Source organism: Pristiophorus japonicus, chromosome 10 (assembly GCF_044704955.1).
Source record: "Pristiophorus japonicus isolate sPriJap1 chromosome 10, sPriJap1.hap1, whole genome shotgun sequence".
Classification (NCBI taxonomy): domain Eukaryota; kingdom Metazoa; phylum Chordata; class Chondrichthyes; family Pristiophoridae; genus Pristiophorus; species Pristiophorus japonicus.
The window spans coordinates 178,210,106-178,282,194 of NC_091986.1; the positions used below are offsets into that span (position 1 = coordinate 178,210,106).

General features: G+C 46.2%; 1 protein-coding gene across 1 annotated transcript; it reads right to left on the reverse strand.

Annotated features, from left to right (window-relative positions):
• Positions 1 to 382: 382 nt before the first annotated feature.
• On the reverse strand, positions 383 to 23,272 carry LOC139275213 (putative defense protein 3). Its single transcript, XM_070892356.1, has 5 exons — positions 23,041 to 23,272; positions 18,517 to 18,629; positions 10,983 to 11,095; positions 9,115 to 9,173; positions 383 to 5,677 (listed from the first exon to the last, which is right to left on the reverse strand). Exons 1-5 carry the CDS (start codon positions 23,237 to 23,239, stop codon positions 5,595 to 5,597), a joined length of 567 nt encoding a protein of 188 aa, XP_070748457.1. The 5' UTR covers positions 23,240 to 23,272; the 3' UTR covers positions 383 to 5,594.
• Between the last annotated feature and the right edge of the window lie 48,817 nt (positions 23,273 to 72,089).

Consider the following 72,089-nt stretch of genomic DNA (forward strand, 5'->3'; position numbering starts at 1 on the left):
GAAAGCAGGAAAGGGGTACCGAAGGAATGATCAGCCATGATCTTATTGAATGGTGGTGCAGGCTCAAAGGGCCGAATGGCCTACTCCTGCACCTATTTTCTATGTTTCCATTTTAACTCCAGATATTTCAGAGCTGTCATTTTCTATTTTATCATAATATACACGCTAATTAAAGCAGTGTTATACAGCATTGTACCCACAGAGATTTAAAGAAAATTAATACTTAACAAACTTATCATAAACTTTAAAAATGCTGTTACTTCATTAACCGTACACAAAGTTAATTAACTTTAATTGCTCATTCCCCAAACCTGGATTCATCAATAGCTTGCGTTGTGATTGGGTGCTTTCTTTAAGGCTTTAAAAAAAAACTACAGGTAAAAACTTGTGAAAAATCTTTATTCCAAAGTAGTGACAACAACAACAATAACGTAAAACATATCCCGTTCCAATTCAAGTCGTCAAAGGTTCCAACAACCATCTGCAAAAGAACCCAACATCCTTCATTGATACCTGCATGGTTTTTTTCTCCGCCCATAATTTTCTTATTATTGGTCTCTTCACTTTGGGTTCTCCCATCTTTCTCTCTTCTCCCCACCAACCCCATTTTATTCCTCTTGGAAGCTGCTGTAATTAAGTTGCTCACGTCTATTCCTCCCTCCCAATGAATGGACTAACTAACTTTATTTAAAATACACACTGGTCCTGGGGTGCATCCCATCTGATCAGTGCAAGTGTTTCAAACCACAGTAAGCCCGATAGGCTCGAAAACAGTAATACAAGTTGCACAGACCTAATATTGGATGTCAGTCATAAAGGGAGGTAGGGGGGAAGGATACAAGATGATCTACTGATAGTTAAGAGTTGTCTGCCTTCGCTGATTTAGACAGGCGCTGGGATAGCGATAATTCAAACTCCGTTTATTTCAAGAATTTAACAGTGGATGTTTCCTAAGCAGCCCCAGAGTATATTTACTTCCCGACCTAAAGCTGATAGTCACATTCAATAAAGATCTCCTTTTCCTTTTTTAAAGAAAACACACAATTAACAGCAACAAGTTCGTGAGGCGGGACGTCGGAGAGGCCAGCTGGTGCAGCTGCAGCGGGGTGAGAAGGCAAAAAAGAATGAGAAAGAAATCAAAAGGTGACGTCACAGCCAAGGGGGTAAGTAAGTGATTGGTAAGTAGTTTTTCTTTATATTTTCTTTATCAGTAAGTAACCTTTAGCATTATTGTTGCCAAATGAAGTTAATCAAGAGGTTAAGTCATGGCAGGAGAGCTTGGTCACGTGTTATGCTCCTCCTGCACTATTCGGGAAGTCAGGGACGTTTCCAGTGTCCCTGACGACTACATGTGCAGGAAGTGCATCCGCCTGCAGCTCCTGACGGACCGCATTGCAGCACTGGAGCTGCGGGTGGATTCACTCTGGAGCATTCACGATGCTGAGAATGACGTGAATAACACGTTTAGTGAGTTGGTCTTACCGCAGGTAAAGGGTACACAGCCAGATAGGGGATGGGTGACCAACAGGAAGAGCAGTGGAAGGTAGTGCAGGGGTCCCCTGCGGTCATCCCCCTGCAAAACAGATACACCGCTTTGGGTACTGTTGAGGGGGATGACTCATCAGGGGAGGGCAGCAGCAGCTAAGTTCATGGCACCGTGGGTGGCTCTGCTGCACAGCAGGGCAGGAAAAAGAGTAGGAGAGCTATAGTGATAGGGGATTCTATTGTAAGGGGAATATATAGGCGTTTCTGCGGCTGCAACCGAGACTCCAGGATGGTATGTTGCCTCCCTGGTGCAAGGGTTAAGGATGTCTCAGAGCAGGTGCAGGACATTCTGAAAAGGGAGGGTGAACAACCAGTTGCCGTGCTGCATATAGGTGCCAGCGATATAGGTAAAAAAACGGGATGAGGACCTACAAGACGAATTTAGGGAGCTAGGAGCTAAATTAAAAAGTAGGACCTCAAAAGTAGTAATCTCAGGATTGCTACCAGTGCCATGTGCTAGTCAGAGTAGGAATCGCAGGATAGCTCAGATGAATATGTGGCTTGAGGAGTGGTGTGAAAGGGAGGGATTCAAATTCTTGGGACATTGGAACCAGTTCTGGAGGAGGTGGGACCAGTTCAAACCAGACGGTCTGCACCTGGGCAGGACCGGAACCAATGGCTGTTGGGGAGGGTTTACCGAATATGACAGGGGGATGGGAACCTATGCAGGGAGACACAGTGAAGTAGAATAGGAGCAGAAGCAAAAGATAGAAAGAAGAAAAGTAAAAGTGGAGGGCAGAGAAACCCAAGGCAAAAAGCAAAAAGGGCCACATTACAGCAAATTTCTAAAGGGGCAAAGTGTGTTAAAAAGACAAGCCTGAAGGCTCTGTGCCTCAATGCGAGGAGTATTCGGAATAAGGTGGACGAATTAACTGCGCAGATAGCAGTTAACAGATATGATGTAATTGGCATCATGGAGACATGGCTCCAGGGTGAGCAAGGCTGGGAACTCAACATCCAGAGGTATTCAACATTTAGGAAGGATAGACAGAAAGGAAAAAGAGGTGGGGTGGTGTTGTTGGTTAAAGAGGAAATTAATGCAATAGTAAGGAGGGACATTAGCTTGGATGATGTGGAATCGGTATGGGTGGAGCTACGGAATACCAAAGGGCAGAAAACGCTAGTGGGAGCTGTGTACAGACCACCAAACAGTAGTAGTGAGGTTGGGGACAGCATCAAACAAAAAATTAGCGATGCGTGCAATAAAGGTACAGCAGTTATCATTGACGACTTTAATCTATATATTGATTGGGCTAACCAAACTGGTAGCAATACAGTGGAGGAGGATTTCCTGGAGTATATTAGGGATGGTTTTCTAGACCAATATGTCGAGGAGCCAACTAGAGGGCTGGCCCTCCTAGACTGGGTGATGTGTAATGAGAAAGGACTAATTAGCAATCTTGTTGTGCAAGGCCCCTTGGGGAAGAGTGACCATAATATGGTAGAATTCTTTATTAAAATGGAGAGTGACACAGTTAATTCAGAGACTAGGGTCCTGAACTTAAGGAAAGGTAACTTCGATGGTATGAGACATGAATTGGCTAGAATAGACTGGCAAAAGATACTTAAAGGGTTGACAGTGGATAGGCAATGACAAACATTTAAAGATCACATGGATGAACTTCAACAATTGTACATCCCGGTCTGAAGCAAAAATAAAACGGGGAAGATGGCTCAACCGTGGCTAACAAGGGAAATTAAGGATAGTGTTAAATCCAAGGAAGAGGCATATAAATTGGCCAGAAAAAGCAGCAAACCTGAGGACTGGGAGAATTTTATAATACAGCAGAGGAGGACAAAGGGTTTAATTATGAGGGGGAAAATAGAGTATGAGAGGACGCTTGCTAGGAACCTAAACACTGACTGCAAAAGCTTCTATAGATATGTGAAGAGAAGATTAGTGAAGAGAAACATAGGTCCCTTGTAGTCATATTCAGGTGAATTTAAAATGTGGAACAAAGAAATGGCGGACCAGTTAAATATATACTTTGGTTCTGTCTTCACGAAGGAAGGCACAAATAACCTTCCGGAAATACTAAGGGACCGAGGGTCTAGTGAGAAGGAGGAATTAAAGGAAATCCTTATTAGGCGGGAAATTTATGATATTGAAGGCCGATAAATCCCCGGGGCCTGATAGTCTGCATCCCAGAGTACTTAAGGAAGTAGCCCTAGAAATAGTGGATGCATTGGTGATCATTTTCCAACTCTGGATCGGTTCCTATGGACTGGAGGGTACCTAATGTAACAGCACTTTTTAAGAAGGGAGGAAGAGAGAAGGCAGGTAATTATAGACTGGTTAGCCGGACATCAGTACTGGGGAAAATGTTGGAATCAATTATTAAAGATGAAATAGCAGCACATTTGGAAAGCAGTGACAGGATAGGTCCAAGTCAGCATTGATTTATGAAGGGGAAATCATGCTTGACAAATCTTCTAGAATTTTTTGAGGAGGTAACTGGTAGAGTGGACAAGGGAGAACCGGTGAATGTGGTGCATTTGGACTTTCAAAAGGCTTTTGACAAGGTCCCACACAAGAGATTGGTGTGCAAAATTAAAGCACATGGTATTGGGGGTAATGTACTGACGTGGATACAGAAGTGGTTGGCAGACAGGAAGCAGAGATTCGGGATAAACAGGTCCTTTTCAGAATGGCAGGCAGTGACTAATGGGGTGCCGCAGGGCTCAGTGCTGGGACCCCAGCTATTTACAATATACATTAGTGATTTGGATGAGGGAATTGAGTGTAATATCTCCAAGTTTGCAGATGACATTAAGCTGGGTGACGGTATGAGCTGTGAGGAGGACGCTAAAAGGCTGCAGGACGACTTGGACAGGTTAGGAGAGTGGGCAAACGCGTGGCAGATGCAGTATAATGTGGATAAAAGTGAGGTCCACTTTGGTGGCAAAAACACGAAGGCAGAATATTATCTGAATGGCAGCAGATTAGGAAAAGGGGAGGTGCAAGGAGAGCTGGGTGTCATGGTACGTCAGTCATTGAACGTTGGCATGCAGGTACAGCAGGCGGTGAAGAAGGCAAATGGTATGTTGGCCTTCATAGCTAGGGGATTTGAGTATAGAAGCAGGGAGATCTTACTGCAGTTGTACAGGGCCTTAGTGAGGCCTCACCTGGAATATTGTGTTCAGTTTTGGTCTCCTAATCTGAGGAAGGACATTCTTGCTATTGAGGGAGTGCAGCGAAGGTTCACCAGACTGATTGCTGGGATGGCCTGACTGACATATGAGGAGAGACTGGATCGACTGGGCATGTATTCACTGGAGTTTAAAAAAGATGAGAGGGGATCTCATAGAAACATATAAAATTCTGACGGGACTGGACAGGTTAGATGAAGGAAGAATGTTCCCGAAGTTGGGGAAGTCCAGAACCAGGGGACATAGTCTAAAGATAAGGGGCAAGGCCATTTAGGACTGAGATGAGAAACTTCTTCACTCAGAGAGTTGTTAACCTGTGGAATTCCCTCCCAAGAGAGTTATTGATGCCAGTTCATTGGATATATTCAAGAGGGAGTTAGTTATGGCCCTTACGGCTAAAGGGATCAAGGGATATGGAGAAAAAGCAGGAAAGGGGTACTGAGGTGAATGATCAGCCATGATCTTATTGAATGGTGATGCAGGCTCGAAGGGCCGAATAGCCTACTCCTGCACCTATTTTCTATGTGTCTATGTAACAAAGAGGTATGAAAAAAATCAACAGTCTACCTAAAGTGCTAACGTTTAATTTTGTTTGCTAAATTCTTGCAGTACAACATTCCCCCACACATTCTATTTACATTCCCTCATCGGTCTGCAAGTTACTGAGGCTTCAAATCCTGCTCCTCATCCATTATACCCGCAATTCAAAAATCATTGAGCCAGTAGTTCCTTCATCTGAAACTCTCGGCAGAAATGGGAAGAAAGGTGCTGCCTTTGGACTGGTTTGACTATTTGGCATTTAATTATGTGCTCGTTTGCAGAATAGAATCCATTTTAACAACTTCAAAAACCCAAATGAAATGTACATTACATTGCTGTGTAGAATATTGTATTACAGCTCAGAATACAGTAAGAGACCAAACCATGAACGTGGCAAGCACAGCAAATCTAGACATGCACTTCACAGCATCACAAGTTATAGCTATAAAATAAAACAAAAAGACATTAGTTTCAAACTTACAATAGCAATCGATTTTCCCTATAAAATTTGAGGCTGTGCAATAACCATCAATACTAGAAAGAATAAACTTGCATTTCTACAGCACCTTTCACAAACTCAGGACATCCCAAAGCGCTTCACAACCAATGAAGTACTTTTTGAAGTGTAGTCATTGTTGTAATGTAGGAAATACAGCAGCCAATTTGCGCACAGTAAGTTCCCACAAACAGCAATGTGATAATGACTAGATAATCTGTTTCTGATGTTGGTTGAGGTAGACATTTTGAGAACTCCCTGCTCTTCCAGTGGTGCCATGGGATCTTTTACTTCCACCTGAGACAGCAGATGGGGCCTCGGTTTTATGTCTCATCTGAAAGAGGGCACCTCAGCAGTGCAGCACTCTCTCAGCACTGCACTGGGAGTGTCAGCTCGGATTGTGCTCAAGACTCGAGTGGGACTTGAACCCATGACTTTCGGACTCAGGGAGAGTGCTCCCACTGGGCCATGGCCGATACTGTACAGCAACAAAGGAATTTTGCTTTCCAAAAATCTACTAAAAAGTTACCAATAGGAATGGGAAAGAAATATGAATAACCTCGGCAATCAAAAATTAGAACAAATGCCTCATCTGCCAGGCATGCATCAGGGAGTTGTGCTCACACATCCTATAATTTCTGTCCGTACAGTGCAAATGAGGGTCTGAGCATAACCAGAACATTCTGTGGCAATTCAAGATTTCTTTGACTATTTTTTCTACAGCAAGGATTTGAAAGGGAGTTATATCCGATGATGTATTTTAAATGCAAAAGGGTGTTCACAGGGTTAAAAGTCTCTTTGCGGCTGTAAAGACTGGCGAGGGGTGGGGTGGAATTATTGCAAACCCTAATCCGAAAACAAAAGCAATGCACTGTAGATGCTGAAAATCCGATGTAGAAACAGAAAATGCTGGAAATACTTAGTAGGTCAGGAAGCATCTGTGGAGAGAGAAACAGAGTTTACGTTTCAGATCAATGACCTTTCATCAGAACGTCAACTCCAAGGCTACGGGAGCGGATGGAATCGCTGCTGAGGCACTGAAGTATGGCGGAGAGGCACTACTGGCGCGAATACACAAACTCATCTCTCTTGTCTGGAGGGAGGAGAGCATGACGGGAGACCTTAGAGATGCAGTGATCGTGACCATCTTTAAAAAAGGGGACAAGTCCGACTGTGGCAACTACAGAGGAATCTCCCTGCTATCAACCACTGGGTAAGTCGTCGCTAGAGTCCTCCTCAATCGTCTTCTCCCTGTGGCCGAGGAGCTCCTCCCGGTGTCGCAGTGCGGATTTCGTCCCTTCCGGGGCACAATGGACATGATTTTTGCAGCGCAACAGCTGCAGGAAAAATGCAGGGAACAGCTCCAGCCCTTATACATGGCCTTCTTCGACCTTACAAAGGCCTTTGACACTGTCAACCACGAGGGTCTACGGAGCGTCCTCCTCCGTTTCGGATGCCCCCAAAAGTACGTCACCATCCTCCACCTGCTCCACGACGACACGCAGGCCTTGATCCTTACCAATGGATCCATCACAGACCCAATTCATGTCCAGACTGGGGTCAAGTAGGGCTGCTTCATCGCCCCAACTCTCTTCTCAATCTTCCTCGCTGCCATGCTCCACCTTATCAGTTGATAAGCTCCCCGCTGGAGTGGAGCTAAACTACAAAACCAGTGGTAAGCTGTTCAGCCTTCGCCGTCTCCAGGCCAGGTCCAAGACCACTCCAACCTCTGTCGTCGAGCTATAAATACGTGGGCGACGCCTGCGTCTGTGCACAGACAGAGGTTGAACTCCAGGACATAGTCGACGTATTTACCGAGGTGTATGAAAGCATGGGCCTTACACTAAACATTAGTAAGACAAAGGTCCTCCACCAGCCTGTCCTCGCCGCACAGCACTGCCCCCCAGACATCAAGATCCATGGCATGGACCTGGACAACATGGCCCACTTCCCCTATCTCGGGAGCCTCCTAGCAACAAGAGCAAGCATTGATGATGAGATTCAACACCGCCTCCAGTGCGCCAGTGCAGCCTTCAGCCGCCTGAGGAAAAGAGTGTTTGACGATCAGGCCCTCAAAACTGTCACCAAGCTCATGGTCTACAGGGCTGTAGTAATACCTGCCCTCCTGTATGGCTCAGAGACATGGACCATGTACAGTAGACACCTCAAGTCGCTGGAGAAATACCACCAACGGTGTCTCCGCAAGATCCTGCAAATTTCCTGGAAGAACAGACGCACAGACATTAGCGTCCTCGACCAGGCCAACATCCCTAGCATTGAAGCACTAACCACAATTGATCAGCTCCGCTGGGCAGGCCACATAGTTCGCATGCCAGACACGAGACTCCCAAAGCAAGCGCTCTACTCGGAACTCGTCCACGGCAAACGAGCCAAAGGCGGGCAGAGGAAACGTTACAAGGACACCCTCAAAGCCTCCCTGATAAAGTGCGACATCCCCACTGACACCTGAGAGTCCTTGGCCATAGACCGCCCTAAGTGGAGGAAGTGCATTCGGGAGGGCGCTGAGCTCCTCAAGTATCGTTGCCGAGAGCATGCAGAGATCAAGCGCAGGCAGCGGAAGGAGCATGCGGCAAACCAGGCTCCCTGCCCACCCTTTCCCTCAACGACTATCTGTCCCACTTGTGACAGAAACTGTGGTTCTCGAATTGGACTGTACAGCCACCAAAGAACTCATGCTAAGAGTGGAAGCAAGTCTTCCTCGATCCCGAGGGACTGCCTATGATGATGAACTCTTGTTTCTCACACCACAGATGCTGCCTGGCCTGCTGAGTATTTCCAGCATTTTCTGTAATTGTAACCCAAGTCGGCAGGAAGCTGAGGAGTTCCCCCTTCCCCTAAGCCCCCTATCCCGATTTACATAAGGCACAAATTTTTACTATCTACGGACTTCCAATGGAAAGTAAAATTGTGCGGTGAGTGAAGTGGGAGGGGAAGGGGGACAATCCAATCCAGCTAGATCGCCGCTGGGCAAGTTGGGTTAAAATTACCCACGAAAGGTTTATGTGTTACTGGATCAAGCATTGAAGAGGTGTCTTAAAGCTGGAGGTAGTTTTGTGGAATACCATTGGCTCACAGACCATTGCACAGTCAGGATCCACCTGTATTATTTTAGTCTTCAGTAACACTTGTGCAATCCTCTCAACTACTCAATGGGAACAGATGGTCCAGTGCAGTGGGAAAGATTCAGATGGTCACCTTATTCCATTCATCTTTTCCCATTTCCTTCCCCACTCAGTAGGTACAGATTAGGGAAGATGATTTTACTGCTGTCAAAACCCCAATATAAATCTCCCCACTCAGAGCTGACAGAATTAATTTTGCTCAGGTCAGTCGAAGGATATGAATTAATAATGATTACTCACAGATTTCTTCGGAGAGTACCTTATCCCAATAAACAGCTTTGCTCTCGGCAATAGTCGCTCTGTAATAGAAAGCAATCAATCACAAACATTTGCCAAGTATACAAAATTGAGGATCAGGAAAAGACCAACTGGTCGGCCAAGCCTGCCCTACATCTCATCATGGCCACAGCATCATGACTAGATATTTCGTCCCCACAGCATGTAACCTCCTGATAGAGGCACAAAACCAAGGGCCATTCCTCTCCAACCCCCTCAGACCACTGAAACCAGTCCACGAGATCACAAAGTGTTATCTGTTAATCCACTTACTGTCTCTGATGCAATCTCTGATACCCCAGTCCAGGACCGGTGAGGCTCCCTCTTGAAGGCAGAGAGTTAGTACCCACTGCACCAGCTAGCAACGCATTCCAGAGGCTCGCTACTCTCTGAGAAAAGCCCATCATCCAGTCTATTGTATATAAATCCAGGCTGGACTGTTTACAATGCAATAGTTGGTAGATTTTTTTTTAACCAGAGACTTTGCATGGGGAGCAGTTTTCGGCAAGATGTTTTAGTACTGCCTGAATTTATCTTTGGTAACAAGGTTACTGCAAGGCTGGAGATGCTCCTGGTAGATAGTAATTTCTGCTTACAACCCCCTCTCCGCCTGGCACTAATAAAGCAATCAGCAACCAGTTAAAATATTACTCGAGATTTGATGAGGAGAAACTTCTTCACCCAGAGAGTGGTGAACCTGTGGAATTCTCTACCACAGAAAGTTGTTGAGGCCAATTCACTAAATGTATTCAAAATAGAGTTAGATGTAGTCCTTACTACTAGGGGGATCAAGGGGTATGGCAAGAAAGCAGGAAGGGGGTACTGAGGTTGCATGTTCAGCCCTGAACTCATTGAATGGCGGTGCAGGCTCGAAGGGCCGAATGGCCTACTCCTGCACCTATTTTCTATGTTTCTATGTTTAACTCCATCCCATTTTTTTGCCCGGTGGCTTCGATATGGATGGAGTACTGACCTCAGTCCAAAGATGGTAATTGTAGGAACCCGTCACTCGCACCCTCCTGTTCTGTTCTATTCTCCACCCTCACCCTCATTACATGGAATGTACAGCACAGAAACAGACCATTGGCCCAATAGGTCCGTGCCGGTGTTTATGCTCCACACAAGCCTCCTCCCAACCCGATCACCATATCCTTCTATTCTCTTCTCCGTCACCAGTTTATCTAGCTTCCCATTAAATGTATCTATGCTATTCGCCTCCAGCACTCTTCGTGGTATTCTCACCACTCTCTGGGTAAAGAAATCTGCCCGGAATTCCTTACTGGTTTTATTAGTGACTATTTATGGCCCCTAGTTTTGGACTCTCCCATAAGTGGAAACACTTTCTCTCCATCTACCCTATCAAACTGCTTCATAATTTTTTTTTTTTTTAAAAACCTCCATCAATGGTCTCTAAATATTTCCCCATTTCTCCCCCCGCCCCCACCACTCCCTGAATGTTTCTTCTCTCAAGACATTAAACTCTTGCCGTGTGCCATTCTACAGGCACAGAACCTTACCCAAGTGACACTTCGTAATGCACAAGTCCACACAGCGTTGGATTCATTCTAACCCGGGAGTGGGCGCAAGTTGGGTAGCATCCATTTTGGGTGCAAGCTGGAGCTGCCTGCTAATCCAAAGCAGAGTTTGGGGCTTTCAATTTTCCACAGGGTAGAAGTCCCAGAGTTATTGTGTAAACTGACAGTTATTGTGTCGTTTCTCTGGGGGAGAAGATTCACTTTCAAATGGTTACCCGCCTGTCCCCAGTCATTTGAACACCTCGTGTCATTTCTGGGTTTTGATAATTCAAGGTCAACCAGCAGCAAAATACTTACACAAATGTGATGTTTTTGACGCAGTTCGCCGGTGGGGTCCAGGTGTAAATTATGTCGCAGCTTTTGTCATTGATGTTCGAATGAGTAATCGCACTATTCTCCCTGTTGAAACACTGCAGTGAGGTAATGCAAGAAGTTAATGCTTAGAAGTACAATGGGTCAGAATTTGCTCGAGTGAGGCATCTCGCAGCATGCCTTCAACCTTCAGCTCAAAACATTTTTGACCTCTAGTTCCAGTCTCACCAGCCAGGGGAAACAGCCTCCCTGCATCTGCCCTGTAAGAATTGTATATGTTTCAATGTCATCACCTCTCATTTTTGTAAACCCCAGAGAATATATGCCCATTCTATTCAATTTGTGCTCATAAGACAGCCCTCTCACCCCAGGACTCAATCTGGTGAACCTTCACTGCATCCTCTTGAAGGCAATTATATCCTTCCTTAGGTAAAGAGACCAAAACCATACACAGTTCTTCTGGTGTGGTCTCACCAAAGTCTTATATAGTTGCAGCAAGACGTCCTTATGTTTATACTTAAACCTCCTTTTAATAAAGGCTAACATATCATTTGGCTTCCTAATTGCTTGCTGTACTTGCATATTAGCTTTCTGTGATTTGTGTACAACGACCCCCAAATCACTCTAAATAAATCCAAGAGTTTATCTCCTTAACCAATGAGATTAAAGGATTGAGAAAGAAACAGGAAGGATGGAGAAGGAAATGGGGTGAATTAGAGTCAAATCAGGTATTGAAAGAGAAATAGAGAGGGAAAGAAAGACTGGATTGAGATGGAAAGAGAGGAAAAGAAAAAAAAGGAAAAATTACATTTTTTAAAATCTCCCAACAATTCACAACCTGAAGGACTGGGACTCCAAACTTTTAATTGGACCCTTTCTGGGCCAGAGGGGTTGATTGGCCGTTATTAAAAATTATCACATCGTTAAAAGCATACTTACGTCATTAATCACCCTATCCCAGAATCATTACGCCACAGTCATCAGTGCGTATGCCCCAACACTCGATGCAACAGATGAGACTAGCGAGCTTTCACTCCAACCTTGAAAAATCCCTGTCCCGCGTCCCCGTGGATGACAAACTGATCCTCCTCAATGACTTCAATGCCAGGGTCAGCAAGGACACAGCCTCTGGGGAGGCATGATTGGCAGAGAGGGGGTAGGGAAAGCCAACTCCAGCGATACCTGACTCCTGACAAAATGTCTAGAACATGAACTTGTCATTAATGATTTAGACGAGGGGATTAAATGCAGTATCTCCAAATTTGCGGATGACACTAAGTTGGGTGGCAGTGTGAGCTGCGAGGAGGATGCTATTAGGCTGCAGAGTGACTTGGATAGGTTAGGTGAGTGGGCAAATGCATGGCAGATGAAGTATAATGTGGATAAATGTGAGGTTATCCACTTTGGTGGTAAAAACAGAGAGACAGACTATTATCTGAATGGTGACAGATTAGGAAAAGGGAAGGTGCAACGAGACCTGGGTGTCATGGTACATCAGTCATTGAAGGTTAGCATGCAGGTACAGCAGGCGGTTAAGAAAGCAAATGGCATGTTGGCCTTCATAGCGAGGGGATTTGAGTACAGGGGCAGGGAGGTGTTGCTACAGTTGTACAGGGCCTTGGTGAGGCCACACCTGGAGTATTGTGTACAGTTTTGGTCTCCTAACTTGAGGAAGGACATTCTTGCTATTGAGGGAGTGCAGCGAAGGTTCACCAGACTGATTCCCGGGATGGCGGGACTGACCTATCAAGAAAGACTGGATCAACTGGGCTTGTATTCACTGGAGTTCAGAAGAATGAGAGGGGACCTCATAGAAACGTTTAAAATTCTGACGGGTTTAGACAGGTTAGATGCAGGAAGAATGTTCCCAATGTTGGGGAAGTCCAGAACCAGGGGTCACAGTCTGAGGATAAGGGGTAAGCCATTTAGGACCGAGATGAGGAGAAACTTCTTCACCCAGAGAGTGGTGAACCTGTGGAATTCTCTACCACAGAAAGTAGTTGAGGCCAATTCACTAAATATATTCAAAAGGGAGTTAGGTGAAGTCCTTACTACTCGGGGGATCAAGGGTTATGGCGAGAAAGCAGGAAGGGGGTACTGAAGTTTCATGTTCAGCCATGAACTCATTGAATGGCGGTGCAGGCTAGAAGGGCTGAATGGCCTGCTCCTGCACCTATTTTCTATGTTTCTATGTCATCACCAACACCTTGTTCCGCCAGAGGGACAAATACAAGGCATCGTGGCAACACCCTCGCTCCAAATACTGGCACCTGCTCGACTATCATCGTCCGAGCCAGGGATCGCAAGGATGTGCACATCACCCGCGCCATGACAGGAGTTGATGACTGCTGGACGGACCACCACCTAATCCGCTCCATCATTGACATCAACATAGCCCCAAAGCGGAGGGGGCAGCAGAAGCAGTGCCGCAAAAAATCAATGCCGGGGCACTTAAAGACCCAGCTAAGAGAGCCCTAAAATGTCACGCCTCACTGCTAACCTGTGCCTAGATCACCCCGAGACGCAGAATGCCCACAGTGCTTGGTCTGCCCTCTAGGCCTCCATAACCAGTGCCTGCAAAGAGACGCTCGGTCACTCAACCAGGAAACACCAGGATTGGTTTGATGAGAATGATCAGGAGATTCAAGAGCTAATAGATCGCAAGCGCAGGGCATTTCTGAGCTTTAAACAACCAACCAACTCCGGAGCAGCAAAACAGCATTACAGATGGCTCAAGGCTGAGGTCCAACAAAAAACTCGGGACCTAAAGAACAGGCAGTGGATGGAGAAAGCACAGGAGATACAACAACTTGCCGACAGCCATGATGTGCGAGGATTCTTCATCGCAGTCAGGGCCACCTATGGTCCAAACACCCAAGGCCCCACCCCACTCCTGGCCAAGAACGGGGAAACACTCATCAAGGACACCGAGGCAGTCAGGGCCCGTTGGAAAGAGCACTTCGAAGATCTCCTCAAATCGAGACTCTGCCTTTGACTCGAGTGTTCTCAACTCCATCCCGCAGCATGCTACCCGCCACACCTCAGTAAAACCCCAACACTGCACGAGGTAGAAAAAGCCATAAGATGGAATCCCTGCTGAGGCACTGAAGTATGGCGGAGAGGCACTGCTGGCGTGAATACATGACCTCATCTCTCTCATCTGGAGGGAGAAGAGGATGCCGGGAGGTCTCAGAGATGCAGTGATCGTGGCCATGTTTTAAAAAGGGGACATGTCTGACTGCGGCAACTACAGAGGAATCTCCCTGTTATCAGCCACTGGGAAAGTCGTCGCTAGAGTCCTCCTCAACCGTTTTCTCCCTGTGGCCAAGGAGCTCCTCCCAGAGTCAGAGTGCGTATTTCGTCCTCTACGGTGCACAACGGACATGATTTTTGCAGCGGACAGCTGCAGGAAAAATGCAGGGAACAGCACCAGCCCTTATACATGGCCTTCTTCGACCTTACAAAGGCCTTTGACACTGTCAACCGCGAGGTTCTATGGAGTGTCCTCCTCCGTTTTGGATGCCCCAAAAGTCCGTCACCATTGCCTGCTCCATGACAACATGCAGGCCGTGATCCTTACCAACGAATCCACGTCCGGACCAGGGTCAAACAGGGCTGCATCATCGCCCTAACCCTCTTCTCAATCTTCCTCGCTGCCATGCTCCACCTCACATTCAACAAGCTCCCCGCTGGAGTGGAACTAAACTACAGAACCAGTGGGAACCTGTTCAACCTTCGCTGTCTCCAGGCCAGGTCCAAGACCACCCCAACCTCTGTCGTTGAGCTACAGTATGCGGACGATGCCTGCGTCTCTGCACGTACAGAGGCTGAACTCCAAAGACAGAGTCGACGTACTTACTGAGGCGTACGAAAGCATGGACCTTGCGCTAAATATCTGTAAGACAAAGGTTCTCCACCAGCCTGTCCTCGCCGCACCCCAGTCATCAAGATCCACGGTGTGGCCCTGGACAACGTGGACCATTTCCCATACCTCTTATCAACAAGAGCAGACATTGACAACGAGATTCAACAAGGCCTCCAGTGTGCCAGTGCAGCCTTCGGCCGCCTGAGGAAAAGAGTGTTTGAAGACCAGGCCCTCAAAACTGCCACCAAGCTCATGGTCTACAGGGCTGTAGTAATATGGTGGAATTCTCCATTAGGATGGAGAATGAAACAGTTAATTCAGAGACCATGGTCCAGAACTTAAAGAAGGGTAACTCTGAAGGTATGAGGTGTGAATTGGCTAGGATAGATTGGCGAATGATACTTAAGGGGTTGACAGTGGATGGGCAATGGTAGACATTTAGAGACCGCATGGATGAACTACAACAATTGTACATTCCTGTCTGGCGTAAAAATAAAAAAGGGAAGGTGGCTCAACCGTGGCTATCAAGGGAAATCAGGGATAGTATTAAAGCCAAGGAAGTGGCATACAAATTGGCCAGAAATAGCAATGAACCCAGGGACTGGGATAAATTTAGAACTCAGCAGAGGAGGACAAAGGGTTTGATTAGGGCAGGGAAAATAGAGTACGAGAGGAAGCTTGCAGGGAACATTAAAACGGACTGCAAAAGCTTCCATAGATATGTAAAGAGAAAAAGGTTCATAAAGACAAATGTAGGTTCCCTGCAGTCAGAATCAGGGGAAGTCATAACGGGGAACAAAGAAATGGCAGACCAATTGAATAAGTACTTTGGTTCAGTATTCACTAAGGAGGACACAAACAACCTTCCGGATATAAAAGGGGTCAGAGGGTCTAGTAAGAAGGAGGAACTGAGGGAAATCCTTATTAGTCAGGAAATTGTGATGGGGAAATTAATGGGATTGAAGGCCGATAAATCCCCAGGGCCTGATGGTCTGCATCCCAGAGTACTTAAGGAGGTGGCCTTGGAAATAGCGGGTGCATTGACAGTCATTTTCCAAGATTCCATAGACTCTGGATCAGATACTATGGAGTGGAGGGTAGCCAATGTAACCCCACTTTTTAAAAAAGGAGGGAGAGGGAAAACAGGGAATTATAGACCGGTCAGCCTGACATCGGTAGTGGGTAAAATGATGGAATCAATTATTAAGGATGTCATAGCAGCACATTTGGAAAGAGGTGACATGATAGGTCCAAGTCAGCATGGATTTGTGAAAGGGAAATCATGCTTGATAAATCTGCTGGAATTTTTTGAGGATGTTTCCAGTAGAGTGGACAGGGAGAACCAGTTGATGTGGTGTATTTGTATTTTCAGAAGACTTTCGACAAGGTCCCACACAAGAGATTAATGCGCAAAGTTAAAGCACATGGGATTGGGGGTAGTGTGCTGACGTGGATTGAGAATTGTTTGGCAGACAGGAAGCAAAGTAGGAGTAAATGGGTACTTTTCAGAATGGCAGGCAGTGACTAGTGTTCTGTGCTGGGGCCCCAGCTGTTTACATTGTACATTAATGATTTAGACGAGGGGATTAAATGTAGTATCTCCAAATTTGCGGATGACACTAAGTTGGGTGGCAGTGTGAGCCTCGAGGAGGATGCTATGAGGCTGCAGAGTGACTTGGATAGGTTAGGTGAGTGGGCAAATGCATGGCAGATGAAGTATAATGTGGATAAATGTGAGGTTATCCACTTTGGTGGTAAAAACAGAGAGACAGACTATTATCTGAATGGTGACAGATTAGGAAAAGGGGAGGTGCAACGAGACCTGGGTGTCATGGTACATTAGTCATTGAAGGTTGGCATGCAGGTACAGCAGGCGGTTAAGAAAGCAAATGGCATGTTGGCCTTCATAGCGAGGGGATTTGTGTACAGGGGCAGGGAGGTGTTACAACAGTTGTACAGGGCCTTGGTGAGGCCACACCTGGAGTATTGTGTACAGTTTTGGTCTCCTAACTTGAGGAAGGACATTCTTGCTATTGAGGGAGTGCAGCAAAGGATCACCAGACTGATTCCCGAGATGGCGGGACTGACATATCAAGAAAGACTGAATCAACTGGGCTTGTATTCACTGGAGTTCAGAAGAATGAGAGGGGATCTCAGAAACATTTAAAATTCTGACGGTTTAGACAGGTTAGATGCAGGAAGAATGTTCCCAATGTTGGGGAAGTCCAGAACCAGGGGTCACAGTCTAAGGATAAGGGGTAAGCCATTTAGGACTGAGATGAGGAGAAACATCTTCACCCAGAGAGTAGTGAACCTGTGGAATTCTCTACCACAGAAAGCTGTTGAGGCCAATTCACTAAATATATTCAAAAAGGAATTAGATGTAGTCCTTACTACTAGGGGATCAAGGGGTATGACGAGAAAGCAGGAATGGGGTACTGAAGTTGCATGTTCAGCCATGAACTCATTGAATGGCAGTGCAGGCTCGAAGGGCCGAATGGTCTACTCCTGCACCTATTTTCTATGTTTCTAATACCCACCCTCCTGTATGGCTCAGAGACATGGACCATGTACAGCAGATACCTCAAGACGCTGGAGAAATACCACCAAAGATGTCTCCGCAAGATCCTACAAATCCCCTGGGAGGTCAGACGCACCAACATTAGCGTCCTCAACCAGGCCAACATCTCCAGCGTTGAAGCACTAACCACACTTTATCAGCTCGGCTGGGCAGGCCACATCGTTCGCATGCCTGACACGCGACTCCCAAAGCAAGCACTCTACTCGGAACTCCTTCGCACAAACGAGCCAAAGGTGGGCAGAGGAAACATTACAGGGACACCCTTAAAGCCTCCCTGAGAAAGTGCAACATCCCCACTGACACCTGGGAATCCCTGGCCAAAGACCATCCTAAGTGGAGGAAGTGCATCCGGGAGGGCGCTGAGCACTTCGAGTCGCATCGCTGAGAGCATGCAGAAATCAAGCACAGTCAGCGGAAAGAGCGTGCGGCAAACCTGTCCCACCTACCCTTTCCCTCAACGACTATCTGTCCCACCTGTGACAGGGACTGTGGTTCTTATATTGGACTGCAGCCACCTAAGGACTCAGTTTAACAGTGGAAGCAAGTCTTCCTCGATTCCAAGGGACTGCCTATGATGATGACTTCCGCTGTTAATTACTAAACTTCATCTTCTGCTGCGAGTGTAATGGGCAGTTAATGCAACCTCGTGAAACTCAGGGGGGAGTGTCGAGAGCGAGTTTGAACTTCCCTCCAGAGCTCCGGCTCCGAATTCTGGGTCAACATCCAGTGGGTGTTTCATCATCCGTCTGTTCCCCCCACGTGTGTGAATTGTCAGAATCCATAAACCCTTCCCTCCACATAGGACTGACCATCCACCCCCCCACCACAAAATCAGCTGGTACAAAGATGGTCACGGCTGGTATAAAGATATTCACGTTGCGGCCCGTCAGACTGTTAATTGGACCGTGAATCCCTCCACTGGTTCACGCTCTACTCAGGGGGGAAATATGGAAGCACCAATATTCCAAAATCTACAGCAAAAGCAAAAAATCCTTTTTGACCGAACCATGAAAACAGTGGGACCATTATAAGATTAATTATAATTGCAGTATTGATACACAAATTATTCGTACTGCTAAAGTTTTCGTATCCGGTGATGATGTTGACCACGTGCCGATTGCAATAGCAGCACCGGGTTCCCGTGCTTGCAATAGGATGCCTTTGTATAGTCCACCCGCTATTTTCACTGTAAAGGAAGGAGATTTTCTTGTTACAAGTACACTTTTTTTTTTTACTAACAGCATCCCATCAAATCTGTAAGCAATGAATTGTTTTGCTGGAAACTATTGACACGACAAAACAGAATTTAACAAGAAGTTGTTACAAATGAAAAAGATTAATGGGCACCGAGGAATTGGACAGACCAAACACCCAAAGATCAGCTTTCTGCATTCATATACTTGGGAGTACAGTTCTGGTCTTCATAATTACAAAATGGGTGTAGAGGCACTGGAAAAGGTGCAGAGAGACTTTACAAGCATGATTTTATTTTTATTCATTCATGGGATGTGGGAATCGCCTGCAAGGCCTGCATTTATTGCCCATCCCTAATTGCCCTTAACTGAGCTGCTTGCCATTTCAAAGGGCAGTTAAGAGGCAACCATATTGCAACATAGATTGCAATTATGTTATGGGGAGCAGGCAGGGAATTGGAGCTAAGTCCATGATCAGATCAGCCTTCCCTAAAAAGGACATTATGGGGCAGAAATTGCCCTGCTCTGCATTCCCTTTTGTGCCTCCGGGGGGATGGTAATGGGGCACAAAACTATTTTTGCTGGGTGGAGGGATGCTACCAGCTCCCGCGAAATTGAGCGGGGGTTAACAGAGGCACAAACACGGTAGCACCACGCCCAGCTAGTAGCGCCCCGAACAGCCGACGATGACGTCATCACCGTACACGGTGACCCCTTTCTGCCCCTCAGCGGAAATTGTCCAGCTGATACTAGATTTTTATTCCAAATTAATTTATGAATTGAATTTAAAATTCCCCAGCTGCTATGGTGGGATTTGAACTCATGTGTCTCGATCATTAGCCCAGGCTTCTGGATTATCAGTCCAATACCATAACCACAATGTTACCGTTCCCTATATACCAGAACAGAGAGGATGTATGTATCGGGAAAGACTGAACAGGCTGCGGCACCCTTCCTCTAGAAAAGAGAAGGCTGAGGGGTGACCCGGCAGAGGTCTTTAAAAATTATAAAGGGTTTTTGATAGGGTAGATGTAGAGAAGATGTTTCCAGTTGTGGGAAACACCAAAACTAGGAGTCAAAAATAAAAGATAGTCACTAATAAATCCAATAGGAATTCAAGAGAAACCTCTTTATACAGATTGGTTGGATGTGAAACTCCCTACTACTTAGAGAGGTTGAGGCAAATAGCATATATGCAGTTAAGGGAAAGCTCGATAAACACATGAGGGAGAAAGGAATAGGATATGCTGATAGGGCGAGATGACGAGGAGTGGGAGGAGGCTTGTGCAGAAGTGTAAACACCGACATGGACCAGTTGGGCCAAATGGTCTGTTTCTGTGCTGTACATTCTATGTAATATAGTCTCCCTCGCATCAGAAAGATATCTCAGGATGCATCATATGAAGACATTAGTTTTTTTTTAAATGGACAGAGGGAAAGAGAAGGGTGGGTAGATTAAATTGGGGGAGCAGCACTGCAAGAGGAGGAAGAAACCCATCAAGACTTGGGAAGGAAAGAAGGGAGAGGCAGGCTTGGGGATTTAGGAAGGTAGATCCAGAGCATGAGGTATGATGACTGAAAGAGGCCAATGGTGAAAGAGAGAATGGGGAATAAGGTCTAGGCCAATGTCTGAGGAGCAAAGGTTATCAAGGTATGGTGGGGTGGGGTGGGGCAAGGTCAGAGAAGCATTTGGGAGGAGGGGTGCAAACAGCCTGTACTAGACCGGCCTCCTATCGCACACCTCACTGACTTTACTTTCCATTTGACTTCAATGGAAAGAAGCATTGATCTGGGAAGGTGTGAGGTTGGATATATCAGGCAGCTGATCCACCACCATCTGTTTTGCACCCCCTCCAGTGAAAATGTCACCCACTGCTCCATTAACAAACAGCCTGAGTTACTGAGGGTCTTCCTTTTCCCCACATCTGGTCAACAATTCAACCAGATTGCTCCACAGCCCACTTTTTAAAAAAGGTTTCCGCCTTATTTGAGAAATAATTGTGTACAAATGCACTTTGAGCATAGTTACGACAGCGATGAGCATTTCCTGGACCAATAATCGATCCTTTCTGGCAGCACATTCCCAATCATAACAACTCGCTGCATAAAAATTCTCATCTTCCCCCTCTGGTTCTTTTGCCAATTATCTTAAATCTGTGTCCTCTGGTTACCGACCCTCCTGCTGGTGGAAACAGTTACTCCTCTTTTACTCCATGGAACAGCACAACATGCACTCATCAAATAGGCATGTATGCCCTATTGAAACATCTGCAAACATTTCTCAGTCAATCCCCCCAGCCCCATTTATAAAATGCCTACATTAAGAATTTATACTGACAGTGTTGCTGTAATTACCCCTGGCCCACCCAGTTTGGATGCTGCAGCCCCTCTACTCGTATTACAGCACAGGTTTACAGCCCTCACCCAATCAAAAAAGGGGTCAAGTCCGGCTGCGGCAACTGGAGGAATCTCCATACTTCCGGCCACTGGGACAGTCATCGTTAGAAACTTCCTCAACCGTCTTCTCCCTGTGGCTGAAGAGCTCCTCCCAGAGTCACAATGCAGATTCCGTCCACTAAGGGGTACAACGGACCTGATCTTCACCACGCGACAACTACAAGAGAAATGCAGGGAACAGCACCAGCCCTTGTACATGGCCTTCTTTGACCTCACAAAGGCCTTTGACACTGTCAACCACAAGTGACTATGGAGCGTCCTCCTCCGTTTTGGCTGCCCCCAAAAGTTTGTCACTGTCCTCTGCCTGCTCCACGGTGACATGCAAGCTGTGATCCTGACCAACGGATCCACCACAAACTCAATCCACGTTCAGACCTAGGTCAAGCAGGGCTGCGTCATCGCGCCAACACTCTTCTGGATCTTCCTCGCTGCAATGCTCCATGTCACTCTCAACAAGCTCCCCACTGGAGTGGAACTAAACTATAGAACCAATGGAAACCTGTTCAACCTTCGTCGCCTCCAGGCTAGATCCAAGGTCGTCCCATCCTCTGGCATCGAACTACAGTACGCAGAAAACGCTTGCGTCTGTGCACAGAGGCCGACATCTTCACTGAGGCATACGAAAACATGAGCCTTACACTAAACATCCATAAGACAAGGGTCCTCCACCAACCTGACCCCGCCACATAGCACTGTCCCACCGGTCATCAAAATCCACGGCGCAGCCTTGGACAACGTAGACCATTTTCCATACCTCGGGCCTACTATCAGCAAGGGCAGACATCGCTGGCGAGGTCCAACACCGCCTCCAGTGCACCAGCACAGCCTTCGGTTGCCTGAGGAAGAGAGTGTTTGAAGACCAGACCCTCAAATCTGGCACCAAGCTTATGGTCTACAGGGCAGCAGTGATACTTGTCCTTCTATATGGCTCAGAGACGTGGACCATATACAGTAGACACCTCAAAGCACTGGAGAAGTACCACCAGCGCTGCCTCCTCAAGATCCTACAAATCCACTGGGATGACAGACGCACCAATGCCAGTGCTCTCGATCAGGCCAACATCTTCAGCATCAAATCATTGACCACACTCAACCAGCTCCATTGGGCGGGCCACATCGTCTGCATGCCCGACACGAGACTCCCAAAGCAAGCGCTCTACTCGGAACTCCTACACGGCAAGCAAGCCCCAGGTGGGCAGAGGAAACATTTCAAGGACACCCTCAAAGCCTACTTGATAAAATGTAACATCCCCACCAGCACCTGGGAATCCCTGGCCCAAGATTGCCCTAAGTGGAGGAAAAGCATCCGGGAGGGTGCTGAGCACCTCGTGTCTCATCGCCGAGAGCATGCAGAAACCAAGTGCAGACAGCGGAAGGAGCATGCGGCAAACCAGACTCCCCACCCACCCTTTCCTTCAACCACAGTCTGTCCCACCTGTATTCCTGTATTGGACTGTACAGTCACCTGAGAACTCACTTTCAGGGTGGAAGCAAATCTTCCTCGATTTCGAGGGACTGCCTATGATGATGACAGTCCTCACCAACCAGTAATTGACCCTAAACCATTAACCAGCCCAGTAATGGTTACCAAGCCCTGACCAAATTACCAACAGTTAACCAGCACTCACAGACCAGTAACCAGCCCTCACCCAACTAGCAATTGACCCTAAACCATTAACCAGCACTCACAGACCATTAACCAGCCCTCACCAAATTACCAACTGACCCAGACCACAAACCAGCACTCACCAGGCCAGCCAGTAATTGATCCCAAATCTCTATCCAGTCCTCCCAGACAATTCACCAGACCAGCAAGTGACCCCAGCCCATTGCACAGACGAGTAACTGACCCCTGCCCAATGTGCAGCCCAGTAACTGACCCCAGTGCCCATTACCCATTGTCCATTGTCCATTGCCCATTATCCAGTGCCCATTATCCAGTCCTACCTTGCAGCGCCGGGCTGCTGGTCTTGCTGAATTCGATGGTGTAGGGGGCCATGCTCTCCTGATGGGTAATGTTCTGGTGCTTGGGGTGCATGGTTGTGCAGGCACTGATCGGCGCCCCGGTGGGAAGGGGCGAGGCGGGCAAGCAGAGCGCCAGCAGCCCGAGCAGGGCGAGGCGGATCTGAGGTTGCGAGCTCTCCATGTCCCGGCGCTGAGTGCCGAGCTCCCCGGGCTCCGCCCCTCTTATAGCGGCTCAGTCCCGCTCCGCCCCCGCCGCTCCTCCCAAACCACACGTGCGGCTTTAGCTCTTTGAGATGCAGCTTGCTCTGACCGAGCAGCTTCTCAGGACATCTTAAGGTGCTTCGCCTCCCATTACTGACCACTTGAAAACTCGCCTCGGCGTCAGAGATTGTCGGTTCAAGTCCCGCTCCAGGGACCTGAGCACAAAAATCTCGCTGACACTCCAGTGTAGTGCTGAGGGAGCGCTGCATTGTCAGAGGGACAATACTGAGGGAGCGCTGCACTGTCGGAGGGGCAGTACTGAGGGTGCTCTGCACTGTCGGAGGGACAGTACTGAGGGAGTGCCGCACGGTCTGAGGGACGTTACTGAGGGTGCTCTGCACTGTCGGAGGGCCAATACTGAGAGAGCCTCGCACTGTCGGAGGGACGTTACTGAGGGTGTGCTGCACTGTCGGAGGGACAATACTGAGGGAGCGCTGCACTGCTGGAGGGACAGTTCTGAGGGAGTGCCGCACTTTCGGAGGGACAATATTGAGGGAGCCTTGCACTGCCGGAGGGAAAATACTGAGAGCCTCGCACTGTCGGAGGGACAGTACTGAGGGTGCTCTGCACTGTCGGAGGGACAATACTGAAGGAGCACTGCACTGTCGGAGGGGCAGTAGTGAGGGAGCGCTGCACTGTCAGAGGGGCAGTACGTAGGGAGCGCTGCACGTTTTCGGAGATGCCGTTTTCGGATGAGATGTTAAACCGAGGCCCCATCTACTCTCTCAGGTGGGTGGAAAAGATCCCATGGCACTATTTCCAAGCAGAGTAGGGGAGTTCTTACCAGTGTCCTGGCCAATATTTATCCCTCAATTAACATCACTAAAAAACAGATTATCTAGTCATTCTCACGTTGCTGTTTGTGGGAGCTTGCTGTGCGCAAATTGGTTGCGGCATTTCCCATATTACATAAGAACACAAGAACATTAGAAATAGGAGCAGGAGTAGGCCATTTGACTCCTCGAGCCTGCTCCGCCATTTAACAAGATTATGGCTGATCTGATCATGGACTCGGCTCCACTTCCCTGCCCGCTCCCCATAACCCTTTATTCCCTCATCGCTCAAAAATCTGACTTATCTCCGCCTTAAATATATTCAATGACCCAGCCTCCACAGCTCTCAGGGGCAGAGAATTCCACAGATTTACAACCCTCTGAGAGAAGAAATTCCTCCTCATCTCAGTTTTAAATGAGCGGCCCCTTATTCTGAGACTATACCCCCTTGTTTTAATTTCCCCTATGAGTGGAAATATTCTTTCTGCATCCACCTTGTCAAGCCCCCTCATTATCTTATATATTTTGATAAGATCATCTCTCATTCTTCTGAACTCCAATGAGTATAGGTCCAACCTACTCAACCAATCTTCATACGTCAACCCCCTCAATCTCTGGAATCAACCTAGTGAACCTTCTCTGAACAGCCTCCAGTGCAAGTATATCCTTCCTTAAATACGGAGACCAAAACTGTATGCAGTATTCTAGGTGTTGCCTCACCAACAACCTGTGCAGTTGTAACAGGGCTTCTCTGCTTTTATATTCCATCCCCCTTGCAATAAAGGCCAACATTCTCCTGATTACTTGCTGTGCCCGCATACTAACTTTTTGTGTTTCATGCACCCAGACCTCCAGGACCCTCTGTACTGCAGCACTTTGCAATTTTTCCCCATTTAAGTTATAATTTGCTTTTCTATTTTTTCTGCCAAAGTGGATAACCTCACATTTTCCCACATTGTACTCCATCTGCCAAATCTTTGCCCACTCACTTAGCCTGTCTATATCCCTTTGCAGATTTTTTGTGTCCTCCTCACAATTTGCTTTCCCACTCATCTTTGCATCATCAGCAAACTTGGCTACATTACACTCGGTCCCTTCATCCAAGTCATTAATGTAGATTGTAAATAGTTGAGGCCCCAGTGGCACCGCACTAACTACTGTTTGCCCACCGGAAAATGACCCCTTTATCCTGACTCTCTGTTTTCTGTTAGTTAGCCAATCCTCTATCCATGCTAAAATATTACCCCCAACCTCTGAACTTACATCTTGTGCATCTTCTGGGAATCCAAATACACCTCATCCACTAATTCCTCCTTATATATCCTGCTCGTTACATCCTCAAAGAACTCCAGCAAATTTGTCAAACATGATTTCCCTTTCATAAAAGCATGATGACTCTGTTTGATTGAATTCCTTAATAATGTACTCCAACATTTTCCCAACGGCAGATGTTAGGCTAACCGGCCTATAGTTTTCTGCTTTCTGTCTGCCTCCTTTTTTAAATAGGGGCGTTACATTAGCGATTTTCCAATCTGCTGGGACCTCCCCGGAATCTAGGGAATTTTGGTAGATTACAACCAATGCATCCACTATCTCTGCAGCCACTTCTTTAGGACCATAGGATGCAAGCCCAGGTCCAGGGGACTTGTCCGCCTTTAGTCCCATTATTTTACCGACTACTACTTCTTTAGTGATAGTGCTTGTAGTTAGTTCCTCCCTCTCAATAGCCCCTCGATTATCCACTATTGGGCTGTTTTTAGTGTCCTCTACCATGAAGACCGATACAAAATATTTGTTCAAAGTCTCTGCCATATTCCTGTTCTCCATTATTAATTCCCGCGTCTCATCCTCTGGCGGACCAACATTTACATTAGCCACTTTTCCTTTTTATGTACCTGTAGAAACACTTACTATCTATATTTCGTGCTAGTTTACTTTCATAATCTATCTTCCCTCTCTTTATTATTTTTGTAGTCGTTCTTTGCTGGCTTTTAAAATGTTCCCAATCTTCTGGCCTCCCACTAGTCTTGGCCACTTGTGTGCCCATGTTTTCAATTTGGTACCATCCCGTATTTCCTTAGTTAACCACGGATGGTTATTGTTAAGTCTTGAATAAAGAGTCAAACCAGACACTGCAAGTTCAAAGTAAGGTGTGACCGTAGTCTTTTATTACAGGTCTCAGAGTGCCTCTCCAACCTGTGAGGCTTCCTTATGTACAGGTGCTCCCAAGGGATTGTTTAACCTCTGGTGGTTAAACATGGTATTTACAGGTTTATATATATAACAACATTCCCCCTCCCAAAGTCAATAGTGTAACTATTTACAATATGAGTTGATTTGGGGTCTTCCTTTCCCTGGTTGATCGTCTCGGTGCAAATGCTGGTTTTGGTGAGTCGTTTGTTGGGCCCTCACTGGGCTGCTGCATAGCTGGCCTTGCTGGGCTGATGGGCGTGGTGAGTCCTGTTAGGCTGCTGCGGGTGATGGGTTCTTCTTCGTGATCAACTGCTGGGTCGGTTGTCACTTGTGTATATGTTGGAGGGTCGAGAAAGGTAGAATCTATTATGGATTGTTATGGGTAGTCCGTGAATATGAGTTTGGCTTGGTCCAAGTGTTTCCTGCAGGTGAGTCCATTTGAAAGTTTGACCAGATACACTCTACTCCACTCTTTGGCCAAGACGGTGCTGGGAAGCCACTTGGGACCTTGTCCATAGTTCAACACAAATACAAGATCATTAATCTCGATTTCACGTGACACATTTGTGTGATCATGATATGTATTCTGTTGAAGCCGCTTGCTCTCTACCTGTTCGTGTAGATCAGGGTGGACTAACGAGAGCCTTGTCTGAAGTGCCCTATTCATGAGCAGTTCAGCGGGGGAAACCCCAGTGAGCGAGTGGGGTTTTGTGCGGTAACTAAACAGAACTCCGGATAGGCGAGTCTGCAGTGAGCCTTCAGTTACCCTCTTCAAGTTCTGCTTGCTTTGCCTGACCGTTGGACACTGGTTTAAACGGGGCAGTTGTGACATGTTTGATCCCATTGCAGGTTATGAACGCTTTGAACTCGGCACTGATGAAGCACGGCCCATTGTCACTCACAAGGACGTTAGGCAGGCCGTGCGTGGCAAACATGGCCCGCAGGCTTTCAATGGTGGCAGCGAATGTGCTTGCCGACATTATCACACGTTCAATATATTTGGAGTACACATCTACAACCACTAGGAACATTTTTCCCAAGAATGGGCCAGCATAGTCGACAGGGAACCCGGAACACGGTTTGGAGGGCCAGGACCATAACTTAGTGGCGCCTTCCTGGGTGCATTGCTTAACTGTGAACATGTATTACATTTGTGCACGCATCGATACCGGGCCACCACACGTGGGATCTGGCTATCACTTTCATCATTACGATGCCTGGGTGGGTGCTGTGGAGACACTAATGAAAGTGTCTCTGCCCTTTTTTGGCATCACTATCCGATTACCCCATAGGAGGCAGTCTGCCTGCATAGACATTTCATCTCTGCGCCGCTGGTACGGCTTTATTTCTTGCTGCATCTCTAATGGGACACTAGACCAACTCCCGTGGAGCACACAGTTTTTTATTAAAGACAGTAAGGGGTCCTGGCTCGTCCAGGTTCTAATCTGTTGGGCGGTAACAAGGGATTGCTCACTCTCGAATGCTTCCATTACCATAACTAAATCTGCGGGCTGTGCCATCTCCACCTCTGTGGTGGGCAATGGCAGCCTACTGAGAGCATCGGCACAGTTTTCTGTGCCTGGCCTGTGGCAGATGGCGTAGTTGTATGTGGACAACGTGAGTGCCCATCTCTGGATGCGGGCCGATGTATTTGTATTTATCCCTTTACTTTTCGAAAAAAGGGATATAAATGGCTTATGGTCGGTTTCCAATTGAAATTTGAGCCCAAAGAAATATTGATGCATTTTCTTTACCCCATAAACACACGCTAACGCTTCTTTTTCGATCATGCTGTAGGTCCTCTCAGCCTTAGACAGACTTCTGGATGCATAAGCCAACCAGTTGCAATTTCCCAAATTCATTAGCTTGTTGCAATACACACCTGACACCATCTGACGACGCATCACATGCTAGTACCAAACGCTTACATGGATCATACAACACAAGCAATTTGTTTGAGCATAACAGTTTCCTAGATTTCTCAAAGGCATTTTCTTGGCGTTTACCCCATACCCATTCATCTCCTTTACGCAGTAAAGAGTGCAGTGGTTCTAACAATGTGCTAAGACCCGGTAAGAAGTTATCAAAGTAGTTCAGGAGTCCGAGAAATGACCGCAGCTCCGTGACGTTCTGTGGTCTTGGTGCATTCTTGATTGCGTCCATCTTCGAATCGGTGGGCCTGATGCCATCTGCCGCGATTCCTCTCCCCAGGAACTCCACTTCAGGCGCCAGGAAAATGCACTTCGAGCGTTTTAACCTGAGCCCCACACGATTAAGCCGACTAAGAACCTCCTTTAGACTCTGCAGGTGCTCTACGGTGTCCCGACCTGCAACCAAGATATCGTCCTGGAAGACCACAGTGCGCGGGACTGACTTCAGCAAGTTTTCCATGTTCCTCTGGAATATCGCTGTGGCCGATCTAATCCCAAACGGGCATCTGTTTTAAATGAAGAGACCTTTGTGTGTGTTGCAGGTGAGGCCGTTCGATGATTCCTCCAGCTCCTGCGTCATGTAGGCCGAGGTCAAGTCCAGCTTCGTGAATGTTTTTCCTCCCGCCAGCGTCGCAAATAGTCGTCTGCCTTTGGTAGCGGGTATTGATCCTGCAGGGAGAAACGATTGATAGTTACTTTGTAATCACCACAGATTCTGACGGTGCCGTCTTCCTTGAGGACTGGAACAATCGAACTAGCCCACTCGTTGAATTCGATCAGCGAAATGATGCAGCCTGTCCAGCTCGATCTCCACCTTCTCTCTCATCATGTACGGTCCTGCTCTTGCCTTGTGATCGATGGGTCGCGCCTCCAGAATCAAGTGAATCTGCACTTTTACTCCTTGGAACTTCCTGATGCCCGGTTCGAACAGCAAGGGGAACTTGTTTAAGACCTGGGCACATGAAGTGTCGTCGACGGACGAGAGCGCTCGGACGTCGTCCCAGTTCCAGCATATCTTTCCCAACCAGCTCCTGCCGAACAGCATGGGGCCATCGCCCAGTACCATCCAGAGTGGTAAATTGCACACCGCTCCATTGTAGAAGACCTTTATGGTAGCACTCATGATTACGGCAATCAGGTCCTTTGTGTACGTTCTCAGTTTAGTATGAATGGGAGTCAGGACTGGCCTTGAGGCCTTGCTGCACCACAATTTATCGAAAGTCTTTTTGCTCATTATGAACTGGCTTGCACCGGTTTCCAGCTCCATTGACACCGGGAGTCCATTTAATTCAACCTTCAGCATTATCGGGGGACATTTTGTAGTAAATGTGTGCACCCCATGTACCTCTGCCTCCTCAGTCTGAGGCTCTGGTTCATCGTGATCCACCGTGGATCTGTCCTCCTCTGCAACATAGTGGTTTGCAGGATTAGCAGGGTTTGCAGCTCGCCTGCACATACGTTGGAGGTGTCCCATTGTACAACAACCCTTGAAAACGTATCTTTTGAAGCAGCATGAATGGAATCGATGATCACCCCCGCAGCGCCAACAAGGTGTTAATGGCCTAGCATTCACCACCCTTAATGGTGGGCTCTGAGTCACCTACGGACGTGCAGCTGCAGGAATGTAAGTCCTGTCCTATACATTACGATTCGAAAACAACATTAGTTTGTTCACAGTACTTGCAGCAGCACTCGTGTGCTGAGAGATTTATTTTGTATTGTCACTGGTGGCGATAAACGTCTGGGCTCAAGGTTGGGGTCTCTACAGTCAAAAGTTTGCGAAGTATTACTTCATGGCCAGTGCCAAGTAAAAAGAAGTTCCTAAGCATGTGCTCCAAATGTCCTTCAAATTCGCAATGTCCTGCAAGGCGCCTTAGCTCGGCGACGTAGCTCGCCACTTCCTGGCCTTCAGACCTCTTGTACGTGTAGAACCGATACCTCGCCATCAGAACCCTTTCCTTCGGGTTTAAATGCTCCCGGACCAGTGTGCACAAATCATCGTACGACTTCGCTGGAATGAGCAGATTTTTCATGAGGCCATACGTTGGTGCCCCACAAACAGTGAGGAGGATCGCCCTTCGTTTGGCAACGTTCGCTTCTCCTTCCAGCTCGTTGGCCATGAAGTATTGGTCAAGTCACTCCACGAAAGTTTCCCAATCATCTCCCTCCGAAAATTTCTCCAGGATGTCCACGGTTGTCTGCATTGTTGCAGTGGGGTTAGTCATCTGTATCTTGTCGCCAGTTGTTAAGTCTTGAATAAAGAGTCAGACCAGATATTGCAAGCTCAAAGTAAGGTGTGACTGTAGTCCTTTATTACAGGTCTCAGAGGGCCTCTTCAGCCTGTGAGGCCTCCTTATGTACAGGTGCTCCCAAGAGATTGTGGGATCGCTTGGGACTCCAGGGGATGAGCCCTCTTGTGGTTAAACATGGTATTTACAGGTTTACATATATAACAGTTATCCCTTCTTTTACAGTTATTCCATCTCATTGGGATATAATTTTGTTGAGAGTTATGAAATACAACAGTGACTACACTCTAAAAATACTTCATTGGCTGTAAAACGCTTTGAGTCGTCCAGTGGTCATGAAAGGCGCTACAAAAATAAAAATCTTTCTTTCTTGTAGTGATTCAAATGTACCAGCACAGAAATTTAACTCATATTAAAAGGAGTTAATGGGGGGAGGCGGGGTGAAATTGGTCTTGGCCCATTGCAGGAGAGGGAATCTTAGCCAATCGCCAGCCGGTTTTATGCCCCGCCCGATTTGCTTACGAGTCGGTTTCCCACTGCTGGCGATGAGCAATTTCACCCCAAGTGTGATGGAGATAATTTTGGCCCAGGCACTGGGAGCTGGGCACACATTAACCCGGGGAGGGAGGGAGGCTCTCGAGCCCACTACACCCCCTGCCTGCTTCCCTTTCCGCTGGCCAACCGACTGGGAAAGAGAGGGATCTGAGAGGGGGGATGAGAGAGAGAGAGGGGTAGAGAGAGGGAGCGGGATGCGAGAGTGGGAGGGGATGAGAAAAAGGGAGGGGATGAGAGAGAGGGAGGGGATGAGAGAGAGGGAGGGGCTGAGAGAGAGGGAGGGGATGAGAGAGGGCGGGGGTTGAGAGAGGGCGGGGGGATGAAAGAGAGGGAGGGGATGAGTGAGAGAGAGGGGATAGAAACATAGAAACATAGAAAATAGGTGCAGGAGTAGGCCATTCGGCCCTTCGAGCCTGCACCGCCATTCAATGAGTTCATGGCTGAACATGCAACTTCAGTACCCCGTTCCTGCTTTCTTGATCCCCCTAGTAGTAAGGACTACATCTAACTCCTTTTTGAATATATTTGGTGAATTGGCCTCAACAACTTTCTGTGGTAGAGAGTTCCACAGGTTTACCAATCTCTGGGTGAAGAAGTTTCTCCTCATCTCGGTTCTAAATGGCTTACCCCTTATCCTTAGACTGTGACCCCTGGTTCTGGACTTCCCCAACATTGGGAACATTCTTCCTGCATCTAACCTGTCTAAACCCGTCAGAATTTTAAACGTTTCTATGAGATCCCCTCTCATTCTTCTGAACTCCAGTGAATACAAGCCCAGTTGATCCAGTCTTTCTTGATATGTCAGTCCCGCCATCCCGGGAATCAGTCTGGTGAACCTTTGCTGCACTCCCTCAATAGCAAGAATGTCCTTCCTCAAGTTAGGAGACCAAAACTGTACACAATACTCCAGGTGTGGCCTCACCAAGGCCCTGTACAACTGTAGTAACACCTCCCTGCCCCTGTACTCAAATCCCCTCGCTATGAAGGCCAACATGCCATTGCTTTCTTAACCGCCTGCTGTACCTGCATGCTAACCTTCAATGACTGATGTACCATGACACCCAGGTCTCGTTCCACCTGCCCTTTTCCTAATCTGTCACCATTCAGATAATAGTCTGTCTCTCTGTTTTTACCACCAAAGTGGATAACCTCACATTTATCCACATTATACTTCATCTGCCATGCATTTGCCCACTCACCTAACCTATCCAAGTCACTCTGCAGCCTCATAGCATCCTCCTCGCAGCTCACACTGCCACCCAACTTAGTTTCATCCGCAAATTTGGAGATACTACATTTAATCCCCTCGTCTAAATCATTAATGTACAGTGTAAACAGCTGGGGCCCCAGCACAAAACCTTGTGGTACCCCACTAGTCACTGCCTGCCATTCTGAAAAGTACCCATTTACTCTTACTCCTACTCTATGAGAGAGAGGGGGGGATGAGTGAGAGAGAGAGCGAGGGGATGAGAGAGAGAAAGAGGATGTGAGAGAGAGGAGGAGGGGTTGAGAAAGTGAGGGATGAGTGAGTGGAGATGGGGATGAGAGAGAGGGGATTGAGATTTGGTGCTTTATCCATTGAACCTGCAGAGAGTCAGGGGTTTCTGAGCTTGACGTGTGAGTCTGGTTATTGAGGGAGTGAACTTTAATACCGCTCAGTTGGTCAGTTTGATACAGTAACAGTTTGTTGGAACACTGAGGTGCCGAGTGTAACAATTCCTGATCCATTTGATACAAGCTGGAGTAAAGGGAAACATCACCTGTTAATGATCGTATTAAATGGCGGCGCAGGCTCAAGGGGCTGTATGGACTACTGCTCCTATTTCTTATGTTCTTAAAGGGAAGAGGTAAAAGGGCAGGTGTTGCATTTCCTGCACTTGCACGGGAAGACACCGTGGGAACGGGAGGAGGTGCTGGGAGTAATTGTGGAGTCGGCCAGGGTATCACAGAAGGAGTGGTCCCTTCGGAATGCTGAGAGGGGAGGGGAGGGTAAGATGTGATTGGTGGTGGGATCACACTGGAGGTGGCGGAAATGGCGGAGGATGATCTGTTGAACGTGGAGGATGGTGGGGTGAAAGGTGAGGGAAGACAATGGGAACCCTGTCGCGGTTCTGAGAGGTCAGGGGTGAGAGCAGAAGTGCGGGAAATAGAATGGACCCGGTCGAGGGCCATGTTAACGAAGGCAGAAGAGAATCCTCGGTTGAAGAAAAAGGAAGACATATTAGAGGCACTTGCATGGAAGGTGGCGCTGTCAGAACAGATGCGACGGAGATGGAGAAACTGGGAGAATGGAATTGAATCCTTACAGGATGCGGGGTGGGAGGAAGTGAAGTCCAGGTAGCTGTGGGAGTCAGTGGGCTTATAGTGAATGTTTGTCAATAGTCTAACCCCAGAAACACAGCACAGGTTGAGATTGGATCACCTGAGATCCACACATCTGTAAATCCAATATCCCAAGTGAAGGATAACAGTAGAGTAGAACATATTTCACTTGGAGTGGCCATTGCCAGCACCAAGTCAAGTATAGCACAGCAAGATACAGAGTAAAATACTCGAACAATGTCGCTGTCACATTGACCTTTATTTCTGTATTCAACTTCTTAAAAACTACAATTGATACCAATGTTTAACTATTCACATCACTAAAGAAATCTCACATTATGATGAAGGGGGGAAAAGAGGAAGGAAGCTGGATGTAGGAACATCCGTCATATCAAATAACTCAGACAGTGCATCAACATTGTATTTATTTCTGAGCTATTCTGGAGCATCTCGAGCTGTAGAAAAATAAAATAAAGAGTCATTAGCATCAGAAACCAGCAAAGAGTCTTGTGGGGGAAACGCAAGCACACCAGGCATGGCTTATATAATTACACAGAAGGAACTCTAATAAGAAAGGGTTTTCCTGCATCATCTGCAAGTTAATTGATCTTTACCTAACCTGTACCATGGGCAGTTAAAGGACATTAGGTGCCTGTGAGTAAAAATAATTGATCAATTTTCCATTTGAATTCTTCTGTTTAAACAGTGAGTGCCAGATATGTTTGAGTTACCAAGTTCAACAGTATGAGGCATTGAAATGAACTGTCCTGATGTGATTAACCCAAGGGTTAGGCATTCCTGCAATTTCTTGTAATGGAGACCTGCCTTTTGTGTCCTGATGTCACAACAGGTCTCTTTTTCAATCTGAGCACCCGTCCGACATTGTCGTGATTGAGTCACAACTTCTTTCAGCTGAAATTAGGACTGAAACCATCGTAGTCGGAACCTGCCACAACTCTACTCCCTTCACAAAGTACTGAAAATGTTATTTTTAAACAGGTTTCTTCTCTGATTCAGCTACACCTCTATCCTCAGTACAGCAAGTTAAAATACTTTGAGCACAACTAATTAATTTCACTTCCCACTTTCTCTATCACTGAGATCGATGCTTTTCTTGCCTAAGCATTGCTGAAAACAAATGTGACCTGCTGTTCTTCATCCTGAGAAAAACCTAGGTCCATTCATAGTGTGGCAAATATGGACACTTGGTTGTTGGTTTTACCCATAACTTTTAAAAGTTAGAGCAATCTATTGGCCTGGACTTTGCGATGAGAATAACGGTGAGGCTAACAGCACATTCTGGAGTACGCACATGCGCAGTTATACATAGAAATCGGGAACTTGTGGTCTGAGTTACCCACTTCCTCCGCAGGCTGCACTATAACAGTACCTTGCCAATCGACTCGGCCTTGAAATCAATGCAAAGGCGTGAAATTGCCATACTTACTCACGAGACACTAACTAAACATGGCAGAAAAAGTTAGGGCTTCTGCATACAGGTGTAAGTGAATTTTTAACAGCATGATAAGTCTTAATTACTGCCAAACAACCTCACTGGCACCGAACATTTAATTTTACAAGTTAGGAGTCTCATTCCTTCAGAATTTAATTAGTGTTGGAGATTTTAAAAATATTAAAATATTTTTTCTGTCTCTTATCTCTGTTAATCCCTTCTTTCTTTCAAAATCTTTATTTCACTTACTGTACATGATTTAAATCTAATTTTCATATTCCACGTAACACTGGAGAGAGGAGCGCTGCCGTGCAAGACCCGAAAAAGCATTTTCACCAAAAATTTGGCTCTCTCCGTACCCATATTCTGCGCTCCGAATACCGACAGAGAACCCTGTCATCAGCGGGAAGTAGGAAGACTTGCAAAAAGGTAAGTTAAAGTTTTTATTTTTTATTTTTAATTCTTTTTCAGCGATTCAATAGATAAGTGTTTTGTAAATGTTTTGTGAATTTTTTTTGTTCCTTTCCAATTTATTATTTTTTTTCTGCCCTCCCAAGGCCTCGCTCACAGCGGTAACGGCCTCAGACTAAAATTGGCGAGGATCACGGTTTATGCCGCAAATCCTCATGCAACGCTGACTTTTACAGCTGCGCAAATTAAAGGTTGAATTTCCGGCTTGATAGCGATAGTAAACGCAAATGGTAATTTTGGCGGAAAAAATACCTTTTTTGCTGAAAACCGAATTTCTAGCCCAATGTGGCTAACATCAACTGAGAGTTGAATTGAGTTGGATTGCCAAACCTAGGCATTGTATGTTTAGCACCCTCATGAACACCGATGTGGTCTTCTTCATGATTTGGACATTTTTAGAAACCAGCAAAGGACCAAAAAAATAATAAAGAGAGAGAACATAGATTATGAGAAAAACCAGCAAGAAATATAAAAACAATTAGTAAGAGCTTCTACAGGTATATAAAAAGGAAGAGAGTAGCTAAAGTAAACATTAGTCCCTAAGAGGCTGAGACTGAGGAATTAATAATGGGAAACAGGGAAATGGCAGAGATTTTAAGAAATATTTTGTTTCAGTCTTCATGGTAGAAGACAATAAAAGCATCCCAATAATAATAGATAATCAAGGGGCTATAGTGAGGAGGGGGTGGGGGGAGGAATTTAAAGCAATCACTATCACTAGAGAAAAAGTACTAGTCAAACTAATGGGACTAAAGGTGGACAAGTCCCCTGGACCTGATGGCCTGCATCCTAGGGTCTTAAAAGAAGTGGCTGCAGAGATAGTGGATGCATTGGTTGTAATCTACCAATATTCCCTACGGATTGGAAAACCGCAAATGTAACGCCCCTATTCAAGAATGGAGAGAGATAGAAAGCAGGAAACTATAGACCAGTTAGCCTAACATTTGTCATTGGGAAAATGCTGGAGTCCATTATTAAGGAAGTAATAGCAGGACATTTAGAAAATCGTAATGCAATCAAGCAGAGTCACCATGGTTTTATGAAAGGGAAATCATATTTGACAAATTTGCTAGAATTCTTTGAGGATATAACAAGCAGGGTGGATAAAGAGGAACCAGTAGTGTATTTGGATTTCCAGAAGGCATTCGAAAAGGTGCCACATAAAAGGTTACTGCACAAGATAAGAGCTCACGGCATAGGGGGTAATATATTAGCATGGATAGAGGACTGGCTAACTTACAGAAAACAGAGAGTCGGGATAAATGGGACAATTTCAGGTTGGCAAACTGTAACTAGTGGGGTGCCACATGGATCAGTGCTGGGGCCTCAACTATTTACAATCTATATTAATGACTTGGATCAAGGGACCAAGTGTAATGTAGCCAAATTTGCTGATGATAGAAAGATAGGTGGGAAAGCAAGTTGTGAAGAGGACACAAATAATTTGCAAAAAGGTATAGATAGTTTAAATGAGTGGGCAAAAATTTGGCAGATGGAGTATAATGTGGGAAAATATGAGGTTATCCACTTTGGTAGGAAGAATAAAAAAGCTAATTATTATTTAAATAGAGAAAGACTACAAAGTGATGCAGTACAGGGGGACCTTGTATATGAAACACAAACAGTTAGCATGCAGGTTCAGCAAGTAATCATGAAGACAAATGGAATGTTGGCCTTTATTGCAAGGGGGATGGAGTATAAAAGTAGGGAAGTCTTGCTACAACTGTGAGACCACACCTGGAGTATTAAGGACACAAAAAATCTGCAAAAGGGCATAGATAGGCTAAGTGAGTGGGTAAAAATTTAGCAGATGGAGTATAATGCTGGAAGTGTGAGGTCATGCACTTTGGCAGAAAAAAAAATCAAAGAGCAAGTTATTATTTAAATGGAGAAAGATTGCAAAGTGCTGCAGTACACCGGGACCTGGGGGTACTTGTGCATGAAACATAAAAGGATAATATGCAGGTACAGCAAGTGATCAGGAAGGCCAATGGTATCTTGGGTTTTATTGCAAAGGGGATGGAGTATAAGAGCCGGGAAGTCTTCCGAGAGTTATGTAAGGTATTAGTGAGGCCACACCTGGAATACTACATGCAGTTTTGGTTTCCATATTTAGGAAAGTATATACTTGCTTTGGAGGCAGTTCAGAGAAGGTTCACTAGGTTGATTCCAGAGATGAGGGGGTTGACTTATGAGGAAAGATTGAGTAGGTTGCGCCTCTACTCATTGGAATTCAGAAGAATGAGAGGTGATCATATCGAAACATATAAGATTATGAGGGGGCTTGACAAAGTGGATGCAGAGAGGATATTTCCACTGATGGGGGAGACTAGAACTAGAGGGCATTGTTATGTATCTGGACTTGTATATACTCTGTACAGCCACCAGAGGGCTCATTCCCCAGAGTCCCAAGGAATCTCATAATCCCTTGGGAGCACAGGTATTTAAGAGTGCTTCACAGACTGGAGAGGCACTCTGGAGAACTGCAATAAAAGACTAAGGTCACACTTTACTTTGAGCTCACAGTGTTTAGTCTGACTCTTTCCCCATACACTACAACTGGCGACGAGACACAGATAGCGAACCCAAAGATGCAGAGAACAGTGGGCATCCTGGAGAAATTTTCAGAGGGAGATGATTGGGAAACTTTTGTGCAGCGACTCGACCAATACTTCATGGCCAACGAGCTAGATGGGGAAGAGAGCACTGCCAAACATAGAGCGATCCTCCTCATCAACGTATGGCCTCATGAAGAATCTGCTCACTCCAGCGAAACCCACGGAGAAATCATATGACGATTTGTGCACACTGGTCCGAGAGCATTTGAACCCGAAGGAAAGCATTCTGATGGCGAGGTACCGGTTCTACACCTACAAAAGATCTGAAGGCCAGGAAGTTGCGAGTTATGTCGCCGAGCTAAGACACCTTGCAGGACATTGCGAATTTGAAGGACATTTGGAGCACATGCTCAGAGACTTTTTCGTACTTGGCATTGGCCACGAAACCATACTTCGCAAACTTTTGACTGTAGAGACCCCAACCTTGAGTAAGGCCATAGCGATAGCCCAGGCGTTCATTGCCACCAGTGACAATACTAAGCAAATCTCTCAGCACACAAGTGCTGCTACAAGTACTGTGAACAAAGTGATGTTGTTTTTGAATCATAACATACAGGGCAGGTCACACATACCTGCAGCTTCACGTCCGCAGATGTCTCAGAGTCCACCATCAAGGGTGATGAATGCAAGGCCATTTACACCTTGTTGGCGCTGCGGGGGTGATCATCATTTCCATTCATGCTGATTCAAAGGATACATTTGCAAGGGCTGTGGAACAATGGGACACCTCCAACGAGTGTGCAGCCGAGCTGCTAGGCCTGCCAAACATGCAAACCACCACGTTGCAGAGGAGGATAGATCCACGGAGGATCACAACGAAGCAGAACCTCTGATAGAGGAGGCAGAGGTACATGAGGTGCACACATTCACCACGAATTGTCTCCCGATAATGCTGAAGGTTGAACTAAATGGACTCCCGGTGTCAATGGAGCTGGACACGGGCACAAGCCAGTCCATCATGGGCAAAGGTTATGCTGCAACAAGGCCTCAAGTCTAGTCTCAACTCCAATTCGCACGAAACTAAGAACTTACACGAAAGAACTGATTCCTGTAATCGGCAGTGCTACCGTAAAGATCTCCTACGATGCAGCAGTGCTCAAATTACCACTCTGGATGGTACCGGGCGATGGTCCCACGCTGCTCGTCAGGAGCTGGCTGGGAAAGATACGCTGGAACTGGGATGACATCCGAGCGCTATCGCCCGCTGACGACACTTCGTGTGCACAGGTCTTAAACAAATTTCCTTCGCTGTTCGGGAAATTCCAAGGAGCAAAAATGCAGATCCAGCTAATTCCGGGGGCGCGACCCATCCATCACAAGGCGAGAGCAGTACCGTACATGATGAGAGAAAGGGTAGAGATTGAGCTCGACCGGCTACAAAGAGAGGGCATCATCTCACTGATCGAGTTCAGCAAGTGGCCCAGTCCTATTGTCCCAGTCCTCAAGGGAGACGGCACCGTCAGAATCTGTGGCAATTACAAAGTAACTATCAATCATTTCTCCCTGCAGGACTAATACCCACTGCCAAAAGCCAATGACCTCTTTGCAACGCTGGCAGGAGGAAAGAATTTCACGAAGCTGGATCTGACTTCAGCCTACATGAAGCAGGAACTGGAGGAATCATCGAAGGCCCTCACCTGCATCAACTGCATAAAGGTCTTTTTGTTTATAACAGATGCCCATTTGGAATCCGCTCAGTGGCGGCGATATTCCAGAGAAACATGGAAAGCTTACTGAAGTCGGTCCCGCACACCGTGGTCTTCCAGGACGACATCTTGGTCACAGGTCAGAACACAGTCGAGCATCTGCAGAACCTGGAGGAGGTTCTTAGTCGGTTCAACCGCATGGGGCTCAGGTTAAAACGCTCTAAGTGCGTTTTCTTGGCACCTGAAGTGGAGTTCTTGGGAAGGACAATTGCAGCAGACGGCACCGGGCCCACCAACGTGAAGACAGAGGCAATCGAGAACGCACCAAGGCCACAGAATGTGACGGAGCTGCGGTTGTTCCTGGGGCTCTTGAACTACTTTGGTTAACTTCTTACTGGGTCTCAGCACCCTGCTAGAAGGGGGCGAATGGGTTTGGGGCAAAAGCCAAGAAAATGCCTTTGTAAAAGCGAGAAAATTGTTATGCTCAAAAAAATTGCTTGTGTTGTACGATCCATGTACTAGCATGTGATGCGTCGTCATATGGCGTTGGGTGTGTATTGCAACAAGCCAATGATTCAGGAAACTGCAACCGGTTGCTTATGCATCCAGGAGTCTGTCTAAGGTAGAGACAGCCTACAGCATGATTGCAATAGAAGCATTAGCGTGTGTCTATGGAGTAAAGAAAATGCATCAATACCTGTTTGGGCTAAAATTCGAATTGGAAACTGACCATAAGCCACTTATATCCCTGTTTTCTGAGAGTAAAGGGATGAATACCAACGCGTCAGCCCACATCCAGAGATGGGCACTCACGTTGTCCGCATACAACTACGCCATCCGCCACAGGCCAGGCATAGAAAACTGCGCCGATGCTCTCAGTAGGCTGCCATTGCCCACCACGGGGGTGGAAATGGCGCAGCCCGCAGATCTAACCATGGTTATGGAAGCATTTGAGAGTGAGCAATCACCCGTCACTACCCGGCAGATCAAAACCTGGACAAGCCACGACCCCTTATTATCTCTAGTCAAAAGCTGTGTGCTTCACGGGAGCTGATCCAGTGAAATGGAGGAAGAGATAAAGCCATTCCAACGGCGCAAAGATGAAATGTCTCTACAGGCAGACTGCCTTCTGTGGGGCAATCGAGTGGTGGTCCCCAAGAAGGGCAGAGACACCTTCATCAATGGCTTCCACAGTACCCACTCAGGCATCGTAATGATGAAAGCGATAGCCAGATCCTATGTATGGTGGCCCGGCATCGATGCGGACTTAGAGTCCTTCGTTCACAGATGCAATACATGCTCGCAGTTAAGCAATGTACCCAGGGAGACGCCGCTAAGTTTATGGTCTTGGCCCTCCAAACCGTGGTCTAGAGTACACGTCGACTATACAAGCCCGTTCTTGGGTAAAATGTTCCTTGTGGTTGTAGACGCGTACTCCAAGTGGATTGAATGTGAGATAATGTCGGCTAGCACATCCGCTGCCACCACTGAAAGCCTGCGGGCCATGTTTGCCACACACGGCTTACCCGATGTCCTGGTGAGTGACAACGGACCATGTTTTACCAGTGCTGAGTTCAAAGAATTCATGACCGTAACGGGATCAAACATGTCACATCTGCTCCGTTTAAACCAGCGTCCAATGGTCAGGCAGTGAGAGCAGTGCAAACCATCAAGCAAGGCTTGAAGAGGGTAACTGAAGGCTCACTGCAGACTCGCCTATCCCGAGTCTTGCTTAGATACCGCACGAGACCACACTCACTCACTGGGATCCCACCTGCTGAACTGCTCATGAAAAGAGCACTTAAGACAAGGCTCTCGTTAGTTCACCCTGATCTACATGAACAGGTAGAGAGCAGGCGTCTTCAACAAAGTGCATACCATGATAGCGCAAATGTGTCACGGCGGATTGAAGTCAATGATCCTGTATTTGTATTAAATTATGGGCAAGTTCCCAAGTGACTTCCCGGCACAGTCATGGCCAAAGAGAGGATTACAAGTCTACCATAAACAGAGTCTCCCTACAGGACCAATACCCGTTGCCCAGAGCAGAGGACCTATTTGCCACATTGGCTGGAGGAAAACTTTTCTCGAAACTAAATCTCACATCTGTGTATATGAAGCAAGAACTGACTGAAGAGTCTAAGCTACTCACCACCATCAACACACATCGAGGCCTTTTTATGTACAATCGATGCCCATTCATCATCAGGTCAGCAGCTGTTATATTCCAGCGCAACATGGAGAGTCTGCTCAAGTCCATCCCGGGGACGGTTGTGTTTCAAGATGACATACTCATCACGGGCAGGGACACCGACTCCCATCTCCGCAATTTGGAGGAAGTACTAAGTCGATTGGACCGGGTAGGCCTAAGAGTTAAGAAATCCAAGTGTCTGATCCTCGCGCCCGAGGTTGAATTTTTGGGCAGAAGGATTGCCGCTGGTGGAATCCGCCCAACAGAATCCAAAACCAAAGCAATTCGTCTGGCACCCAGGCCCCGGAATGTCTCGGAACTGCGCGTCTTTCTCGGGCTACTCAATTACTTTGGGAACTTTATGCAGAACTTGAGCATGCTGCTGGAGCCTCTCCACGTGCTACTCAGAAATGGGTGCGATTGGTTTTGGGGGGACGCCCAAGAACGCGCCTTCAATAAGGCACGCAACCTTCTATATCCCAACAGTGTTTTAGCCTTTTTTGACCCAGGTAAAAAGCTAGTTCCTACATGTGATGCATCAGCGTATGAGGTCGAGTGCGTTTTACAGCATGTCAATGATGCGGGTAAATTACAACCCATTGCTTATGCCTCCAGGTCACTTTCGTGGGCGGAGCGCAGGTACGGTATGGTTGAGAAGGAGGCGCTCGCGTGCATGTACGGTGTCAAAAAGATGCACCAATACCTTTTCGGGGCCAAGTTCATGTTAGAAACCGACCACAAACCCCTCACGTCCCTGCTATCCGAGTGCAAGGCAATAAACGTCAACGCCTCGTCGCGCATTCAGCGGTGGGCACTCATGCTGGCATCTTACGACTACACAATAAGACCCAGACCAGGCACAGACAACTGTGCCGACACGCTTAGCAGGCTACCCCTGGCGACCACGAAAGGGTCCGACGAACAGGACTGTGAGATGGTCATGGCAATCAATGCCTTTGAATCCACAGGTTCGCCCATGACGGCTCGTCAAATCAGAGCCTGGACGACCAGCGACCCCACGTTATCCTTAGTCAAAAGATGTGTTTTAACTGGTGACTGGGCAGAGGCCCGCGATGCCTGCCCCGAGGAGATCAAACCCTTCCATAGGCGCATGCATGAACTCTCACTACAGGCAGACTGCCTGATGTGGGGCAGCCGAATAGTTATACCCTTGCGAGGCAGAGAGGCGTTTGTCCGGGAGCTCCACCGCGAGCACCCGGGGATCGTCCTTATGAAGGCCATAGCCAGATCCCACGTCTGGTAGCCTGGCATTGACGCGGGCTTGGAGCTCTGCGTCTGGCGGTGCACCATTTGTGCCCAACTCAGTAATGGCCCCAGGGAGGCCCCCCTAAGCCCCTGGCCCTGGCCCACCAAACCGTGCATGTAGACTATGCGGGCCCATTCATGGGCAAAATGTTCCTCGTAGTCGTCAAAGTATTTTCAAAGTGGATCGAGTGCACCATTTTAAACTCGAGCACCACCTCCACCACTGTGGAGAGCCTTAGAACCATGACATATTGGTCAGTGATAATGGTCCGTGCTTCACCAGCGCAGAATTTCAAGATTTTATAGTTGACCACGGCATAAATCACGTTAAGACGGCACCGTTCAAGCCGGCCTCCAATGGCCAGGCGGAGCGAGCAGTGCAGAGCATGCTAAAAATCCAAGGTCCCACGCTGCAGAGCTGCCTGTCGCGACTGCTGCTGGCATACAGATCTCGTCCGCATTCGTTGACTGGGGTTCCCCCCGCGCAACTATTGATGAAACGGACCTTAAAGACTAGGCTCTCGTTAATCCTCCCAGACACGCATGAAATTGTTAAGGCAAAGCGCCGGAAGCTAACTGAGTACCATGACCGAAATTCGAGGGGGAGGTGGAATGAGATAGGGGACAAAGTGTTTGTGCTAAACTATGGCAGGGGTCCCAAATGGCTTGCAGGGACAGTAACAGGCAAGGAAGGAAACAAGCTATTGGTTGTACAAATGGACAATGGCCAAACCTGCCAGAGGCATGTAGACCAAGTAAAAAGTAGATTCATCAACAACACTGCAGAACCAGAAGCAGACTACAATGTGGAACTCACACCACACCAAATGGACAGACAGAGGGAACAACCTGAGGAAAGAGCAGTCTCAACAGACAGCCCAGGCGAGATACCAGCAATCATACTGAACGAAACAGACAGCCCAGACGATATACCAGCAATCACACCGAAAGAAAAACAGGCACCAAGGCAAACAACTGAACCACAACTAAGACGCTCCACACGCGAGCGTAGACCACCTGAGAGATTGAATCTATAAAGACAATAAGACCTTGGGGGAGGGTGATGTCATGTATCTCACACTACTGTATCTTACCATGCTATACATGACTGTAACTAGATATGACCTGTAACCACAAGCATACTTTACCACCTTGCAGGAGACATGGCATACCTGTTCCACACAGGTATATAAAGGCAGGTCTCAGGCAAGTATGGCACTCAAGAGCTGTGAAATAAAGATGCAGGTCCAGAGTGATCTTGACTTCAGCATGTGCCTCGTGTAAGTCTGTACTGCAGGGTCAGAACTTTACAACCTTAACATAGATAAGCATATTGTTTTAGAAAGAAATAAGAACTTAAAAATGGATCAAGCAGCAGGGCCGGATGACATCCACCCGAGGGTCCTCTGGTAGATGGGACATGTGCTGTGCGAGCCCCGGGGCTGTTTTTTTTAATAGCTTACTGCACTATGGAATGGTTTCTACAGATTGGAAGGAGGCTAATGTTGTCCCCATTTTTTTAAAAAGCCCATCAGTTTAGTATCAGTAATAGATCAGATGCTTGAAAGAATCATATGGGATGCAATATATGAATACTTGGATAGGGATGGACATATTAGGGACACCCAACATGGCTTCATAAAAAAGAAGTCATGTCTCACAAATCTAAGTATACTTTTTTTTAAAGTTACAAAGTTGGTGGATGAGGGAAGTCCAGTAGACATTGTCTACTTAGATTTCCAAAAACTTTTGACAAGGTATCGCAGAGGAGGCTTCGCTATAAGATTGGTGCCACTGGTATTAGTGGAAATATATTGAGCTGGATTCAGAACTGGTTGGCAGAACACAGGCAAAGAGTAGTTATAGATGGATTTGGATTTGTTTGGAGACTGGTCACCTATGGTGTCCCGCAGGGATCAGTGTTGCGACCGTTGCTTTTTACAATTTTTATTAATGATCTGGATTCAGGGGTTGGCGGCACAATTTGTAAATTTGCAGATGATACCAAGATCTGTGCGAGTGCTAGAACTGTAGAAGAGGCTCGTCTGAATCAGGCAGATCTTAATGTGTTGGGAGACTGGGCTCACGACTGGAAAATTATGTATAATTTAGATAAGTGCAGAGTTATGCATGTGGGCAGGGCAAATGCTCAACATTCATACACCCTCCAGGGAAAGGCATTAAAGATGGTGGAGATAGAAAGAAATTTGGGCATTCTAGTGCATACATCCTTTAAGGTACACGAGCAATGCTGTGCAGCGATAGCTAGAGCAAATAGGGTGTTGGGGTGCATCCATAGGACAGTTGAGTATAAGACGAGGCGTACTGTTTTGTCCTTGTACAAGACCTTAGTCAGGCCACACTTGGAATACTGTGTCCAGTTTTGGTCTCCTCACATGGTGGGTGATATTGAGGCTCTGGAAAGGGTGCAGAAGAGGGCCACGAGACTAATTCCAAGTCTAAAGCATCTTAGTTATCAAGTTAGGTTAAAAGAGTTGGGACTCTTTACCTTAAAGCAGCATAGACTTAGGGGGGGATATGATTGAAATGTATGAAATATAAGAAACATAAGAAATAGGAGCAGGAGTAGGCCATTTTGTCCCTCGATCCTGCTCCGCCATTCAATAAGAGCATGGCTGATGTGATCATGGATGCAGCTTCACTTCCCTGCCCGCTCCCCATAACCCTTTACTCCCTTATCGCTCAAAGATCTCTTTATCTCCGCCTTAAATATATTCAATGACCCAGCCTCCGCAGCTCTCTGGGGGCAGAGAATTCCATAGATTTACAACCCTCTGAGAGAAGAAATTCCTCCTCAGTTTTAAATGGATGGCCCCTTAGTCTGAGACTATGTCCCCTAATTTTAGTTTCCCCTATGAATGGAAATATCCTCTCTGCATCCACCTTGTCGAGCCCTCTCATTATCTTATGTTTCGATAAGATCACCTCTCATTCTTCTGAACTCCAATGTGTATAGGCTCAACCTAATCAACCCATCTTCATGTCAACTCCCCCATGGAGGAGGATTTCCTGGAGTGCATAAGGGATAGTTTTCTAGACCAATATGTCGAGGAACCAACTAGGGGGGAGGCCATCTTAGACTGGGTGTTGTGTAATGAGAGAGGATTAATTAGCAATCTCATTGTGTGAGGCCCCTTGGGGAAGAGTGACCATAATATGGTGGCATTCTACATTAGGATGGAGAATGAAACAGTTAATTCAGAGACCATGGTCCAGAACTTAAAGAAGGCTAACTTTGAAGGTATGAGGCATGAATTGGCTAGGATAGATTAGCGAATGATATTTTAGAGGTTGACTGTGGATGGGCAATGGCAGACATTTAGAGACCGCATGGATGAACTACAACAATTGTACATTCCTGTCTGCCGTAAAAATAAAAAAGGAAGGTGGCTCAACCGTGGCTATCAAGGGAAATCAGGGATAGTATTAAAGCCAAGGAAGTGGCAAACAAATTGGCCAGAAATAGCAGCGAATCCGGGGACTGGGAGAAATTTAGAACTCAGCAGAGGAGGACAAAGGGTTTGATTAGGGCAGGGAAAATGGAGTACGAGAAGAAGCTTGCAGGGAACATTAAGACGGATTGCAAACGTTTCTATAGATATGTAAAGAGAAAAAGGTTAGTAAAGACAAACATAGGTCCCCTGCAGTCAGAATCAGGGGAAGTCATAACGGAGAACAAAGAAATGGCGGACCAATTGAACAAGTACTTTGGTTCGGTAAGGAGGACACAAACAACCTTCCGGATATAAAAGGGGTCAGAGGGTCTAGTAAGGAGGAGGAACTGAGGGAAATCTATATTAGTCAGGAAATTGTGTTGGGGAAATTGATGGGATTGAAGGCCGATAAATCCCCAGGGCCTGATGGACTGCATCCCAGAGTACTTAAGGAGGTGGCCTTGGAAATAGCGGATGCATTGACAGTCATTTTCCAACATTCCATTGACTCTGGATCAGTTCCTATCGAGTGGAGGGTAGCCAATGTAACCCCACTTTTTAAAAAAGGAGGGAGAGAGAAAACAGGGAATTATAGACCGGTCAGCCTGACATCGGTAGTGGGTAAGATGATGGAATCAATTATTAAGGATGTCATAGCAGCGCATTTGGAAAGAGGTGACATGATAGGTCCAAGTCAGCATGGATTTGTGAAAGGGAAATCATGCTTGACAAATCTTCTGGAATTTTTTGAGGATGTTTCCAGTAGAGTGGACAAGTGAGAACCAGTTGATGTGGTATATTTGGACTTTCAGAAGGCTTTCGACAAGGTCCCACACAAGAGATTAATGTGCAAAATTAAAGCACATGGGATTGGGGGTAGTGTGCTGACATGGATTGATAACTGGTTGTCAGACAGGAAGCAAAGAGTAGGAGTAAATGGGTACTTTTCAGAATTGCAGGCAGTGACTAGTGGGGTACCGCAAGGTTCTGTGCTGGGGCCCCAGCTGTTTACACTGTACATTAATGATTTAGACGAGGGGATTAAATGTAGTATCTCCAAATTTGCGGATAACACTAAGTTGGGTGGCAGTGTGAGCTGTGAGGAGGATGCTATGAGGCTGCAGAGCGACTTGGCTAGGTTAGGTGAGTGGGCAAATGCATGGCAGATGAAGTATAATGTGGATAAATGTGAGGTTATCCACTTTGGTGGTAAAAACAGAGAGACAGACTATTATCTGAATGGTGACAGATTAGGAAAAGGGAAGGTGCAACGAGACCTGGGTGTCATGGTACATCAGTCATTGAAGGTTGGCATGCAGGTACAGCAGGCGGTTAAGAAAGCAAATGGCATGTTGGCCTTCATAGCGAGGGGATTTGAGTACAGGGGCAGGGAGGTGTTACTACAGTTGTACAGGGCCTTGGTGAGGCCACACCTGGAGTATTGTGTACAGTTTTGGTCTCCTAACCTGAGGAAGGACATTCTTGCTATTGAGGGAGTGCAGCGAAGGTTCACCAGACTGATTCCCGGGATGGCGGGACTGACCTATCAAGAAAGACTGGAGCAACTGGGCTTGTATTCACTGGAGTTCAGAAGAATGAGTGGGGATCTCATAGAAACGTTTAAAATTCTGACGGGTTTAGACAGGTTAGATGCAGGAAGAATGTTCCCAATGTTGGGGAAGTCCAGAACCAGGTGTCACAGTCTAAGAATAAGGGGTAAGCCATTTAGGACCGAGATGAGGAGAAACTTCTTCACCCAGAGAGTGGTGAACCTGTGGAATTCTCTACCACAGAAATTTGTTGAGGCCAATTCACTAAATATATTCAAAAAGGAGTTAGATGAAGTCCTTACTACTAGGGGGATCAAGGGGTATGGTGAGAAAGCAGGAATGGGGTACTGAAGTTGCATGTTCAGCCATGAACTCATTGAAAGTACTTGTTCAATTGGTCCGCCATTTCTTTGTTCCCCGTTATGACTTCCCCTGACACTGACTGCAGGGGACCTACGTTTGTCTTTACTAACTTTTTTCTCTTTACATATCTATAGAAACTTTTGCAGTCCATCTTAATGTTCCCTGCAAGCTTCCTCTCGTACTCTATTTTCCCTCCCCTAATCAAACCCTTTGTCCTCCTCTGCTGAGTTCTAAATCTCTCCCGGTCCCCAGGTTCACAGCTATTTCTGGCCAATTTGTATGCCACTTCCTTGGCTTTAATACTATCCCTGATTTCCCTTGATAGCCACGGTTGAGCCACCTTCCCTTTTTTATTTTTACGCCAGACAGGGATGTACAATTGTTGTAGTTCATCCATGCGGTCTCTAAATGTCTGCCATTGCCCATCCACTGTCAACCTCTTAAGTATCATTCGCCAATCTATCCTAGCCAATTCACGCCTCATACTTTCAAAGTTAGTCTTCTTTAAGTTCTGGACCATGGTCTCTGAATTAACTGTTTCATTCTCCATCCCAATGTAGAATTCCACCATATTATGGTCACTCTTCCCCAAGGGGCCTCGCACAACGAGATTGCTAATTAATCCTCTCTCATTACACAACAGTCTAAGATGGCCTCCCCCCGAGTTGGTTCCTCGACATATTGGTCTACAAAACCATCCCTTATGCACTCCAGGAAAACTGGTGGTATTGCTTCCCGTTTGGTTAGCCCAATCTATATGCATATTAAAGTCACCCATGATAACTGCTGCACCTTTATTGCATGCACCCCTAATTTTCTGTTTGATGCCCTCCCCAACATCACTACTACTGTTTGGAGGTCTGTACACAACTCCCACTAACGATTTTTGCCCTTTGGTTTCTGCAGCTCTATCCATATAGATGCCACATCATCCAAGCTAATGTCCTTCCTAACTATTGCATTAATCTCCTCTTTAACCAGCAATGCTACCCCACCTCCTTTTCCTTTTATTCTATCCTTCCTGAATGTTGAATACCCATGGATGTTGAGTTCCCAGCCCTGATCATCCTGGAGCCACGTCTCCATAATCCCAATCACATCATATCTGTTAACATCTATTTGCACAGTTAATTCATCCACCTTATTACGGATACTCCTTGCATTAAGACACCAAAGCCTTCAGGCTTGTTTTTTTAACACCCTTTGTCCTTTTCGAATTATGATGTTGTGTGGCCCTTTTTGTTTCTTGCCTTTGTTCACTCGGCCTTCCACTATTGCTTTTTACCTTTCTACCATCTGTTTCTGACTCCATATTACTTCGCCCTGTCTCGCTGCATAGGTTCCCATCCCCCTGCCATATTAGTTTAAACACTCCCGAACTGCATTAGCAAATGTTACCCCTAGGACATCAGTTCCAGTCCTGCCCAAGTGCAGACCGTCCCTTTTGTACAGGTCCCACTTCCCCAGGACTGGTTCCAATGTCCCAGGAATTTGAATCCCTCCCTCTTGCACCACTGCTCAAGCCACATATTTATTCTAACTATCCTGCTCCCTCTACTCTGATTAGCACGTGGCACTGGTAGCAATCCAGAGATTACTATCTTTGAGGTCCTACTTTTTAATTTAACTCCTAGCTCCCTAAATTCAGCTTGTAGGACCTCTTCCCGCTTCTTACCTATATCGTTGGTACCTACATGTACCACGATAACTGGCTGTTCACCCTCCCTCTCCGGAATGCTCTGCAGCCGCTCCGAGACATCCTTGACCCTTGCACCAGGGAGGCAACATACCATCCTGGAGTCTCGGTTGCGGCCGCAGAAACTCCTGTCTATTCCCCTTACAATAGAGTCCCCTATCACTATAGCTCTCCCACTCTTTTTCCCTCCCTTCTGTGCAGCAGAGCCAGCCACGGTGCCATGAACTTGGCTGCTGCTGCCCTCCCCTGATGAGTCATCCTCCTCAACAGTACCCAAAGCGGTGTATCTGTTTTGCAGAATGGACATATGTAGACACAGTAGTTAATCTAGCTGAATGGCTAACTGTCAAGTACCTAAGAAATAACTGGCGATAATTAACTTGATCAACAAAAAACACTTGTCAAAAACAAACGAAAAGGGTAAAAATGTTGAAATCTCGAATGAGATATTTAGATTCGCTTAAAACAGGCATAAGCATCTCTCGACTACAGAGCAAGGCAAAAGGCATCGTGTCTCCTTTGTTGTCTTGCATTTCTTGGGGATTGAAGGTAACTGCTACCTTGATAAATGATGGTTTTCCTGCTTAAACAATTTTTAAAACTGTAATACTGTAACGAAGCTTACATTTAAAAGTAACTGTCTCTACTCGAAATAAGACTATTTTTCACCTTTTTTAGAACTGTTAACGTTGCGATTGACTGACTCACCAACTGTAAATTGCAGATCGGTTCTTTAAATAAACCTCTATATATTTTAGAATTGTCTCTCATAGTTTTCTGTATCAATAACTCGTGAACCATATCATCGTACGATCTTTTGGTGAAGAGGTACATTACTGAGGAGGGACCCCCTGGACACTTTCAATAACTGGGACATTACAATCTGGCTAAAACTTGCTAAAAAGTGCTATCTGGAGGACGGTAACATTCTCGGGTTGTTCCTTTTCTTTAGGGAGAGGTAGACCGGACCTTTAGCCCCAGTTAGCCTCTTTAGGATTCGGCTACCTCAACATTAAGTTTAAGAGTGAACGCTTGAGGATTATGCCTGCTGATCCGGGATAGCTCCAAAGAGGCTAAGATTGTAATTTTCCCCACAGTTGGTGCCCAAAGTGGTTATTGTTTTTGATACCGAACCCTATACTTATATTAATATCTGTATATCTTTTAGATTATTAAGTATAGAAGGAGTATTTTACTGACAGTGGTACTAAGACCCAGCTTTAAGTCTCTAGAGATGACAAGTCCCTGATCAGGCCTTATAGAACTTAAATCAGAACTCCCTTATTGAAGTTTAGAAATTTTTTATAAAGTTCATATTAAATCCGAACCGAGGTTAGGTCCTGATGCAATAGCAAACCCAATCGAATTGTCCAGCCATCCCGGGAATCAGTTTGGTGAACCTTCGCTGCACTCCCTCAATAGCAAGAATGTTCTTCCTCACATTGGAGAACAAAACTGCATATAATATTCAAGGTGTGGTCTCACCAAGGCCCTGTACAACTGCAGCAAGATCTCCCTGCTCCTATACTCAAATCCTCTCGCTATGAAGGCCAACATGCCATTTGCTTTTTTTACTGCCTACTGTACCTGCAAGCTTACTTTCAATGACTGATGTACCATGACACCCAGGTCTCGTTGCATCTCCCCTTTTACTAATCTGTCACCATTCAGATAATAATCTGCCTTCCTGTTTTTGCCACCAAAGTGGATAACCTCAAAATTATCCACATTATACTGTATCTGCCATGCATTTGCCCACTCACCTCCTGCCCAAGTCACTCTGCAGCCTCTTACCATTCTCCTCACAGCTCACACTGCCACCCAGCTTAGTGTCATCTGCAAACTTGGAGATATTACATTCAATTCCTTCATCTAAATCATTAATATATATTGTAAATAGCTGGGGTCCCAGCACTGAACCTTGCTGTACTCCACTCGTCACTGCCTGTCATTCTGAAAAGGACCCGTTTATTTCCACTCTTTGCTTCCTGTCTGCCAACCAGTTCTCTATCCACATCAATACATTACCCCCAATCCCATGTGCCTTAATTTTACACACTAATCTCTTGTGTGAGACCTTGTCAAAAGCCTTTTGAAAGTCCAAATACACCACATCCACTGGTTCTCCCTTATCCACTCTATTAATTACATACTCAAAAAATTCTAGAAGATTTATCAAGCATGATTTCCCTTTCATAAATCCACGCTGACTTGGACCGATCCTGTCACTGCTTTCCAAATGCGCTGCTATTACATCTTTAATAATTGATATCAGTATTTTCCCCACTACCAGTCAGGCTGATCGGTCTATAACTGCCTGTTTTCTCTCTCCCTCCTTTTTTTTTAAAGTGGTGTTACATTAGCTATCCTCCAATCCATAGGAACTGATCCAGAGTTCATGAAATATTGGAAAATGACTATCAATGCATCTACTATTTCTAGGGCTACTTCCTTAAGTATTCTGGGATGCAGACTATCAGGCCCTGGGGATTTATCGGCCTTCAATCCCATCAATTTCCCTAACACCATTTCCTGAATAATAAAGATTTCCCTCAGTTCCCTCAGTTCCTACTTCTCGCTAGACCCTCGGTCCCCTAGTATTTGCGGGAGGTTATTTGTGTCTTCCTTCGTGAAGACAAAACCAAAGTATTTGTTCAATTGGTCTGCCATTTCCTTGTTCCCCATTATGAATTCACCTGATTCTGACTGCAAGGGACCTACATTAGTCTTCATTAATCTTTTTCTCTTCACATATCTATAGAAGCTTTTGCAGTCAGTTTTTATGTTCCCTGCAAGCTTATTCTCATACCCTATTTTCCCCCTCCGAATTAAACCCTTCGTCCTTCTCTGCTGAATTTTAACTTTCTCCCAGTCCTCAGGTTTGCTGCTTTTTCTGGCCAATTTATATGCCTTTTCCTTGGATTTAACACTATCCCTAATTTCCCTTAGCCACAGTTGAGCCACCTTCCCCATTTTATTTTTACACCAGACAGGGATGTACAATTGTTCTAGTTCATCCATGTGATCAACAATGAGCCAGAGGACATTCGACAAGCTGTGGATACTAAGGCTGTGAGGCCTAAGCTGAGTCCAGTCAATGCCAAGTTGCGTATGTACACTAAAGAACACATAATGATGATTGACAGTTTAGTAGTCAAGGTGTCGTATGATGGTGCGGTTCATAATTTAGCATTATGGATTATTCCAGGCAATGGTCCAACGCTGTTTGGCACGAATTGGCTGGTAAAAATCAAATGGAATTGGAACAATATCAAAGCATTATCGTCGGAGGATGATACTCCATGTGCTCAAGTGCAGAGCAAGTTCCCCTCACTGTTTGAACCAGGCATCTGCCAAGGTGCAGATCCATGTGGACTCGGATGCAAGACCCGTCCATCATAAAGCTCGGGCAGTTCCGTACATGATGAGGGAGAAGGTTGAAATCGAACTGGACAGACTCCAGCGTGAAGGGGTCATATCACCGGTCGAATTTAACGAATGGGCCAGCCCCATTGTTCCTGTGTTGGCCGACGTCAGATCCAGTTTAGTGAACGACTTCCCCCCGGCTAGCATTGCAAACAGATCATCAGCCTTCGGTAACGGGTATTGATCCTGTTTCGAAACTTGTAGTCTCCACAAATCCTGACAGTACCATCACTCTTCAACACAGATCACAAGCCACTCAATTCACTGTTTTCGGAAAACAAAGGTATCAATACCAATGCATCGTCCAACATTCAGAGGTGGGCACTAATATTATTTGCCTATGATTATGTCATTCGCCATAGACCTGGCACTGAGAATTGTGCCGATGCACTGAGCTGTCTGCCGTTGCCCACACCGGAGATAGAGACGCCACAACCTGCAGACCTACAGTTAGTTATGGATGCTTTTGAAAGTGAAGGAACCCCTGTCACGGCTCAATAAGTTAAGACATGGACCAGCCAGGTCCCGATATTATCGGTTGTGAAACGTTGTGTCCTTAGTGGTGATTAGTCTGCCATACCCAAGCAAATGGGTGATGAGACCAAACCCTACAACCGTCGCAAAGACAAACTATCCATTCAGTCAGATTGTTTACTATGGGGTAATCGTGTTGTTATGCCTAAGAAAGGCAGAGAGAAATTTGTACATGATCTACATAGCACTCATCCCGGTATTGTCATGATGAAAGCCATTGCCAGGTCTCATGTATGGTGGCCTGGAATTGACTCTGATCTGGAATCATGTGTGCATCAGTGCAACACTTGCATGCAGCTAAGTAAAGCACCAGCAGAATCGCCGCTGAGTCTGTGGTCGTGGCCATGGTCCAGGATCCACATCGACTTTGCAGGTCCCTTCCTGGGAAAGATGTTTTTAGTTGTGGTGGATGCATATTCCAAATGGATAGAGTGTATAATGATGTCATCCAGTACATCCACAGCTACCATTGAGAGCCTTCGTGTCATGTTTGCCACTCATGGTCTGCCTGACATAACAACGGATCTTGCTTCACTAGTCTGGAGATTCAAGAGTTCATGAAACTTAATGGTATCAAACATGTGAGGTCAGCACCATTCAAACCCGCATCGAATCGTCAAACAGAGCATATTGTCCAAACCATAAAGCAGAGTATGAAACATGTAGCTCAAGGTTCACTGCAGACTCGCTTGTCATGCATATTGCTTAGTTACAAAACAAGACCCCACATGCTTACCAGGGTCTCCCCTGCTGAACTATTGATGAGGAAAGGTCTCAAGACAAAGCTCTCTTTTGTTCACCCTGACTTGAACGATCATGTTGAATACAGACGTCAAAGTCAGCAGTGGTATCATGATCGCGCTGCTCTGTCACGTGACATTTCTGTTAACGATCCTGTGTATGTACTAAATTATGGTCAAGGTCCCAAGTGGATCGCCGGTACTGTTATGGCCAAGGAGGGTAACAGAGTGTTTATTGTCAAGCTCAAGATTGGGCAGACATGCAGGAAACATGTTGATCAGATAAAGCTGCGGCACACGGATGAACCGGAACAATCTGAGGAAGACACAATCAGTGACCAACCAACCTACCCTCAGTCATCAGAGGACTCCACTGTCATCAATGAATCTGGACTTTCAATCCCTGACATGGTCATTGCCACTCCCATCAGATCGGCTACCCAGCCCCCAGTCATAACAGACTCAGAATGCTCGCCCAAGGCTCGAGTTGGACTGAGACGATCAACTAGAGAACGGAAATCCCCGGACCGTCTCAATTTGTAAAAAGACTGTTATTAATATCTTAAAGGGGGCTATTGTCATGTATGTATGCTTGGGGTTACTAGCCACCAGGTGGTGCCACTGTCGGAGGTCATTGGGCTGTATGCATGTGTGTGCAGCCCAGGTATAAAAGGCAAGCCATCATGTAATATCATCACTTTGGGCCCTAATAAAGCAGAGCCAGGTTTGTACCTGTGTTAGTTTATAGTATTCAGTCTTATCGAGTTATTACATACATATCAGCTTCAGAAATTGGTTTCACAAAAAACCACAACCAAAATGGGTAAAGATCAACAAGTTACTAAAACGAAGTAAGAAAACTCTGCAGATGGAGAAGGAATCAATTGAGCTTTTGGCAAGGCCCGTAAGAGGAAAAAGAAAACCAAAGTATCCTGATGACAAGACTAACCCTCGACCGAAAAAAAGGCTGAGGTTTAAATCGACACACATCTGGATGGGTGGTAATGAGTGTGACGGACCCATTCACTATAACCTTGGTCAAGTATGGTGGTGCCAGCCGACCCGACCTGGTGGGAAACAACAGGAGCAGTGCCATAACATAAGAGGAGCCAGCCAGCGCAGGGAGCAGTGCGAACCATCCTGACAAGGTGACAAAATCAAAGAGGGTGACAAAACCGGCAACATGGGAACCCAGGTAGCTTGGAGCGAGGTTAAGCCCAGCAGCAGGGTCGGGACCCAGGAGCGGGAGGCCTGGAGGTCGGCGAGGTGCGGGAGGAGCGGAGGTGGAAAAGAGTGAGGAGCGGAGTTGTCGGGGAGCGGAGGTGGAAAGGAGCAAGGAGCGGAGGTTGGCGAGGAGCGGAGGTGAAAGGAGCGAGGAGCGGAGGTCGGGGTCGGCGGGGTCGGGCCCAGGTAAGGAGCAGCATGGGCCAACAGTGAGGCCATGAGACCACCACTGTGTTCTCTGAGAGAGGACTTTCGGGAAGGAGAAAGGAGGACAGTAGGAGTATGCATGTGTGTATGTACTAGACCCATGCAGTGGAACCTGGTCTCCGGTCATCTTGGATCCCCTTGCCATTGGATCAAGACTTGGCTCTACCAAACATGGGTCCCTTGCAGTCAGATTCAGGTGAATTTATAATGGGGAAGAAAGAAATGGCGGACCAGTTAAACAAGTTCTTTGTTTCTGTCTTCACGAAGGAAGACACAAATAACCTTCTGGAAATACTAGGGGACCGAGGGTCCAGTGAGAAGGAGCAACTGAAGGAAATCCTTAATAGGCGGGAAATGGTGTTAGGGAAATTGATGGGATTAAAGGCCGATAAATCCCCGGGGCCTGATAGTTTGCATCCCAGAGTACTTAAGGAAGTAGCCATAGAAATAGTGGATGCATTGGTGATCATTTTCCAACAGTCTATCGACTCTGGATCAGTTGCTATGGACTGGAGGGTAGCTAATGTAACACCACTTTTTAAGAAAGGAGTGAAGGAGAAAACGGGTAATTATAGACCAGTTAGCCTGACATCAGTAGTGGGAAAATGTTGGAATCAATTATTAAAGATGAAATAGCACATTTGGAAAGCAGTGACGGGATCGGCCCAAGTCAGCATGGATTTATGAAAGGGAAATCCTGCTTGACAAATCTTCTAGAATTTTTTGAGGATGTAACTGGTAGAGTGGACAAGGGAGAACCAGTGGACATGGTGTATTTGGACTTTCAAAAGGCTTTTGACAAGGTCCCACACAAGAGATTGGTGTGCAAAATTAAAGCACAAGGTATTGGGGGTAATGTACTGATGTGGATAGAGAACTGGTTGGCAGACAGGAAGCAGAGAGTTGGGATAAACAAGTCCTTTTCAGAATGGCAGGTGGTGACTAGTGGGGTATCGCAGGGCTCCGTGCTGGGACCCCAGCTATTCACAATATACATTAATGATTTGGATGAGGGAATTGAGTGTAATATCTCCAAGTTTGCAAATGACACTAAGCTGGGTGGCAGTGTGAGCTGTGAGGAGGACACTAAAAAGCTGCAGGGTGACTTGGACAGGTTAGGTGAGTGGGCAAACGCATGGCAGATGCAGTATAATGTGGATAAATCCACTTTGGTGGCAAAAACACGAAGGCAGAATATTATCTGAATGGCGGCAGATAAGGAAAAGGGGAGGTGCAGCGAGACCTGGGTGTCATGGTACATCAGTCATTGAAAGTTAGCATGCAGGTTCAGCAGGCGGTGAAGAAGGCAAATAGTATGTTGGAATTCATAGCTAGGGGATTTGAGTATAGGAGCAGGGAGGTCTTACTGCAGTTGTACAGGGCCTTGGTGAGGCCCTCACCTGGAATATTGTGTTCCATTTTGGTCTCTTCATCTGAGGAAGGACGTTCTTGCTATTGAGGGAGTGCCAGACTGATTCCCGGGATGGCAGGACTGACATATGAGGAGAGACTTGATCGATTGGGCCTGTATTCACTGGAATTTAGAAGAATGAGAGGGGTTCTCATAGAAACACATAAAATTCTGACGGGACTAGACAGGTTAGATGCAGGAAGAATGTTCCCGATGTTGGGGAAGTCCAGAACCAGGGGACATCGTCTTAGACATGCTTCTATGTTTCTAAGACATGCTGCGAGATTTCTTTGTGCTGGCATCATCCATGATGTGATTCTTCAGAAGTAATTGGCCGAAGAGAAGCTGGATTTGAGCAAAGCCATCGTGACTACCCAGGCATGCATGACAATTGATGATAATTTGAGGCAGACATCATCGAAGAGTCGGAGCTCCATGGCAAGTACTGTAAGCAAGATTGCGTCGTCGTTTGGCAGAGCTGCTTACGGCAGAGCCTACTCGACTGCTTATGTGAAACCTGTAGCTGCTCAAAGTCCGCCAACTGGTACGAATCTGATTTCACCCTGTTGGCGTTGTGGGGGCAATCATCAGCCTCATCAGTGTCGGTTTAAACAGTACTCCTATAATGGCTGTTCAAAAGTGGAGCAACTGCAGAGAATATGTCCACAACTGAGCAAGCGTGCTGCCACTCATCACATTGCTGATGATGACCAGTCCAGTGCTGGCCCGGACACACAACCCGAGGAGGAAGTGTATGGTCTGTATTCGTTCTTGGGAAGGAGCCAGCCGATAATCGTTAATGTGAAGCTGAATGGCGTGCCTGTATCAATGGAGCTGGACATGGGTGCAAGTCAGTCGATAATGAGCCAAAGGCCATTTGACAAGCTGTGGGACACTGAGGCTGTGAAGCCTAAGCTGAGTCCAGTCAATGCCAAGTTGGGTACTTACACTAAGGAACTCATACCGGCGATTGGCAGTGCAGTAGTCAAGGTGTCATATGATGGTGTGGTTCATGATCTACCATTATGGATTGTCCCAGGTAATGGTCCAATGGTGTTTGGCAGGAATTGGCTCAAGAAAATCAAGTTTAATTGGAATGATATCAAAGCGTTGTCATCGGTGGATGACACTTCGTGTGCTCAAGTGTTGAAGAAGTTTCCGTCTTTGATTGAACCAGGCATTGGTAATTTTACTGGAGTCAAGGTGCAGATTCACCTGGATTCTGATGCAAGGCCTGTCTATCATAAAGCTCGGTCTGTTCCCTACATGATGAGGGAGAAGGTTGAAATTGAGCGTGACAGACTCCAACGTGAAGGGGTCATATCACCAGTCGAGTTTAACGAGTGGGCCACTCGTATTGTTCTTGTGTTGAAGAGTGATGGCATTGTCAGGATTTATGGAGACTACAAGGTTACGATTAACCGATTTTCGAAACAGGATCAGTACCCATTACTGAAGGCTGATGACCTGTTCGCCATGCTAGCTGGTGGAAAGTCGTTCACTCAACTGGATCTGACGTTGGCCTATATGACACAGGAGCTTGTCGACACTTCGAAGAAACTCACCTGCATCAACACCCATAAAGGTGTCCTTTTGGAATTTGTTCGGCTGCAGCCATATTTCAGAGGAATATGGAGAGTCTACTGAAGTCCGTTCCTGGAACTGCCGTGTTTCAAGATGACATTCTGGTCACAGGTCGCGAAACTACTGAACATCTGAACAATCTTGAAGTCCTACATCGTCTGGACAAAGTGGGACTCAGGCTGAAACATTTGAAGTGTGTCTTCATGGCACCTGAAGTTGAATTCCTGGGGAGCAAGATTGCTGTTGATGGCATCAGGCCTACTGATTCAAAAACCAAGGCCATCAAAAATGCACCCAGGTCTCAGAATGTGATGGAGCTGCGTTCATTCCTTGGGCTACTCAACTACTTTGGTAATTTCTTACCCAGATTGAGCATTTTGTTAGAGCCACTGCACGTGCTACTCAGAGAAGGCGACAACTGAGTTTGGGGTGCGTCTCAAGATAGAGCCTTTGAGAAAGCTAAGAATCTGCTCTGTTCAAACAAGTTGCTTGTTCATTATGATCCATGTAAGCATCTTGTATTGGCCTGTGATGCTTCGTCATATGGGGTTGGCTGTGTACTCCAACAAGCAAATGAGTCGGGTAACCTACAACCCATTGCGTATGCTTCTAGAAGTTTGTCAAAGGCGGAAAGAGCTTACGGCATGGTAGAAAAAGAAGCTTTGGCCTGCGTGTATGGGGTCAAAAAGATGCATCAATACCTGTTTGGTCTTCGTTTGCATCGACTGGGCCTTTATTCACTGGAGTTTAGAAGGATGAGAGGGGATCTCATAGAAACATATAAAATTCTCACGGGACTGGACAGGTTAGATGTGGGAAGAATGTTCCCGATGTTGGGGAAGTCCAGAACCAGGGGACATAGTCTAAGGATAAGGGGTAAGCCATTTAGCCATTTAGGACTGAGGTGAGGTGAGATGAGGAGAAACTTCTTCACTCAGAGAGTTGTTAACCTGTGGAATTCCCTACCGCAAAGAGTTGTTGATGCCAGTTCATTGGATATATTCAAGAGGGAGTTAGATGTGGTCCTTATGGCTAAAGGGATCAAGGGGTATGGAGAGAAAGCAGGAAAGGGGTACTGAGGTGAATGATCAACCATGATCTTATTGAATGGTGGTGCAGGCTCGAAGGACCAAATGGCCTACTTCTGCACCTATTTTCTATGTTTCTATGTTTTGAACTCAAAATGGATCACAAGCCACTCATTTCATTGTTTTCACAAAACAAAGGTATTAATACCAATGCATCATCCCGTATCCAGAGGTGGGTGTTGACATTGTCTGCCTATGATTTTGTTATTCGTCATAGACCTGGCACTGAGAATTGTGCCAATGCACTGAGCCATCTGCCATTGCCCACACCTGAGGTGGAGATGCCTCAACCTGCAGATCTACTGTTAGTAATGGATGCTTTTGAGAGTGAAGGAACCCCTGTCACAGCTCAACAAGTTAGGATCTGGACCAGCCATTACCCTATTTTATCGGTTGTGAAATGTTGTGTCCTCAGTGGTCATTGGTCTGCAATACCTATGGAAATGAGTGATAAGACCAAACCTACAACCGTCCCAAAGATCAACTGTCCGTTCAGTCAGATTGTTTACGATGGGGTAATCGTGTTGTTATACCTAAGAAAGGTAGAGAAAAATTTGTACGTGAACCACATAGCACTCATCCTGGTATTGTCATGATGAAAGCTATTGCTAGGGCTCATGTATGGTGGCCTGGAATTGACTCTGATCTGGAATCATGTGTGCATCAGTGCAACACTTGCATGCAGCTAAGTAAAGCACCAGTGGAATCTCCACTGAGTCTTTGGTCGTGGCCATCTAAACCATGGTCGAGGTGTTGATTTCTGGATTCTTTTACCTCAATCTGGTTCAGCAAAATTACTGAAACGAATACCGTTTGTGCTTTAAACAAAGCAAGCTTTTATTTAAAAAGCAAATCCCGATCGGGGACCTTATCAGACAGAAGGAATGCACTGCACACACTTCCTATGGAAAAAGTGACGTTACATTGTAAAGGCATGACGGTTATACATTTTCGGCAAAAGATAACAAGATAGGGCTAGAGTGACATCCTAGTCCAGCCTATCCCTTTTGATCCCTCTTTCCCTTTGTCCACTCATAAGCCGACCTAAGTATGGTCTGATTTTAAACAAAGACCTTCTGTTAATGTTTCAGGTTAATAACATGATTTAATAAGACCTTGAGGTTTTTTTGCAAGCTGTGGGTTTTGTTTCAATATGTGTTAGTGTTGTAACATTTCGCAGTCTCGAGTCTGAGATGTCATGGCTATTCCTCCATGAATTCTTTGTTAGCTTATACTGTCCCTATACAATTCCCACATTCTCAACATCAATGTCTCTATACATTTTTAAACATTCACATTCCCCCCTTTTATCATTCCATGATAACACTTAGGATCATTCTAGGAGTATCGCATTCATCCGTTCACACTCTATTTCCTGAATCATATTGTTGTTAGTGTCGAGTAGTTCTTTAGTTCGTTAGATCATAACTCGGGAGCCCTTGACCACAAGAGGGTTTGCTAACCTTGCCATCATTACTTTACAACAAAGGTTAAGGCAACCAACAATTAGATAGGATCTCCAAGATCCATCTGATAGCCAATCAAACCAGCTAGATCCTTCTGCTGGTGTGGATAACTTCTTCACCTCCCTTCTTATGTGATCAGCGAGATTGGTTATGTTTTCTGAACTATCAGGAATGTAAGTGCAACATTCAGACCCTATCAGGGCACACGTTCCCCCTTTCTCAGCTAACAGGTAATCGAGGGCCATTCGGTTTTGTAATGCTACGGTCCTTATTGCTACCATTTCAGCTGTGATGCCTTCCAGAGCCAATATCGTCTCTAGGTTCTGTACTTCATCCATGAGACGTCCTATCCTGATTGGGAACATCATGACCCCAAAGAACTTGTCGGCGGGGGTGATGGCTCGCTTGTATCGGCTGGAGGCATATGCTTCCGCCAGGGTACGTACTTGCCGCACAAATGGCACCACATAACCCAGATAGCAGAACCCTATCCATCGCCTAGGCAACCAAGGATTTGGATCGTGAGAGTGGATGGTGACTCGTGCACCTGTGGTGAGGTTGAGACTGTGTAGGCAATTGCTGTACCCTACGATATGTCCCTTGTTACTGGTGTCATTTTGGGTTAGACAAATGTCCCCGGTTGGCCTCCCAATCCCTAAGGTATTGGTCAGGGCTATGAATGGGGGTTCCTTTTCACGGTTGTAGGTTGGTTGGTACCATCCCTGGAATGTCTGACTAATGGGATCTCCAGCACTCTCCCACTTGGTGACCTCCCCGTGGTCGTTCATGTGGTAACGGTATGATACTCCTCCTGATCTCTGTGATCCCTCTTTTGACCCGCCTTTCCTCTCTCGTATTTGTATTGGCCCCCCCTCCTCTCGTGATAGTCTGGCTCTGAATCCATCTGACAGTCTCAGTTAAGGTCAGTGGAACGGGGTGCAAAGGAATTCCCCCTTTGGAATGTATAGGGAATGTGAACACACCCAACATCTAGAAAAGTTCCCATTTTGCGCATAAACATAAGACATGTACAAAAAGGTGTTTACATGGAGCTCTCGACTCTGTCTCCCCTCCCATGCGCCGAAACTGTCATATATCAACACTATTATACAGACTGTGGCATACAGACACAGTTTCATCTTATGGCTCAGGATTCAGATAAATAGTCCAATTATTTTGCTGATTAAAAGAGTTCAGTTTTCCCGTCTCTCTTCTCAGGTCACCGTCGGTGTAGCTGGCTGTCTATCACTACGGGTAAAAGTTCAAACTGGTCCACGTTCCAATTAGGATGCCAACGGCCTTGTTCAACTATGGAGAAGAGGAAGTCTGGAACAGAAACAGGAGTTAGAATAACCAGTAAAATAGGTTCGTTAGAGGGTGGTGAGCTTGCAGTGGTGCAGGTGAACCCAGGCACTTTTCCCCTCAACCTTGGCTGCAGTGGGGGTAGTGAGTAACACTTGAAAAGGCCCCTCCCATTGTGGCTCTAATCCCTTCCGAATCCATACTTCCCTGGTGCCACGAGGGACAATTCGGGTAAAACTGGGAGGTCGAGGTGAGCATCTTGAACCTGGTTGTGAGCTAGTCGCAGAGCCTGAGTCAGAGAAAGAACATAGGTGGTCATCAGTCGAGCTGAGATACCATATCTAGGAACAATTTCCCTCATTAACACCTTAACAACAGTTTGAGCCTTATTGTCCAGGGTAGGGTAGGCTTCAATCCATCTGCTAAACACATCTACTATTACTAACACATATTTGTAACACTGAACTTTTTTGCAACTCAATGTAGTCCAACTGAAATGTCTCAAAGGGACCTTCGGGTAGGGGCATTTTACCCCAATCACAGGGGACTCCCTTCCCTGGATTATGTTGCTGGCAAACCAGGCAACGACTACTGATGTTCTGGGCGAGCGCCTGGAGTCTAGGGTGCCACCAAGTAGCCAAAAGTGTGTCACTCGTGGTCCTTGCTCCACAATGAGTAGCAAAATGCATACATTCAATAACCCATAGAGCCAACTCGTCAGACATGCAAGTCTGTTCCGCGGGAGTGGTCCAGAGTTTAGAAACATTGTCATAAGTATATCCATAATATTTCCACAACAGTTTATCTTTTTCAGGAGCGTCCTCCTGTGCTTTAATAACATCTTGGATGGTTGGCATTGGTTTTTCCGAGGCTAACTTATCCTTCGCAGGATTTTTAGTCTGACTCATCATTTTGGGCACTACCATCTGTTGGTCACGAGAGGCCTGTTTAGCCTCTTTGTCAGCACAGTGGTTCCCTATATCAACCGGGGATTTTCCGGTGGTGTGGGCGGTGCATTTAACAACGGCAATGTGCTTGGGGAGCATGAGGGCTTGCAACAAATCAGATACTAGTTGCTTATTTTTCCATAATTGTCCGAAATCATGGGCCACCCCAAAGGCATACCTAGAGTCGGTATAGATATTGACTTTGAGGTCTTTGGCCAAGATACAGGCTCGGGTGAGGGCGAATAGTTCAGCTTGTTGGGCAGAATAGGCAGTTTTAAAAGCGGCAGATTCCAAGACCTGATTCTCCTGGTTTACTATGGCGTATCCTGAGATTCGTGTACCTTCTGGATTAATAGAAGAACTTCCGTCAACATACATAATACAGTCTGGATCTTCAATTGGTACATCAACTAAATCTTCCCTGACTGATGTGGCCTCTTAAATGAAAGATAAACAATCATGACTGGGTTCTTCCTCATCTTGGGGTGGCTCAGTAAGAAAACAGGCCGGATTAATTGCAGTACAGTGCCGAAAGGTCAGTTTAGGATTGCCTGTGATTTCAGTGGGTTCTGTCGGATAGAGGGCCAGTCCACATTGCCCTGCACTGGGATCTCAATCGGATCAATGGGAGTATAACCCACTTGGGAGTGGTCCTCTGCCCACACATGAGGATCCACATAGTCAGGTATGCCAGAGCCAGTATGATGCTGCAGAGTCGTTAAGACCTTCTCGGGGTCCCCGTGGAATTGGACTGTTCGGCCATGTTTTACAATTTGCACATCCCGGCTGGTAGGGTCAGCCTCGTCTATAGCCTGGCGCACCATAACTTCCAAATCTTTAGCGTGGTGGGGAGGTAATACTTCGAGTAATATGTGGTGCCACCGTTGGGGGCTGTCCATTTCCACAAAATCTGCCTTCCCTTCCGGTCCAGTCACTCTAGCCTTTAATAGAATTTCCTTCACTTCCCCTTCGTGATCCTGATAAAAGTTCTGCAGGTCCTGATTCTTTCCACTGGGATCGATGGCTAGGGTCACGTGATAGGGTGCCTGCGGCAGGCCCAGAGACCACCACTGAGGGGTTCTAGTGGTATAATACTGCCGCTTAAGGGTTCGCTGTTTTACAATAATCCCATCATCTCCACACTCCAAATGCAACTGGAATTTGCAGAGGAGGTCTCTAGCCATCAAGTTACAGTCCAGATTGGTTGTGATAACAAATCGATGTTCCACCGATTCTTCCTGGCAACCCATTTTAACCGGTTCTGACACCGGGAATGTAGAGACTTGTCCCAGGAATCCTGACAGTCCCTGTGTTTCAGTGAAGGCGGGGAGTTTAAGCTTTGATTGTACAGAAGACATGAAGGCTCCCGTATCTATCAAGAAGGGTTGCCACTTATTCCGAATTTCTTACAATATCATCGGTTCGTCATCCGGGGAGGGTCCCTGCACAATCAAGCTGCGTAGTCAATATGAATAATCGGGGGACGGTTGGCCAAAGGGGTTGTTCTGGGAGAAGTTAGTGTAAGATCCCCGTCCTCTCCCCCCTTGCCCCCCTCCTCTTCCTCCTCTTCCTTTTTCGTGCTGACGGGAGGGACAATTTCTATTCCAATGTCCTTCTTGCCCACAAATAAAGCATCCATCTCGTCTTTCCCAGCCCCGACCTCTTCCCATACCAGGCTGGGGACAGTAGGGCGGTCCGTAATTAGCAGGGCCCAGGCCATTTGGGTGTTTGATATAACCGTATCCCTGTTTATCCACCCAACCCTGCACGCAATACTGCGGTTCCATCTGGTATCCCCTTGGGTCAGGTTTTGGTCCTTCCACCCGAGGCGGCTCCATACTGATGGGCTTCTGAAGGGTCGTGGTGAGAGCATTAAAGATAGCGTTTAGGCGATCCTGGACATCGTTAGGGTGAGCAACCACCAATGCATCATGAGTAGCACGTCCTAGGTGAGTTTGAAATTGGGCATGCTCAGTTGGGCTCAGGGTTTGCTTTACCAGGGCCCACAGGTCCCTTGATTCTGCATTATATCCATGCATATCAAGGTCACTCCGTGAAATTGGAGGTCAGGGTTAAGTTGGGTTTGTGGATCCCTTTCAGCTTATTTATCTTAGCCTTTTAACTCTTCAATTTGTTTTGTTTGAGTATCTATTTCTTTATTGTATCAGGCAAGTATTATTACATAAGCTAATTCTGTTGTTATTTTTATTCTGACTATCGCACCATTCCTCTGTTAGGTGAGTCTTTTTTCTATTAAGAAATCCAAATTGATAATATTCAGTATGAAACAGCTGTCAATGGAAAGGGTTAACTCCTTTACAGGTTTGTAAGAAGACCTGATGTCATTACGTGACTTCATGTAACCATCTGAAAAAAAAAATCTTTTCATCAGGAAAGGCAGCATTTTTTAACTTCTTATTCAAGTACTTGCCAAAGATATTTTTTTAATTGATTTAAAACGAGACCACACATTTGTTTATTGAAATTCAATTTCGTCATCAGCCTCGGTCAATGCAAAGCCAACCATTTTAACTACGTAGTCTATCGATACCTTTCTCAGAGGTCCCAGTGGAACTCTGAGTACGTTTCTTGTGCGTGCACTCTTTCTTTAAGACGTCTACGGTTTTTAATATGTCCTCCTTCTGTCAATGAAAGCCCTAATTTAATGGAGTTTTTCTGCCAACTGGACAGGAGTGATTTTCTTTTAGACTGCAGTGGAATTTTTCTCATAATTTAAAATCTCAGAACATTTTTTTTTTCTTTCAGCACCTATTTAGTACGTTACCTTTTTTTTTGTCTTTTCCATAACTAGAGAGAAGTCTGGCACGTAGGCTGTGGACTGCTTTTCGTTATCTCAATTGTTCCAGCCTCAAGGTCGTGTTATTTAATATAATATTTTTTTTGAATCCTTTTGAATCCATCTCAGTTGTTTTGCTGTGCCTTCTCTGAATGTTTTCTTTCGACAAGTAAGTGAGCATGTCAAATCCTTTTTTAACCACCGGGACCATGTATTTTTTTCTTTTTTTTTACTCAACAAACCTATCCTTTGTGCATTTCCTGGCTCCGTAACTTATCATCCGAATATACGTAATTCAATAAGGTTCACACTCTTAAACTTCCCACATACAGGACAACACTACGAAGGATTAAAAAAAACTTTCATTCTGTTTGAAAAAGTGGGTGGAGCTAAAACAAACCACAACTCCCCGGCTTTTTTTTTTACACAGTAAAAATCACACAAGCATTTCTCATTTAAAACAAACGTTCACAAGAGTCTCTTTTCTTTCCTATTAATTTTTGGATCCATGATTGATCATCTATCCCTATCTAGCTCTAACTATCCCTACTTTCCATGTCGCCGCACGGATCTACTTCTAACCTATCTTTCCAAGTCGCCGCTTGGTTTGCGTCACCACGCAATTTCCCTATCTCTATCCCTATTCTAAGTTTGAAAGGTATTCACCAGATTGTCCTGGATCTCGTTCAGACACTACCTGAGAACCAGCGAGTGGCTAAACTTTCCTCAGACTTTTGAAACCGGGGGAAACTGGAGCAGTATTGAAATCATACTCACTCCAGTGGCCACTTTCCCCTCGTCTCGTCCAAGGCTAGTCTGGCTCTTAATTCGCAAGTTTTCGGCAGTCGTCCGTTGAGATCCCACTTCTGATACCAAATGTTGATTTCTGGATTCTTTTACCTCAATCTGGTTCAGCAAAATTACTGAAATGAATACTGTTTGTGCTTTAAACAAAGCAAGCTTTTATTTAAAAAGCAAATCCCGATCGGGGACCTTATCAGACAGAAGGAATGCACTCTGATAGAACGCACCCACTTCCTACGGAAAAAGTGACGTTACATTGTAAAGGGACGACGGTTATACATTTTCAGCAAAAGATAACAAGATAGGGCTAGAGTGACATCCTAGTCCAGCCTATCCCTTTTGATCCCTCTTTCCCTTTGTCCACTCATAAGCCGACCTAAGTATGGTCTGATTTTAAACAAAGACCTTCTGTTAATGTTTCAGGTTAATAACATGATTTAATAAGACCTTGAGGTTTTTCTGCAAGCTGTGGGTTTTGTTTCAATATGTGTTAGTGTTGTAACATTTCGCAGTCTCGAGTCTGAGATGTCATGGCTATTCCTCCATGAATTCTTTGTTAGCTTATACTGTCCCCATACAATTCCCACATTCTCAACTTCAATGTCTCTATACATTTTTAAACATTCACAGAGGATCCACATCGATTTTGCGGGCCCTTTCCTGGGAAAGATGTTTTTTGCTGTGGTGGATGCATATTCAAAGTGGATAGAGTGTATTATTACGTCATCCAGTACGTCTACAGCTACTATTGAAAGCCTTTGTGTCATGTTTGCTACTCATGGTTTGCCTGACAATGTTGTGAGCGACAACGGATCTTGCTTCACAAATCTAGAGTTTCAAGAGTTCTTGAAATTCAACGGTATTCAACATGTGAGGTCATCCCCATTCAAATCTGCTTCTAATGATCAAGCAGAGCATGCTGTTCAAATGATCAAGCAGAGTATGAAACGTGTAACTCATGGTTCACTGCAAACTCGCTTGTCCTGTATACTGCTCAGTTACAGGACCAGACCTCATACGCTTACTGGGGTGTTCCCTGCTGAACTACTGATGAAGAGAAATCTCAAAACCAAGCTCTCTCTTGTTCATCCCGATTTGAATGATCCTGTTGAAAACAGACGTCAAAGTCAGCAAGGGTATCATGATCGTGCTGCTGTGTCACGCGACATCTCTGTCAATGCTCCAGTTTATGTACTGAACTATGGGCAAGGTCCAAAGTGGATTGCCTGTACTGTTACAGCCAAGGAGGGTAACAGAGTGTTTATTGTCGTGCTCAAGAATGGGCAAACATGCAGGAAACATGTTGTTCAGATAAAACTGCGGCACACGGATGAACTGGAACCGCTTGAGGAAGATGCAGTCAGTGACCAACCAACCAATGTTCATTCATCAGAGGACTTTGCTGTCATTATTGAAACTGAACCTTGATGTGGTCATTACCTCTCCCATCAGATTGGTTACTCAGCTTTCAGTCACAACTGACTCAAAACGCTCGCCTAGAACTGAAGTTGAACTTGTGAGTGGAAAGTCCCAGACCGTCTTAATTTGTAAAAAGACTGATATTAAGATCTTGAAAGGGGATGTTGTTATGTATTTATGCTTGGGGTCACCAGACACCGGGGGCGCCACTACTGGAGGTCATCGGGCGGTATGCGCGCGTGCATGGTCACTGGTATATAAGCGCAGGTACCATGTCACACGGGTTACTTTGGGCGTGGCTAAAGTTGGATTAGGTTTACATCTGAGGCAGTACAGTAAGTAGGATCTGCCAGTAAATATATGTGATCTTTATTATCTAAGGAGAGCCAGTTAATTAAATTGGCTGTTTGCTGAGTAGCGGCTGGATATGTTGTGCTAAGGTTTAGAATTTAGTTCTACTCGATAGTTGCGAGTGTAACTATAGGGATGGCAGGGCAGCTTAGTCCCGTGGATTACACATCCTGTGGCATGTGGGAAGTCCCGGGCGCTTTGCGCAGCCGGGGCGATAACTAGCAACAATTAAACTTGATCAACAAGAAACACTTGTGAAAAACAAACGAAAAGGGTATAAATGTTGAAAGCTCGAATGAGATATTTAGATTCGCTTAAAACAGGCATAAGCATCTCTCGACTACAGAGCAAGGCAAAAGGCATCGTGCCTTCTTTGTTGTCTTCCACTTCTCGGGGATTGAAGGTTACTGCTACCTTGATAATTGATGGATATCCTGCTTAAACAATTTAAAGAACTGTAAAACTGTAATGAAGTTTAGATTTAAAAGTAAGATTCTGTACTAGAAATAAGATTGTATTTTTCGCCTTTTTTAGAACTGTTAACGTTGCGATTGACTGACTCACCAACTGTAAATTGCAGATCGGTTCTTTAAATAAACCTCTATATATTTTAGAATTGTCTCTCATAGTCTTCTGTATCAATAACTCACGAACCACATCATCGTATGATCTTTTGGTGAAGAGGTACATTACTGAGGAGGGACCCCCTGGACACTTTCAATAACCGGGTCATTACAATCTGGCTAAAACTTGCTAAAAAGTGCTATCTGGAGGACGGTAACATTCTCGGGTTGTTCCTTTTCTTTAGGGAGAGGTAGACCGGACCTTTAGCCCAGTTAGCCTCTTTAGGATTTGGCTACCTCAATATTAAGATGAGAGTGAACACTAGACGAGTATGTCTGATCCGGGATAGGATTGTAATTTTCCTCACAATCCGCGAGCTTTTGTGAACCGCAAGCGTTTCCACTCGTTAAACGTTCAGCTGGTGCGCAACCACCATAAAATCATTATGCATGTGTGCGCCAAGTTCCCTGAGAGCTGCCATGATTCATACATCCTGTACCACTCCACCATCCCTCAGCTGTTTGAAGTGTCAACCAGTTTTTCAGGTTGGCTGCTTGGGGACAAGGGCTATCCTCTCAAGACATGGCTGATGACACCCTTGAGGAGGCCAGCGAACGAGGCTGCAGGGTGGTATAATCAGAGCCTCATCAGTACAAGAACTATCATTGAGCAAACTATAGGGTTGCTTAAAATGCGGTTCAGGTGCCTGGACAAATCTGGAGGGACCCGTCAGTATGCACCAGCAAGGGTCTCTAGAATAGTCATGATCTGTTGTGCCCTGCGCAATATCGCACATCTGCGAGGACTAGCGCTCGATGAGGATGATGGCACAGACTCTCATCATCATCATCATCAGAGGAGGAGGAGCCCTACCATAATGTTGGGAGCGACGAAGATGAACAACTGGAGGAGCCGGTGCCTCCTAGAAGACCAGTACGTGACAACGTTGCTGCCCGTGACGCCAGGGATGCCCTCATACATGCCAGGTTCAACTAGCTTTGTGGAGGTCAAACGTTTGGCTGCGACAGGCATTCCCATTGTCATGGCTGCACAACAACATCATAAACCAAAGAAACACTGAATAGTCCTTTGTTTGCATTACTAAATGCCAAATCAGCCCTGACTGACCACTCTGCCACCTCTATTCCATCAAACACATTCGTCTGCTCCTGCAAAGTGTGGCACATAAATGATTAATAACATTGGTGCATAAAGTACAAACATCATAGTGGTAATGAGAAAAGCACCCAAGTGAATACCCTTGTGACGACTTGTGTGGGAGCTTTCTTTTCCAAGTGCTTCTATGTGGTACAACCACTGTGGCTTCTGCAGAGGTCGAGGCAGCCTCCTCATCTTCCTGCTGCACCTGCTTAGACGCCTTTGGCGGTCATCCTCTGGGTTTGGGAGCTTGTGAGGGCCCCGCCAAAGTCTGCTCCTCCTGCGACTGTGCAGGGGCAGACTCGGCCATCATTGTCTGGGGAGGCATCTGGGGCTCTGACGAGCGTTTGACAAGGGGGTGGAAGTTGTAGCGATTGGAGAGGAGCCCCCATTTCCATGTGTCCTCCTACGATCATCCATCTCATAGGCCACCCGCACTTCCCTGCTAGTAAGGAGTTGGAGAGCACCTTGCTGCACTTAAGTGGGGCCATGAGGGCCCATGTCTATACTGACATTCCTCCTAGAAAGGACATCTGTGAGCCTCTGATTTCTCTTCTCCATAGAAGCCCATCTATTCAGAAGTGAAACCATGTTGTCGTTATACTGGCGATGTGATTCCTCCATGCAGTTGACCATCCTATCCACGGAGGAAGCTATATTTGCCAGTGACTGCGCCATGGCGGTGCTCATGTTGGAGATGGATTCCTCCATTCTCTGCTCACTCGCATTCACCGTGGTGGCATAAACCAGTCAGAGCCTCCTGCACTTGTTCCTGAAGCTCCAGGATTGCCCTTCTCATGGATGGCCCCCGAAGCTCAGCGTCTGCATGCAGCCGAGCAGACCTTAGAGACTCCTGCACCCTCTTATGAGGAATTTCCACTGCTATCACTGTCTCAACCATCTGTTGTGGCTCACTTGTGATCTGTGAGACACCAGCTGACATCACTACTCTATGTTGCGACGGACCCACCAAGGTGTGCATATCTGTGCTGGTGCTGGGTTGCTCTGCCTGAGGC

Excerpts from the sequence above, each read along its gene's own strand:
- LOC139275213 (XM_070892356.1), bottom strand. The coding sequence starts at position 23,239 with ATGGAGAGCTCGCAACCTCAGATCCGCCTCGCCCTGCTCGGGCTGCTG. Across the intron at positions 11,096-18,516 it reads CGGATACGAAAACTTTAGCA|TGTTTCAACAGGGAGAATAG; the intron begins GTACGAATAATT and ends ACCTCACTGCAG. Across the intron at positions 5,678-9,114 it reads GGTACTCTCCGAAGAAATCT|CTATAACTTGTGATGCTGTG; the intron begins GTGAGTAATCAT and ends TTTATTTTATAG.